The sequence below is a fragment of the Humulus lupulus genome, chromosome 3, assembly GCF_963169125.1.
Source record: "Humulus lupulus chromosome 3, drHumLupu1.1, whole genome shotgun sequence".
Taxonomy (NCBI): Eukaryota; Viridiplantae; Streptophyta; class Magnoliopsida; order Rosales; family Cannabaceae; genus Humulus; species Humulus lupulus.
Window position 1 is genome coordinate 109,472,929 of NC_084795.1, and position 72,089 is coordinate 109,545,017.

General features: G+C 42.6%; 1 protein-coding gene, 1 long non-coding RNA gene and 1 other non-coding gene across 5 annotated transcripts; 2 read left to right on the forward strand and 1 right to left on the reverse strand.

Moving 5' to 3' along the window:
• Positions 1–5,881: 5,881 nt before the first annotated feature.
• LOC133824922 (uncharacterized) lies at positions 5,882–6,250 on the reverse strand. Its single transcript, XM_062257938.1, has one exon. The coding sequence runs from the start codon at positions 6,248–6,250 to the stop codon at positions 5,882–5,884; it is 369 nt and encodes a 122-aa protein (XP_062113922.1).
• Positions 6,251–10,658: 4,408 nt separating this feature from the next.
• LOC133828331 (small nucleolar RNA R71) lies at positions 10,659–10,761 on the forward strand. Its single transcript, XR_009890957.1, has one exon. It is a non-coding gene; the product is annotated as a small nucleolar RNA R71 (small nucleolar RNA).
• A 22,422-nt stretch (positions 10,762–33,183) lies between these two features.
• On the forward strand, positions 33,184–36,867 carry LOC133821307 (uncharacterized). 3 transcript variants are annotated; one of them, XR_009887461.1, is made up of 4 exons: positions 33,184–33,387; positions 33,494–33,645; positions 35,423–35,545; positions 36,667–36,867. It is a non-coding gene; the product is annotated as an uncharacterized LOC133821307 (long non-coding RNA). The 3 variants fall into 3 exon arrangements; XR_009887460.1 differs by having other exon boundaries at positions 33,517–33,645; XR_009887462.1 differs by having other exon boundaries at positions 33,520–33,645.
• The last annotated feature ends 35,222 nt before the right edge of the window (positions 36,868–72,089 follow it).

Genomic DNA, 72,089 nt, shown 5'->3' on the forward strand with positions numbered 1-72,089 from the left:
CAGTAACCTTTTGCTAACATAGTATACTAGTTTTTGCACCTTCTGTTCTTCTCGGACGAGCACGGCGCTAATGGCGTGCTCGGTCGTAGCAAGATATATGTACAAAACTTCTCCCGTGATAGGTTTCGACAAGATAGGAACCTCCATGAGGTGCTTCTTGAGCTCCTGAAAAGCTAGCTCACATTCTTCTGTCCACTCGAATTTTTTTCCTCCCCTCAAAAGGTTCAAAAATGGAAGACAACGGTCTGTAGATTTCGAGATAAACCTACTCAGTGTCGCCATCCTCCCTGACAAACTTTGGACATCCTTATGCTTTCGAGGTGAGGGCATATATATTAAAGCTTGGATCTTGTCTGGATTAGCTTCTATTCCCCGGGCGTTCACAATGAAGCCTAGGAACTTTCCTGATGACACTCCAAAATAGCACTTTCAGGGGTTCAGCTTCATGTCGTACCTCTGTAACACGGCAAAGCACTCTTCAAGGTCGTCCACATGGTTACTGTTATGTTTAGATTTAACTAAAATATCATCAACATAAACTTCCATGTTATTACCTATTTGTTCAGAGAACATCGTGTTTACAAGTAGTTAGTATGTGGATCCAACATTTTTTAGTCCAAATGGCATGACATTGTAGCAATATAGTCCTTTGTTTGTCACAAAACTCGTATGCTCTTGGTGTGGGGCGTGCATGGAAATCTGGTTATATCCAGAATAGGCATCCATAAATGACATAAGTCCATGCCCAACTGTGGCATCTATGAGCTAGTCGATCCGAGGTAGGGGGAAGCAGTCCTTAGGACAAGCTTTATTGAGGTTTGAATAATCAATACAGGTTCGCCATGACCCGTTAGGTTTCAGAACTAGCACCGGGTTAGTGACCCAATCGGGGTAGAAGGCATCTCGTATGAATCGGTTTGCCTTTAACCGGTCGACCTCTACCTTTAGGGCCTTCTTCCTGTCGTTGTCTAGGAGTCTTCGCTTTTGCTGCTTCAGGGGGAAGCTCTTGTCAATATTTAGAGCATGGCTTACCACATTAGGATTTATTCCTACCAGTCCGAATGTGACCATGCGAAAACATCCTGGTTCTTTTTCAAAAAGCAAATTAATTGCTATTTCGTTTCTTCTGGAAGGTTTTTCCCTACCTTCACTATCTTCAGGGGGTCTACTTCTTTGAGCTTGACCTCTTCGAGCTCTTCTAATGACTCGAGGTCAGCTCTTTCCTCTATTCTCAGATCAATTTCTTCGTCTATCTCGAGGACTGTCCCATCCTTATTGTTATGAAAATCCAACACGCAAGTATACGTATCGTTTTTACAAGTAATAACTCATGTAAGTGAGATCGTTCTCACAAGGACTGTAGCTAAGTACCAATTAATTGAATTTTTGTTTCTATTTGGCTATCGAAAAATGGATTGTTTAAACCAAATAAACTAAGCAATTATTAAATAACAAAACAATAAACAAGATTCAATCAAGAAATGAAATGTAGGGAAATTAATTTCAATTGCTTCCACTTACTATTTCAATAATGCAAAATAATTTTCCTTCTTCTTCTAATGTGATGGTAGATTATAAAATTACCAATAAGTTACACAAGCAATCAGCATTAAGTAATAATCGAGAGCCACACAAGCTACACAAATACTTTCGTTTTGCATCAAAACTTATGTTTATTCAATTAGAGCATTTCTAATATTCACTTTTTCAGAGTTCATATTAGAATCATAGATCATGTAAAAGGTGGCCAATCTAAAACATGTATTGATCACGAATATGAATAAATCACATATCAATAGAAGAAAGGAAAATATCAAATTGCATTAATCCATAGAAAACTTCAGACAATCTCCATTAAAAACCCTAAATTGGAGTTTAGTTCATAATCTCCATTAACAAATTCTTAACTGATTCAAAAACAAACATACTCAAAAACTATAAAAAGAAAGAGAGAAGAGAATAAACTAGTTGGGATTGTCACGATCCGTCAACACTTGCTCCCATCTTCTTTCTCTCCTCTATCTAGGTTTTCCGAGCCGTCCCCCTTTTAAAAATCGCGACCCCTTTTATTAAAATGAAGACCTCATTCCATATTTCCACAAAATGACGAAATTGCCCTTAAAATTCTGACGTGTTCGGACGTCAGCGCCGCGGCTCTACTCTGAAATTGCGACATCTCGGTTCTCTGGAAAATGGCTCACCGCAGCTATAACACACATTAGCACCACGGCTCTAATTCTTGCGCCACGGCCCTAATACAAATTCAGCAAAACTTGAATAATCCTTCAGTTTAGCAAATTTTCTCCACAATCCACTCCAAATGCCCAAAACATATGCTTAAACCTGAAATCAAGCAAAACAAGCATAAACCCGCTTCAAAAACACATAAACCATTAAAAATACAATAAAGAAGACACATAAAAAAGAGGCTAAAATTAGCCTAACAAACTCCCCCAAACTTGCTCCTTACTCGTCCTCGAGTAAGAAAACGACACATTAAACTAAAACAAACAGACATGACAAGTTAAGCCTCCATTTTTATTTAAATCACGCCGTCATCACTCACAAAACTTCAACTGTTGAACAACCAGAATTTCAATTCAATAACTCTAACAATTGATCTGAATGCCTAAATTGGAAATTAGATTATACCTTGCAAATAACAAATGAATAATTAGATAACACCATACATGCCCCACTCATTCCAACAATCCACTAACCAATATTCAATAAGCTTGCACACTTACCTTTCTCCACTAAAGTCAACAACACATGTTATGAAATCAAAAGGACTTCAAAGGTTCATAACATTTTGGCTTAGGTAACGGTAGATAAAAAGACATTTAGGCTTCATTATACCATAAGCACATCAAAAACCAATCAAACAACCCACCTTGCATTCAATTACCATCCCCTAATTCACCCACTTTTTATCGATTGAGAACTCATAATCAATGCTCCAACATCACTTTATTTAATTATTCATCACTTCTCCTTTTTTTTTTAAAGTATCAAAATTTAGTGATGTTACAAGTACTTTTACATTTTACACTTGTCTTAATCGAAAAATTACATTGTTCATCCACTCACACCAATACCTTTTTTTTTCAATTATAATTCGTTCCCCCAAACTTATTTCTAAGCTTATGGCATAATTCACAGGATAGGGAAAAGTAATAATTGGTACATATTTGGCTTAATGAAGTGGTTATACAATCAATCAAACAAACAAGTTAAGGAAAAAAATAGGCAAACTAGGGATAATAATGATAAGGGTAAGCTTGAAAGGCCCAAACATTCCAAAAGATTGCCTAAATCATATTCCAAAACACATGTCATCAATGATTTCGTCTCAAAAGGCAAGCACTGCAAGTTCTATCCTATTCATCAATTCATACCTCAAACCCAAGTAACACTTGTATAGCACAGTCCACTTATTCACATTTGCAACATATACTAAAATTTCCAAAAGGCATCCAAATTAATCCAAAGAGTAATCAAATCAAGCACATGGTTAAACACAATTTCCATTTGACAAGTGACAACAACGACATTTATTCATATCATCGGCTTAACTTTTGACACACACAACAACGAAAATAACAAAAGTAAACAACAAAAATTTTACTAAACTAAAACAGAAAAATAAGCCCCTCCCCCAAACTTTATTTCACATTGCCCCCAATGTGAATATGACAACCAAAGAGAGAGAAACTTACCTGAGAACCCCTTCAAAATGGGTTGGGTGGCGGTGGTTGATCATATGGAGTGAAATGCGGTGGTAGGGCAAAATAATTCTCATCTTCTTCATCCAAAGACCACCGAGATACCAAGTTATTCAGGTGCTGAATATGGTTCGCATCATAAGCACTCCGCTGCCCCATATAAGTTTGCATATGCATGTTTTGCTAAATAAGCTAATTCAACTGAGCATGAGTGTATTGCATAGCAGGATCCATTTGACCACCTAAAACTTGGGCTCGTCCTCACCATCATCGGTCCTTTGTCGGCGACGACCTCTTCCTCTCGGAACTTGCGGGGTATCATAGGGATGTGGAGGAATGAGGCGATTCACCATAGCCAACCTGACTGGCTTTTGCGGAGGCACTTTCATGTCAGTTAAGTATTGAGGTGCCCCATATGTAACGCATAGTTCAGTAATGAAATTTCCATGTCCCAACCCGCCAGTAGTGGTACCCTGAATTATATGATTGATACTTTCCCGAATATACCTCCCAATGTTTAGGTTGTACCCTTTTAAAATAGCATATGTCACCTTGAGCCGGTCAATCGGGATGTCAGACAAATGATTGTTGGGAATCAATCGGGCACTCACAAAATAGCACCAAGCACGAGCCACTTGGTTAAGTTCACAGCGATACATATAATTGGGCTCACCATCCTTTAAATGAATTCTTGCTCCAAGAAAACCCAATGTTTCCGCAATGTCAACATAATCTAGATTATCGGCCCCCAGTACCCGAAGCTCTTCGTCTTCCATGGGAAAGTCAGGTACATCATACAACTGATTAAATGCTGCAAGAGTAACTGGTATCTTCTTGCCCCTCACCATGACAACATTGTTTTCTCTTTCGGGCCAATTAGCAAGGAATTCATAAGTCATCGTGTGATTAGCCTTGCCATTACAGTCAACAAACTGGTCCCACTGTCGTCGAGCAATCTCAGCTCGAATAGGCTCATATAGTCGCTGGTTTTCTAGGGGTTCTGGACTAAATTCCATACCCCTTTCTTCAAGTATAGGTTTCCTGGACAACACCACAAACCGTTCTTGAGCCTCTTTGCTCACAAATCTTGAGGTGTCATAATCCGCCCTTGTGGAGAAACGAGGAGGGCGAGACGATGAAGCACCTGAAGCATTTACAGGACCTTTCTTTGGACCCATTGAGTAAAATCACTCCCAAAATACACACTTGTAGGATCACTAGAATTTTTGGCAGCACCTCCCCTTGTTTTTAGCACTTCCCAAAATCAGAAAAAAAATTTCCACAAACCACAATTCACCAATCCAATTTTTCACAATATCAATAATATCCAAAATGCACCACTTAATCCATAATAAAACCCAATTAACACTAGCTTTTTCAATAACCAAAGGAGTCTCATTAAATTGAAAAGATGAGAGGCAAGATTACTTACATTAATGAGAAACCCATTGATAATCCACCATTGTTGTCCAAAGCTTGGAGAAATGGAAAAAAAAAAAAATTGAGGAAGAGAATGGGATTTTCGGATTAGGGTTAAAATGAGTGGGCAAAATGGTATTCTTGAGGAAATTAAGTAAAACAAAATAAAGAAAATGATGGGAGAAGTGATTTTTATTAAATGGGGTGAAGAAATTATGAAAAATGAGTGAAATATTGGTGGTTATGGTGGTTGTAGGGTGATTTGGGCGGAGTAGAGGCGGATGGGGTATTTTGGGGATCTAAAAAAAATAGGGCTATTTTTTTTATTTATAAGTGGTGGCCCGTGTTAGCGCCGCGGCGCTAATGTATATTTCTCACTCCAGGAGTCGCGACGCAAGAATAGGGGCCGTGGCGCTAGTCCAACCTTCATTTTTTGTTGCTCTCTGTCAGAAACCTCACCACGACACTAATGCCCTAGGAGTCGCGGCGCTAAAAGCTGCGTCGTGGCCCTAATTGATAATCAAAAAGTTTTTTTTTTTTTCTTTTCACATTTTTCACGGTTTTCTTCTTCTTTTTTTTTTTCAGATTTACACAGAATAAAATAACAATACAAAATAAAAACAATTAAAATACTAATTGTTCCAAACCAAAGATTAAAAAGCAAAATAAAATACAATTTGGGATGCCTCCCAATGGCGCTGTCGTTAACGTCATTTAGCCGGACGCTGAACTCCTCTTCAATGCGACGACAAGAGGATGACAGATTTGGCCTGCTCAAAATGACCACCCAAGTAGGGCTTCAATCTTTGTCCATTCACCTTAAAATTACCAGTCTTCTCACTAGCTACCTCAACTGAGCCATAAGGGAATACTTTAACAACAGTGTAAGGTCCGGACCACCTCGATTTTAGCTTGCCTGGAAACAATTTCAACCTTGAATTAAATAGTAATACTTGCTGACCCGGTTGAAATTCCTTCCGAACCAGGTTCTTCTCATGCCACATCTTAGTCCGTTCCTCGTAAATTTTGGCATTCTCATATGCCTCATTCCTGAGCTCCTTTAGCTCATTCAACTGCAACAATCTTTTCTCTCCCGCTGATGCCATGTCCATATTCAAAGTTTTCATGGCCCAAAATGCTCTATGCTAAAGTTCCACTAGAAGATGACACGCTTTCCCAAAGACCAACCTATATGGTGACATGCCAATAGGTGTTTTGAAAGCTGTTCTGTATGCCCACAAAGCGTCATCGAGCTTCTTAGACCAGCTTCTTAGACCAGTCTTTCCTCGAACGTTGTACCGTCTTCTCCAAGATTAACTTAATTTCCCGGTTGGAAATCTCAGCTTGTCCATTACTTTCCGGGTGATAAGGTAATGTTGTTCTATGTCTAACTCCATACCTTGCAAGTAACACTTCAAATATCTTGTTACAAAAATGACTCCCTTCACCACTAATAATAGCTCTAGGAGTACCAAACCGGGTAAAAATGTACTTTTGGAGAAAAGTAAGAACTGTTTTACCGTCATTAGCATGAGTTGCAGCTACTTCCACCTACTTAGAAACATAGTCCACAGCTAGCAAAATAAACAGATTGCTGTACGATGACGGAAAAGGACCCATGAAGTCAATACCCCACACATCAAACAGTTCCACTTCTAAAATATCAGTCAAAGGCATCTCGTTCCTCCTTGAAATATTACCAATCCTCTGACAATGATCACATGCCTTGAAAAACTCATGAGCATCCTTAAAGAGAGTTGGCCAAAAGAAACCACTTTGTAAAACCTTTGCAGCAGTCCTTGTCCCACCAAAGTGACCTCCACACTGCAAACTATGACAATGATTCAGGATAGAGTACATCTCCTCTTCAGGCACACATCTTCTGATTATCTGATCGGCGCAGTGCTTGTAGAGGATTGGCTCTTCCCAATAATAGTGCTTTACCTCGGAAAATAATTTCTTCAATTGTTGTCTTGTCATGTCAGGAGGTGTGATGTTTGCAGCTAGAAAGTTGACATAATCAGCAAACCATGGGACCATCAAACATTCCTTTAAAGCAAACAACTGCTCATCAGGGAACTCATCATTTATCTGGACTTCCTTCATATTCTGACTCTCTTCTAACTCCAGTCTTGAAAAATGATCTGTTACTAGGTTCTCGGCACCCTTCTTGTCTCTGATTTCTAGATCAAACTCCTGGAGGAGAAGGACCCATCGGATTAGTCTTGGCTTGGCATCCTTCTTGGTCATAAGGTATTTGATCGTCGAATGGTCTGTGTACACAATAACTTATTCCTGATTAAATATGGCCTGAACTTGTCACAAGCGAAGATTATGGCCAACATCACCTTTTCAATAGTAGCATAGTTCAACTGAGCATCATTCAAGGTCCTACTAGCATAGCAGATGGTGCGAAAAACCTTGTCAACTCGTTGACCCAACACGGCCCCGACAGCATAGTCACTTGCATCACACATCAACTCGAACGGAAGCTCCCAATTCAGTGCAATGATTATAGGTGCCGAAATCAATTTTTTTTTAAGAGTTTGAAAAGCTTCCATACACTCCTTTCCAAACTCGAAGGGCACTCCATTAGCAAGAAAATTAGACAATGGCTTGGAGATCTTTGATAAATCCTTTATAAACCTTCTGTAGAAACCGGCATGACCCAAAAAGCTACGAATCCCCTTTATCGAAACTGGTGGGGGCAAATTCTCAATAGTAGACACCTTGGCTTTGTCTACCTCAATGCCTTCCTTTGAGATCTTGTGTCCCAAAACAATCCCCTCTCTAACCATGAAATGGCACTTCTCCCAATTAAGCACCAAATTGGATTCTTCACATCGAATCAATACCAGCTCCAAGTTCCTCAAACAATGGTCAAACGACGAGCCAAACACTGAGAAATCATCCATGAAAATTTCTATACAATTCTCAACCAAGTCAGAAAAAATAGCCATCATACACCGTTGGAAAGTTGCTGGTGCATTACATAGCCCAAATGGCATTCTTCGGAAGGCAAATGTGCCATAAGGACATGTAAATATCGTTTTCTCTTGGTCCTCTGGTGCAATGGCTATTTGATGATACCCGGAGTAACCATCCAAAAAACAATAATACTCCTGACCCGCCAATCTGTCTAACATCTGATCAATGAATGGAAGGGGAAAATGGTCTTTCCTTGTTGCCTTGTTGAGCTTGCGGTAGTCAATGCATATTCTCCAACCAGTAACAGTTCTTGTTGGAATTAACTCGTTCCTTTCATTCTTCACTACCGTCATTCCCCCCTTTTAAGGTACTACTTGAACTGGACTCGCCCACTTACTGTCAGAAATTGGGTAAGCCACCCCTGCATCTAACCACTTCACCACTTCCTTTCTCACAATTTCCTTCATTGGCGGATTGAGTCTTCTTTGGGCATCTATGGTTGGTTTGACTCCATCCTCCATTAAAATCTGGTGCATCACAGTAGAGGGGTCGATCCCCTTGATGTCTGCCAAAGTCCACCCAATGGCCTTCATGTGCACTCTCAAAATTCTCAACAATTGTTCAGTCTCCACATCAGAAAGTGAAGCTGAAACTATAACCGGAAGTGTCTTGTTTTCATCCAAAAACTCATACCTCTGATGGTTAGGAAGCACCTTCAATTCTAACTCCGGGGGCTTCTCAACTGAAGGCAATGACCTTTTTGGCACTGCCCCAAGCTCTTCAAAGTATTTCCTCTTCAATGGCCCATAAGAATTAAGCCATTTTGTGTACTCCATAGCTTCCTTTCCATCTTGATCACTAATCTCATCTTCAACCAAACTCAACTCAAGAGGATCACTTATCAGTTTTCTCTCTTCCACTAAGTTACCCATTACATCAACTGAAAAGCAATTGTCACTAGCTTCAGGATAAGTCATGGCCTTGAGCACATTGAATACAACTTCTTCCCCTTGCACTCTCAACTTCAACTCACCCTTCTGAACATCTATAAGTGCTTGGCCTGTTGCCAAGAAGGGCCTCCCAAGGATAATGGGAACATTGCTATCCTCTTCCATGTCAAGAACTATGAAATCGGCAGGAAAAATAAACTTGTCCACTTTGACAAGGACATCTTCAATTACCCCTCTTGGATGTGCCAACGAACGATTAGCTAGTTGCAAAGTTACAGTTGTGGGCTTGGCTTCTCCAAGTTTCAATCTCTTGAAAATTGACAATGGCATCAGGTTGATACTAGCCCCCAAATCACAAAGAGCATTTATTCCCTTAATTCTCCCAATAGTGCACGGTATTATGAAACTCCCAGGATCTCTCAATTTAGGAGGGAGCTTCTTTTACAGTATAGCACTACACTCTTCCGTCAATGCCACAGTTTCAAAGTCCTCCATCTTCCTCTTCTTGGACAAGATGTCCTTCATGAACTTGGCATAGCTCGGCATTTGCTCTAAGGCCTCTGCAAATGGAATGCTGATGTGCAGTTTCTTGAATACTTTCAGGAATTTAGTAAACTGCTTATCCATGTTGTTCTTACAGAGCCTTTGGGGGTAGGGAATCTTTATGCGATGCTCAATACTAATTGGTGGCGAAGATTCTTTTGTTGGTATACCTTCAATAGCCTTCTTCTCACTGTGCTTCTTTTCCTCTTGTGCCGGTGCCTGTGCCTGTGCCTGTTGATCCTGACCCTTGTCTTCAACTGACCGTTCTTTGCTTGGCCCTTCGTACCTCTTTCCATTTCTCAATGTAATAGCCTGACATTGCTCTTTTGGGTTAACCTCTGTTGTGCTAGGCAGGTCACCTTGAGCACGATTGGCCATAAGAGTAGCCAATTGCCCTATCTGAGTCTCCAAATTTCTAATAGAAGACCGCGTCTCAGTCATGAATTGATTAAGAACATCAGACTGAGTATCAGGTTGTCTAACAGGATTCTATTGTTGCTGCATAGGTGACTGAGATTGTTGTTGTGGAGGTCTGAATCTCTGTTGATAAAACCCTTGAGGTGGTTGCTGAAATGACTGTTGTGGTTGCTGAATTGAGGATTGACCTTGTTGATCATTTTTCCAGGAAAAATTGGGATGATTCCTCCACCCTTAGTTAAAAAAATTTGAATAAGGGTTATTGTTGTTATTTTGACGAGGAAAATTCCCAATGGCTTGAGCTTGTTCCATTGGCATATTATTTACATCTGCATATTGGCACTTTTCATAAGTATGAGGACCCCCACATAATTCACACATAGTCTAAGCTTGCATCACGGGGGTTGCCATTGTACTGCCTTGCAGCTGTTTAGTCAAAGCCTCAACTTGAGCAGTTAACTTAGATATTGCATCAATCTCATGCAAACCAGCCACTTTCTTCGAGTTACCTCTTTCACTTGGCCACTATTGATTATTAATGGCCATTTCTTCTAACAAATCATACGCCTCATTGGCGCTCTTCCTCATAAATGCCCCACCAGCTGCTGCATCAATGAGTGTGCAAGTGGTACCACACAACCCATTATAAAAGTTATGGACTAACATCCATCTCTCTATCCCATGATGCGGGCACCTCCTTATCATTTAAATCTCTCCCATGCTTCATATAGAGATTCATTATCCAGCTGGTAGAAGTTGTTGATCTCCCCCCTCAACTTAGCTGCCTTGGCTGGAGGGAAGAACTTGGAGAGAAAATTTAGTGCAAGATCATTCCATGTATTGATTGAGTTAGGTCGCAAAGATACCAACCAACTCTTGTCTTGCTCCCTCAGAGAAAATGGGAATAATCTGAGTCTAATTGCATCATCACTAACTCCATTCATCTTGAATGTCTGGCAGAGCTCAACGAAGTTAGCAAGATGCATATTTGGGTCTTCAGTTGGTAGTCCCCCAAACTGGACAGTGGATTGAACCATTTGAAGAATGGCAGGTTTTATCTCAAAATTATTGGCATCTACAGCGGGTGGTCTGATGCAGGACTGAACCCCTGTAATGGTGGGTAATACATAATCCCTCAAGCTTCTGGCTGGTTGATTCTGGCCATTAGCTTGGTCTTCAACAGCACCCCCATTATTACCATTTATCGGATCTGCCATTTCTATTTCAACCCCTCTTTCAGTTTCAGCTCTTCTTTCCAATCTCTTGCTCTTTCTGTTCTGTCTACGGGTCTTTTCTATTTCAGGATCAACAGGCACTCTTGCAGCAGGTCCTAGACGTCGCATAAACTACCTGTACCTGAGATGAGAAAAATTTAGACAATGACAGAATTAGTGAAATTGAAAAGAAATACCAAATTAGAATAAAATTCAATTATTTCAATATTAGCTAACACAGTCCTCGGCAACGACGCCAAACACTTGTTGTGAAAATCCAACACGCAAGTATACGTATCATTTTTACAAGTAATAACTCATGTAAGTGAGATCGTTCCCACAAGGACTGTAGCTAAGTACCAATTAATTGAATTTTTGTTTCTATTTGGCTATCGAAAAATGGATTGTTTAAACCAAATAAACTAAGCAATAATTAAATAACAAAACAATAACAAGATTCAATCAAGAAATGAAATGTAGGGAAATTAATTTCAATTGCTTCCACTTACTATTTCAATAATGCAAAATAATTTTCCTTCTTCTTCTAATGTGATGGAAGATGATAAAATTACCAATATTCCTATTAAGACATAAAGGTACTAAATCGCAAAGTAAAATACTGCATTTCTGAGATAAGTTACACAAGCAATCAGCATTAAGTAATAATCGAGAGCCACACAAGCTACACAAATACTTTCGTTTTGCATCAATACTTATGTTTATTCAATTAGAGCATTTCTAATATTCACTTTTCAGATTTCATATTAGAATCATAGATCATGTAAAAGGTGGCCAATCTAAAACATGTATTGATCAAGAATATGAATAAATCACATATCAATAGAAGAAAGGAAAATATCAAATTGCATTAATCCATAGAAAAATTCAGACAATCTCCATTAAAAACCCTAAATTGGAGTTTAGTACATAATCTCCATTAACAAATTCTTAACTGATTCAAAAACAAACATACTCAAAAACTATAAAAAGAAAGAGAGAAGAGAATAAACTAGTTGGGATTGTCACGATCCGTCAACGCTTGCTCCCGTCTTCTTTTTCTCCTCTATCTAGGTTTTTCGAGCCATCCCCCTTTTAAAAATCGCGACCCCTTTTATTAAAATGAAGACCTCATTCCATATTTCCACAAAATGACGAAATTTCCCTTAAAATTCTGACGCATACGGACGCCAGCGCCGCGGCGCCAATTCCTGCGCCGCGGCTCTATTCTGAAATTGCGACATCTCAGTTCTCTGGAAAATGGCTCACCGCGGCTGTAACACACATTAGCACCGCGGCTCTAATTCTTGCGCCGCGGCCCTAATACAAATTCAGCAAAACTTGAATAATCCTTCAGTTTAGCAAATGTTCTCCACAATCCACTCCAAATGCCCAAAACATATGCTTAAACCTGAAATCAAGCAAAACAAGTATAAACCCGCTCCAAAAACACATAAACCATTAAAAATACAATAAAGAAGACACATAAAAAAGAGGCTAAAATTAGCCTAACACTTATTCTGAATTATGACAAGTGTTTGTGCACTTGTCTGTTTCTTTCCTCTAATGGAAATGCTATAGCATTCCCTTCCTGCGAGCTGGTCTCCTTTCAGTGTCCCGATGCCACTAGAAGTCGGGAACTTGATGTCCAAGTGCCTTATAGGCGAAACTGCCCCCAGCCCTACTAGGGCGGGTCTCCCGAGCAGTACGTTGTAGGCCGATGGTAGATCCACTACTACGAATTTCATCTTCTTGGTTGTCGAGACCGAGTAGTCTCCCAAGGTTACAAGGAGTTCGATGGATCCCATACAGGCAATCCCTTCTCCAGAAAGACCATACAATGTCGTTGAACAACCCTTTAGGTCACGAAGCTTGAGTCCCATCTTTTCTAAGGTGGCCTTATAGAGGATATTCACTGAGCTCCCGTTATCAACCAGGACTCAATGAACCCTCTTGTTCGCGAGCTGAAGGGTGATGACCAGCAGGTCGTTGTGAGGAAACTGCACATGAGATGCGTCATCCTCAGTAAAAGTTATAGGTTGAAATTCAACCCTCTGGTGTTTCGGAGCCTTGGGTTCAGGTTTGTAAGGGGACTCGTTACCAGTTTTCAGCTCATTCATGTATCGTTTTTGGGCATTCCTGCCCGATCCTGCAATATGAGGTCCCCCCGAGATGGTTATGACATCTTCTCCGTCAATCGGAGGAGGTCGCTCGTCCTCCCTTGCTCAGGAGTTACTGTTTTGGGCAGGTGGTGCTGCAGCTACCCTCTGGCTGGTAGAAGCCTGATTGGGGTTTTGGTTCCTTACATATTGCCTGAAATACGCTCTTGAAATCAGGCCTTCAATCTCGTCCTTCAGTTGCCTGCATTCATCGGTTGTATGTCAGATATCTCTATGGAATCTGCAGTATTTGCTGGAGTCTCTCTTTGCTTTCTGGTTCCTCATGGGGTCCGGACGCCTGAAAGGGACCTGGTTTTCATTAGCCAGATAGATATTCTCCCGAGACTCATTGAGCTCGGTATATACTTTGTACACGGAGAAATATCTTTCCCCTTTCTTCTTTTTTCCCCCTTCCGCCTTGGGATTATTCCCTTCATTCTTCTTTCTTTTAGAAGGGTTATCCACAGGGGGTTTTGAGGTCGTAGGATCCGCCGAGGTCGAGGCAGAGTTTACGTTTGTCGTTGTAGTTACAGGCTGAGAGGCCATATTCAATGCTGACCTCACCTCTTCTACATTAACAAACCTCTGAGCTTGTCGATTGAACTCGGTTAAGGACCTCACGGGTTTCCTCTGGATATCTTCCCAGAGAGGGTTTCCAGGCATTACTCCGGCTCGGACAGCCATTAAATGGCCGGTATCATCTACGTCACGAGCTCAGGTGACTTCCAAATTGAACCTTGTAAGGTGACTTTTTAATGTTTCATTCGGCTGCTGTCGGACATTGGTCAAGGCAGACGCCTCAGGCCTTATTCCAATCATGGCCCTGAATTGCTTCTTGAAATCTCTAGACAATTGATCTCAAGAAGCAATCGAATGCCTCTTATATTTTTCAAACTAGTTTTTTGCTAGTCCTGTGAGCAAGGTTGGAAACAGCATGCATCTGAGCTTGTAGCCCACATTACTTGCTCTCATAATTGTATTGAACGTACTCAAATGACTGTATGGATCGGAATTCCCATCAAATGGTGGGACATGAGGAATTTGTAATCCATGAGGAAACAGGGTATTGGAAATATTGGGGGCGAAGGGCTCGAGTTCCTCGTTGAGCTCTTCATCTCGATCCCGACCTCGTTCATTTTGTAAGAGCCTGAACGCTCTTTCCAGTTGTTCGATCCTTTCATAGACTGGATCCACAGGGGGTCTGACTTGAAACTGGTTATCGTTGATCACAATTCCAGCTTTGCACCTCCGTATAGGGTTCCTGTGTCCATTGAGGTGATCTCTCAGGTCTAGGTTCAAGGGGTTATCATTACCCCGATTTTTGTTCAGGCGTTCTCGTAAATCTGGGTGATCCCTTCGATTCCCAATATTTCTGCGTCCTTGGTCATACATACTGACCGAACTTGTGTCTCCCGAGCCTTCACTGACATGGCTCGGTGCGCGGTTGTTTCGAGATGGATTCCTTTCTGGTTGCCTCGTCTCAATAGTATGAGATTGAGACATTTGGCTTCTCGTGGGTTGGGTACCTCTATGCTCCCTAGCAGTCTCCCCATTCCCATGTTTGTGCCCAGCTCGCCTTTCCCTATCACCCTGAGTCAGTTGCGTGTGTTCTCTGAGTTAGTGAGGGATACCTTATCGGCGATGGTGGGTCCCTTATGGGTGATGGTGGCTGCCATCCATTATGGGGCCTAGAAGGTCCCGAGTTTGCCTAAGCTGGTTCAGGAACGTTCTGCGTGTTACCAGGATTTTGGGTCCGAGCCTCCGTGGGGGCTCGGTTATTCCCTATCTCGGCTAGTACCTCTGTAGTTGAGTTGGTAGAAGCTCCAGCCCGGGTACTTCTCCGGGGCCTTGAGGGAGTAGGTTGTTCTGCAGGTAGCGGAGGTTGCTCTGTTCTTCGGGTGGCAGCATTTTTGCGAGGTCGCCCACGAGGCCTACGTGGTGGAACATGAACATCTCGTGGAGGCGAAGCTTGGGCCTCTGGCGGAGGTGGGGGCTGAGCCGCCTGAGCGTCGGCAGCCAATCTGGCCAGCTCCTCGTTATGTTTCTTAGCCTCCGCCAACTTCTTTCGCAGTTGACGATTTTCAAGCTCCACAATAGGGACATACCGTTCTGGATTATAATACATGTCCTCGTCGTCCCTGGGGGCCGGTGGTGCCGGTGGTCCTCGAGAGTCAAAGAACCCACTCCTCTCATCAGGGTCCGAATTCATCATGGGTTGCTTTCCAACATGTCGGGGGTAGTCAGCTTCCTCTTAGATTTCCTCCTCAGGAATATTGGGATCATTCGCGGCCATAGTTGATTCAGGGAGGCTTCTTCGACTGAATAGACTTACGCACGTACTGTTTAATGCTCTCAATGAAAGCACCAAACTGTTGACGCCGTTTTTCGTCAACTTAAATCATAGAGCAATTAAACAATGCAAACTATGAAGTGAATGAATAATGAAGAAAAACAAGAAGGTTTTTACGTGGTTCAGCAGTTAATTCTGCCTAGTCCACGAGTCTATGTTATTAAGACTTAGAGTTTTCTGGAAATTCTTCAGAGATGAATTACCCAGAGCTCTCTCTCAAGCCATCAGAAATCAATCCCTTACAAGTGGTCATTCCTCCTCTATTTATAGGTAAGGTTCCAGAGTTCATTCCCACATATTTCGGGAAGATATTATGTACATCAATTCAAATAATCACATTAAATGCAATATCTCCTATATACATGGAAACGTCCACTAAGGATCAGGAACTGATAACAGATTAAATGGTATCTCTTAAATATTTGGATTATACAACAATAAATATGTTCACACATAATGGGCTATCCCTGGTGACTCATCAAGTCTTCGAGATCAGCAATCGACATTGTGACTGTCAAGACTTATGGAACAGTTACGAACTTGCCACCCAACTTCAGAACATGCTCGGAGTAGATAGATACTATCGAAGCTATCACACTCGAGCTTGCACTTCCCAAGCTTGGACTATTTTATCTGAAGACAAACGGTAACAGATGTATCTCAATGTCGTGCCATTCGAACTCAGAAAATATCCCGAGGTTACACATCTTGGAGTTCGTAGTTTTACTTCCGAGATTTTACAGCTGGACCAAAAGATGTTTTCATACGTTTCGAGCTCACTTCTGACGAGCCCAGTTTTCGAGGCCATAACCTCTTGTCTCGAAATCTGTGTGTAACACCATTATTTTTTTTTTTTCATTTTTTGTGCAAGCAAACAAAGAAAATTAATTTTTGAAACATATCAAATCGACAGCTTGAAACTTCAGTTCTTTCTGTATGGTGAGCCTTTTTTTTACTGTTAGTTTAAGCTCTATAATATTGCCTTACTTATATCAATGATAGTAATACTACTATGTTGCAGCCTACAAACCATCTCTACATTCGATTCCATATGGAGTAGGTGCTGCAGCAAGGTATATTTATATATGTATATATATATATGTGGTCTCATACATATTTGTATAAACAATGCTTATATGCAATCAACTATGATGAAACATATCTTATTTATACAGTAGAAGAGTTTCAAATGAATTAGGAGCTGGGAGTCCACAAGGAACTCGTATTGCAACCTTTGCTGCAATGTTTCTGGCCATAGCAGAGACAAGTATAGTAACCATAACCCTTTTCCTATGCCGAGGTGTTTTTGGTTACACTTTCAGCAATGAGAAGTAGTTAACTATGTCACAGAAATGGCTCCTCTGGTTTGTTTATCTGTTGTACTAGACATCATGCGAGGAGTCCGATCAGGTTAACAATAATAGACTTCTCAACTTATTTGCTAAAGTAACAACATGAAAATTTGAAATTTGCAAAATAACCTCATAATATAAGGGCCAATTTCGCATTTGGTTAAAACTTAATAGTGAAGGAACAAAAGCTAGCAGCACACCTTACTACTCAGAACTAACTAGAAAGCAACAAGAGAAGAAAGCGAAGTTGGTTGGTGTAGTCTGGTAATATATTCTCAATCATGGAAATGAAATAAATATGCAATTATTCCAATTAATACATACGTGAGCAAAATACAAAATGTCATGTGCTAGCCTTCTTTTAATTAGAAAAACAAAGTGTTGCATAAATCTTTTTATTGGTAGAATAATCAAGAGTGAGAATTCTTATGGTAATATAAGTAATAAATGTTTAGTATGGAGTTTATATGATACAGACTCCATAATTAAGTTTAGTGTAATAATATGAATATGATGGTTGTGTGCAGTCAAAGTGTTAGTTAAGCTCAATGAAGGTAAATATAGAATCACGATCACTGGCATGTCAAATTGACAATAACATCGCCACAAAACTTCATTTCAATCTATATTATTGTGTAATAAAAATCTCAAAACAGTGGTCTAAATAAGAACATAACAGTTCTAGTATATGCGTCTAAAAAGTTCTGAGACTAGAAGTAAAATAAATTGTTTTTTTTTTAACAAACTGGAAATTTTCAACATTTTGGATAATCAAGTCTAGAAATTTCTGTTCTAAAATTTCTTTAAGCACGAGAAAATAAGAATTATATTCACTTATGGAAATGAAATAAATATGCACCAGTAATATTTCAATTAATACCAAATGTACTGAGGTAGGCTTCTTTTATAAGACAATACAGAGTTGTACATATACCCTTTTAATGGTAGAACTATATGAAGAGTGGGAATTCTTATGCTAATACGTAACAAGAGTTTACCAAGGAATTTGTATAATATAGGCTCCTCAATTAAGTACCCTGCATATGCTTCTTGCTAACAGCCTGTAATCATCACATTTTTTTAATTTAACTTCAAAGTATAATATTAGTAATAATATGTGATGCTTGTAAGTAAGTTGTGAATGCAAGTGTAGAATAATCAAAATCATTATTTGTCAATTAATATCAAATCAATGAATAATTACAACTCATCTTTAAAAAGTACACACTTTTAATTAACACAATTAATATTAAGATTACTAAAAGTGGGCTCTATCAATGCTATTAAAGAAAAACTGAGGAAAAAAAAGAACAGAAAAATCAGACCTTCAAACACTGCAGAGGGAAAAATGTTGGCTAATTATCTATAATCTACGGTTATACGTTATGGTTGAAGATATATGGCACAGGAAATTTTGTTTACATAAAAGGTTCATTCTTTATTTGTGGCATTACAAGAATGGAGAGTAGTTCAAATGAGAATACTATACTAGATCTTTATTTTATATTTAAATTTGCACCAAAAATTGACAAGTTGAAGCCAAATAAAATTATGAATGTTCCACCATTAATGACAGGAAGAAAATTGTGTACTCATAGTGAGAGTGTGAGAGAGCTTTAATATCAACTATCAAGTGACTTGAATCAAACAGCTCGACCCTTCAACAGATATATAAGCTCATATTGGAACCAAGCATCAGCTTTACATATCACTAATATACACATACCCAATGTTGAGCATGGAAACTTTGATCACATGAGCAGAGCAAAAAGCACCAGCTACAATAAAAAAAAATTGGGAAAAAAAAAAGAAAAAGAAAACTTTTGTTTGAAACTCTTCTTTTTCTTTCTCATACTGTAGAACCAACTTTGTCAACTCTTTGATCTCTTCGCATCTTCTAACAATTTCAAGAGACTCAAGCAATACCTTCTTCTTCTTATAAGAAGTATATAAACTAGTAGTACTTGAAAAAATGTTATTCAAAACATGTGTGAGCAACAAAACCATTTTGTAGTATTGAAGTAGGGAGTAACTGGACGTATGTGTTATTGCTGCAACTTATTAATCTTATAGCCCACACTAATGACACACCCATCACCCACCCGAAGGGAAAGAAAAGAAAGAGAGAGAGAGAGCTCTATGGCTACACTCATTTTAACATTGAAGAGGAAACCGAAGGGTTCATTTGTAAGAAATTCATGAAAATAATAATAATCATCATATAAGGTCCTAGCATTAGCTTCAAAGCCCAACTTAAACAACAACATCACTGAAGCCTATTTCATACATGTTCACCAACGTTATACTGAGTCAAATTGAACGACACTAAGTAATAAATGAGTTGAATTCAAGTAAAATGACACAAAGAATTTATAATGGTTCGGCCCCAAGAATTGGTAATAACCTACATCCACTTGCAATTTTTTTAATAAAAAATGTCTCAAACTCAATAACAGAATAACAAGATTCAACTAAGTGTCCTAAGCTTGAGAGAAAATACAATTCCATAGGGATTTTGTATGTAAAGTGCGCATGAGAGATAATGACTATGAGAGATCTCTATTTATAGTCTCTTAGTGGGCCATGGGCCTTACAAGCATGAAATAGGTCCTACACGCATAATGCAGGCTTGTTACAAGTGAATATACAATGAATGAATACAAATATACATTGAAATATTTGTTACATAAATATCCCATAAGATTTGGATCAATATGATTGAGGACAACATCCTTCGAGCAGGAACTACCCTCGAGCAAACTATATCACTAATAAGTCATCTACCCGATCCTTGCTGTCGATCAGACACCTTTCAAGTAGTGACTTGCAAATGATACTCTTCGTCTTGTTACTTGACAACAACTCCTTCTACTGCTCTTGAACGGGAACGACCAACGTATGAAAACCGACCAGCATGGATGAGTTTAATACCTAATGTTGCCACGTGTCATTTTCATATGTCACATCATTATGTCCATCTTTGGGTTAAACAACAGGTATACTATGCAAGTAATATAAACTAGAACTCGAAAAGTATCGAATAAACATCAGTTATGTGTCCCTCTCTTGCCAACAATCAACATTATACAAAAAACAGATTTCTAGTTTCTAAAATCAAGCATTTTCCTATGCTGGACTTGGACAATGGCTCTAACTTTCCAATTTTCAATGAAGTCGCAGGTACCTCTTGTGATAATGAAGTCATCTGGAATTCAAGGTTCCAATTTGAACAGGCTTGGCTAGGATAGTGGATTCACTCACAATACTCTTTATAATCTCAAAAAAAGAATTCACAAGTATGGTGTTCATCTAGATAAATAAAACATATTAAAAAGAAGATAATTGAAAAATAGAATGAAGGATTATCAAATGAGATTTCTTTGCTTTCCCCATCACATAGAAAAGAGGATGGGAAAGAGCTTCCAATCTATGAAGAAAAACCTTAATGCAATCTATGATAAACCAAAAAAATTATGGGGGCAAAGAAGTTGTGCTCTTTGGCTAAAATGTGGAGATGATAACAATAAATTCCTCCATAATAAAGTTTCTTCAAGGAAGACTAAAAATAGCATCAAATGCATTTTTGATAAAAAAAAATTATCTTGAGTTTATTACTTGTAGGTTCTTCTCAAAGCTTTTTCAAGTATGATCGACCTAATTTATCTGATTTAAGAGACTTTGAATATCTCAATCCCAATAAATTGATAAATGAAGACATTCGTAAGCTCCTTCAAGTCTTTACAATTGAAGAGGTCAAAATTGCTATGTTTTAAATTCACCCTACCAAAGCTTTAGGAATTGATAAACTTTATGCCTTATTTTTCTATCATTATTGGGATCAAGTAGGATCATTGGTTACTAAGGCTTGCTTGGAGGTTCTCAACAGTGACAAAGATCTTGATTCATTCAACAATACTATCATATGCCCCATTCCCAAAAATAAAAAAACTTATGGCAGTGGCTGAATATAGACCAATTAGTCTCCGTACAACCACGTATAAAACTATTTCCAAGCGCCTTACTAATATAATGAAATATAGTATGAAGTGGGAAATGTGTGAAGAAGATAGTGCATTCAACTCAATATCATTAACAATTCACAAAGAAATCACAAAAAACACTCCCCAAAAACTAAAAACTTAATGCTTCAATGTCAACTAATTCAAGAATTACACCAAAGAAAAAAAAAAGTAATAAAATGTGTAGTTGAACATATAAAATTTAGTTGAAGAGTTTCATCAAACACATGGATTGCATGAAATCATTATAGTGTACAAATAACATAAATATTGAATCATCCAAACTAGACTAAATAATGCAGAAGAAAGAAATGAAGAAAACAATGAAAGATTTATAAAACTTGATAATGGGAAAACAGGACAAAGCTCCCTGTATATAGGGGAGCCAATAAGGAAAAACAAGAATGCACTTAGTCTAAAAACTAGCAGACTAAATATCCTAAAACTAGAACTAAAATACAAATACAAATACAAATACAAAAAGAAAGCAAAAAATACAAGGAAAAATAAAACTAATTCCTTATAGCCTCCCCTCAAGATGGACAGTGTATTTCTTGCACAATCATCTTGGAAATATGAGAGGAAAGAGTACTTGAAGGCAAAGGCTTTGTAAATGCATCTACCAATTGATGGTGGCTGTTGACTGAGATCAGCCGAAGTGAACTAGCACGAATTTTGTCACGAATAAAATGGAAATCCAACTCGATATGCTCTGTCTGTTCGTGAAAGGTTGGGTTGTTAGCAATATGGACAGCGGAGTTGTTATCACAGTAGATAATCGTTGGTGTTGTGGGTTTAATTTGGAGAGCGTTGAGCAGATATTGAAGCCAAGTAAGCTCACAAGCAGTAGCTACCGATGCACGATACTCTGTCTCGGCTGAGCTTTTAGAAATCGTTGGTTGCTTTTTTGATCTCCAGGAGACAAGGCAGTCACCGAGAAAAATGTAAAAGCCAGTTGTAGAATATCGAGATAAGGGGCAAGAAGCCCAGTCGGAATCATAAAAATCTCTGAGTTTGAGTGAAGAAGAGGCTCGATAAAGAAGCCTCTGTCCAAGTTTTCCTTTTAGATAGCAAAGAAGGTGGTGGACGGCCTAAGGGTGTGTTGTACGAGGTGCTGACATAAACTGACTAAGAGTATGTATTGAATAAGTGATATCAGACTGAGATAAATTCAGGTATAAGAGCCTGCCAATCAGTCGTCTATATTGTGAAGGGTCTGAAAGTAAAGTGTCGTTTGTATCATTGAGCTTCAAATGAGGATCCATAGGTGTGATAGGTGGTTTACTTGCTAGATATCATGTATCATGCAAGAGTTGTAACATTTATTGTCGCTGACAAATGAACAAGTCTGAAGAAGAGCGAGCAATTTCAAAGCCTAAGAAGTATTTGAGAGGACCGAGAACCTTAAACTTGAATTGAGCGTTCAGGGACTGCTGTAGGTTGTGCAAACAAGATAGTGTAGGCTCTATGATGATGATATCATCGACGTAGACGAGTATAGCAATGAAGTCAAATCCATGTCCTTTAGTAAATAGTGTGTAATCTGCCTGACATTTAAGGAAACCACCTTGGATGAGTGCCGTAGAAAGTTTCGTATACCATTTCCTTGATGATTTCTGTAATCCATAGAGAGATTTATGTAATTTGTACACAAGAGGAGGGCCTGCAATAAAAGAAGAATCAATTAGTAAACCAGGGGGTATTTTCATGTATACCTCTTCATTTAGGTCACCATTAAGAAAGGCGTTATTTATGCCAAGTTGTAGGATGTGCAAACTTTTAATAGCTGAAACAGCCAGTAAAAGTTTTAGAGTAACCATCTTAGCAAGGGGAGAAAAGGTGACAAAAAAATCAAGGCCTTCTTGTTGCGAGTAGCCTTCTGCTACTGAATGGACCTTGTATCTTTCTATTTTGCCATTACTATGGTATTTAATCGTGTAAATCCAACGAGATCCAATAGCCTTTTTGTGAGGTGGCTATGGGGTTGAAGACCAAGTATTGTTATGTTGAAGAGCTTGCAATTCTTGTTGCATACCTGAAATCCAATTTGGATCCAAAGTTGCCTCTTTATAGCTAGACGGTTCAACACTAGAAGAAACTGCAAAAGCAAAAATTCTGTGAGATTTAGACAATTTAGAATAGGAAATATAATTGTTAATTGGATAATGGGTAGGAGGGTTGAGTTGTAGAGAACAGTGGCACTCAAAATCCTTCATGTATGTTGTAGGTTTTGACTGCCTTGAAGATCTGCGAATAGGCTAAGAAGGAGCAGCAACTGGAGTAGGAATGATGACTGTCGTGTGTGGTGCTGAAGAAGGATCTTGTGGCATTCTTGTTTTCTCCAAAGATGAGTGCACTGTGTCATTATTAGTTAAAGAGATAGGTGGAATATAATATGTGACAACAGTAGAATAAACTATATAGGAAGGTAGGACTATGTTAGGAAAAATATCAACCAAAACAGGAGCATCATTTAGCTTTGTAAAAGGAAAAATTTTCTCATGAAAAATAATATTCCTCGAAATAAAAATCTACTTAGTTGTGATATCATAGAGCTTATAACCTTTATAACCGGGAGGATAACCTACAAAAATATATGCTCGAGCTCGGGGTTGAAACTTAGTCCTATGAGCAGTGAGAGTTGAGGCAAAGGCAAGACATCCAAAGGTTTAAAAAAAAATTATAATTAGGAGGTTTATTATATAAAATCTCATATGGTGTCTTATTTTGTAAGTTGGGTGTAGGAGTCCTATTGATAATAAAGACAACAGTAAGTAAACAATCAGACCAAAAAGAAATAGGTGTGTGAGCTTGAAAATGTAAAGCACGAGCAACATTCAAAAGATGTTGGTGCTTGCGCTCAGCAATGGCATTTTGTTGAGGGGTTTCAACATAAGAAAATTGATGAAGAATTCCCATTTTAGCAAAAAGTTCATCAAAAACAAGTTCTGGAGCATTATCGGATCTAAACTTTTTTACAGTAGTATGGAATTGATTTTCAATCATAGATAAAAAGGTAGGAATAATAGAGACATCATCAGATTTGTGTTTCATTAGAAAAATCCATGTGACTCTTGATTTATAATAAACCAATGTGAGAAAAAAAATGATGTTGAGAATGTGAAGGTGTGTGATGAGGTCCCCAAATATCACAATGTAATATATCAAAGAAAGAATAGGCAAAGTTGTTTTTATTTGGAAATGGCAGTCTTTTAAGCTTAGCCTTAGGACAAACAAAATAGGGAGAATGTTTATGCAAATTGTGTTGTATTACAATGTAAAGTAGAGCTAAATAAATCAAGAACTTTAGATGACAAATGACCTAGTCTAGAATGCCAAATATCAGAACTAACAGTGTGAACTTTAGGTATAGATGTAGGCTTATCCAGAAGGTAGAGGCCTTGAAACGATCTACCCTTGCCAATCATATTCCTGGTGATTATCAGGAATAACCAATTTGGTTATAGGAATACCAGATAGTGAAATAAACATGCAAAACAAAGGAACATATATGTCTGGTTGCACCTGAATCCACTATCCAATTGTCATTTTTAGTAGGTAGACATTATTGAGAAGTAGAAAGTATTATACCTGGCGTGTCAACAAATTGTGTGGTGTTAGATGTTGTTATACCAGGATTTTGATTGGCAAGAAGAGTGAGAAGCTGCTGGTATTGACTGGCATTTAATTGAGGCAAAAAGGTATTGATCTCAGTCGAAGTTGAAGCAGTTTTATCAATGGTTTGGACTTGATTTGCAGCAGCTGTGGGTGGTGCTCGATTCTTGTTGAAGCCCGGAGGGTAACCATGGATTTTGTAACACTTTTCTATGGTATGCCCATGAATGTTACAATGAGTACAAAAGGGCCTATTACATTTTGGGGGATAGGATTTGTTTGAATATGATTTAGTATTTGTAATGCCCCAAATTTCCTAATAAGGTTTAAAACCTTGATTAGGAGGTCGGGAGGGCCATAATTGATTTATTATGATATTTAATGATTATATGCATGTTTATGTGAATTATATTATTATATGATGGTGAATGCATGCATATGGGCTCATATTTTAAATGCAAGGGCATTTTGGTAATTTGGTCGCTGGGGGCGTGATTGTGTAATTTTATGCATATGGGTGAATTATAATTTTACCACATTATATGTGGATTGGTTCGAGCCATTCGACATGAGACGATCATGGGAATGTAAGTGTTCGGTCTAGTCATAACGGGTTTAAGCTCGAGTCTCGGGGTGAGATTAATGATTAGAGCATTACCGGGAATTAAAGGGTAATGGGATATGATTTATTGGTATTTGGGAATGTTGAGAATAGCGGGAATTGGAGAGCGTTAATTATAATTAACGGCATAGGTTGGAAATGACGAATTTACCCTTAGGAGTGTTTAGAAGCTTTTAAATTGGCCTAGGGGCATTATGGTCATTTGAGCTTAAGGATTTATATCAGCTTTGGGGTTTGGAAGGCTGTAGAAATAGAGCCAAAATAGAGACATCAACCTCCTCTCTCTCCTCACCCGTACACCATTTCTCTTCTTTCTCCTTTTGGAATTTTGAAGCCAATTTGAAGGAACAAGCTAGGAAAATCAAGGTTTGGGCTTGGGGACTTGATTCAGCCATTGAAGGGGTTTGAAAACCGAGCTTGAGGTAAGGAATTAAGTCTGAGTTTTGAGCTATACCCTGTTTCTTCCTATTAAGTTTCAGCTTGTGATTTTGATGTGTTAGTTAGGAATTAATGAGAGTTTAATTGATGTTTAACTTGGGTTGTGATGTGGGTGAGTTATGGGTGATGTTTGGAGGTTTAAATGAGTGTTTGGAAGAGGTTTTGAGTTGGTTTGAAGGGCTGGTTTGAGAGGGAAAACGCAGGGGAGTTTGCTGGTGCGTTGCTGGTTTTTGGGCTGATCAGGGTAATGAGCCACGGCCTGGTTTTTGTGTGCCGCGGCCTAAAGTGGTTTCTGAGGCAATTATGTCTCTGTCAGGGGGATGAGCCGTGGCATGGCTATGGTGAGCCACGGCCCATCAAGGCAGATTTGGCCAAAAATAGGTTTTTGGCTTGGGGATGTTAACTTAAGACCTCGGGGTTGATCCTAATACCCGGTTAAGTGTGGATTGATGTCTCGGAGGCTAGATATTTGTTTGGGAACCTATGTTGGTCATTTTTATTAATGGTATCCTATATGTTTGGTTATGACTAGGTGACCGCTAAGGGACTAAAAGCTGATCGTTCTCAAAGGTCGTTTCTTTTATTAATTCTCGCTCGAACCCAAGGTAAGAAAACCGCACCCTATGTATATGTGACGTGCATGGCTATTATGGATGCATGTTGGTTGATTATTGAGCATGACATGCATGGCTATTATGATGCGTGTTGGTTAGCTATTGAGTATGACATGCATGGCTATTCTTGATGCATGTTGGATGTTTAAATGTAAACATTGATAGCATAATGAATGCCTGGCAATCTTGCCCATTTTCATATGATTATCATTGAGGCATGTTGGGTGATTAAATGTGATGCATGTGATGCACGAGAAACATGTGATTAGGACATGCCATGAATGATGAATATGAGATTGGTTAGAGCTTGAGTCTCTGGGTTTGTGCATGATCATGATTATGCTAGCAACTGTTTAGTAAGCATGTTGAATGCCCTATTCTTGGATAACTGGCATATGATACATATTGATAGCATTGCTTACTTGTGCATGGTACTGACTAATTAGTCAGATTTGGCAAAGGTGCTAGTATCAACTGTGAAGCTGTGACTCATTAGTCAGGTTCGGCAGTGGTACTGGGCACTGGTCACGTTGCACTGACTCGTTAGTCAGAATTGGCAAAAGTGTTAGTATCAGCTGTGAAGCTGAGACTTATTAGTCAAGTTCGGCAGTGATACTGGACACTGGTCACATAGCGCTGACTTATTAGTCAGAACGGTCTTAGCGTGGTTCACGCAAGCCAACGGAGATTAGATCTAATCGACCATCAGGATTGAATGACTCGAGGAGCATTAATGCCAGACCGACCTTGAGGGTCGATGAATGAAATAAGTGCTTGGAGGCTAGTGGCTTACCTAGCAGCCACTCTTCCTCATGAATCATGTTATGTTCACTCATTGGTTTGAAAGTTTTACGCTCGGTGTGATTATAATGATAATCATTTTATAACGTTTATGTATAGTGTTATGTTTTCTTGCTGGGCTTCGGCTCACGGGTGCTATGTGGTGCAGGTAAAGGCAAGAGGAAGCTAGACCATCCTTGAGTTGGAGAGATTATGTGATGACGTGTACATATGCAGCTGCTCGTCCGCCACGGCCGAGGTTTAAAGTGGAACTAGGGTTGAACCCTGTTTTGCCGCTTAGAACGGCCTGTTGTAAATATTTTTTGTAATAAACTCTGAAATTATATTTTCGGGATCCCAATGTATATATTAAACGTTCTAGTGAAACGTTACATCCTAACCAAAGTTTTTAATCCCTAAACCGCTAATCATACTTAGTTCACGATTTTGGCCAAATGACTCGATTAGCAAGTTTAGCACTGTTTACAAGGCACACCGTAACGGTCCCAGGAGTTGGGGCGTTACAGTATTGTTAGGTTGAGAACCTTGGAAAGAAAAGGCAATGGAAGGCTTATTGAGAGGATCTGAGGGTTATTATGGTCCGTTAGTTTTCTTCTTGAGATACAAGGTTAAAAACTCGACTGAGAGATGGAAGAGGATCCATAAGAAGAATTGTACCTCTAACTTGGGAGTATGAGTCTTTGAGCCCCATTAGAAGGGACATAATATACTCCATGTTGTAATGGTCTTGAAGAGTCTTGACACCACCACAAGTGCACTTGTTACATGTACAAGAAGGGCGATAATTGGAGAGTTCTTCCCATAAAATTTTCAGACGAGTGTAGTAATGGCTGACCGACTGCAAATCTTGCTTAAGATTCATGAGTTCACGCCTCAAATTGAAGATGTGAGGACCATTTCTTTGCTGAAAACTAACCTGAGATCTTTCCATATTTCAGCAGCTGATTCATCATAGAGTATGCTTACTGAAATGTCTTTAGAAACAGAATTAAGTATCCAAGAAATGACTATACTATTATTCCTAAACCAAGCATTATACATTAAAGAATTAGAGGAAGAAGGTTTAGGAATGGACCCATCAAGAAATCTCAATTTGTTCTTCACGGAGATGGCTAATTGCATTGCACGACTCCAAGATGTGTAGTTGTCCTTAGGAGTTGAGACAACAAGACATTGCCTGGGTTATCAGCGTGATGAAGATAGTACGGATTTGAGGGGTCTTCAATGGCTATTCGTGATATTAGGTTTTGTGTAGAGACTTGAGATCTGGGTCCGTTCGTGTTGTTGCCAGTGGACCCACCTGAGGGAGGAGAAGAGTCATCCGAAGCAGCTATAAACATGGTGAGAAATCATAAATGTGCGACAGAGAAACGGAGAGGATTGTCGGAACCAGAGAAGGAGACACTACTTCGCTGGATATCAGGTGAGATAGGAAACGGAAGATCAGAGAAGAGGATCGAAGGGAAAACCTAATTTTCTGTTTCTGATACCATAATGCAAAAGAAAGAAATGAAGAAAGCAATGAATGATTTATAAAACTTGATAATGGGAAAATAGGACAAAGCTCCCGATATATAGGGGAGCCAAGAAGGCAAAACAAGAATGCACTTAGTCTAACAACTAACAAACTAAATATCCTAAAACTAGAACTAAAATAAAATACAAATACAAAAATAAGCATAAATGCAAGGAAAATAAAACTAATTCCTAATACTAAACAAAGAATAAGATAACAAAATAGAATTAAAAATCATAAACAAGTGGGGAAAAAAATATGAACCAAATACATATTGCAATAATGTTAGAAAGAAAGACAAACCAGAGATTAGAGGAAAATGGATCGAATGGGTGGATAGACTTGTGAAACCGAAGGGGTGGAGGCGCTCAAATTTCTGGTGGTTGTGGTGAATAAGATGATGATTGAAGGGTGGAAAAACTCAAATTTACAAAATGGGAGCTTCAAATTGGAATGGAATTCAGCACAAAAACAATAGGAGTTCAACTATGTCATGGGGGAAGAAAATGGAAGTTCGGGCTATGGCTTGAGTTTGTCTAGCAATGTAGTGAGTGCAACTGATGATGGCGAGGAAGATAAAGGATCGCTGGAGTCGTCGGAGTTGTAGAGGATCGTCGGAGTCGTCGGATTCAATGACTTTTGTTAGTTGTGAGTGTTTGAGGAGAGGAAGAGTCTTTGAGGAGAGGAAGGGTGTTGAAAAAGTGTGTTTGAATCATAGAAATAAAGGAATATAATAGGGATATTGATTGAAAAAGTGGGTATTATACTAAGACTTTAAAATTGTGGGTGAAAATGTAAGGACTTACCTAAAAGTGGCTCCTGTATCTAATTTCTACAATATATTAATGTTATTTTCAAAATAATTATTTGCCCAAAGTTATCTTTAAGAAAAGCCTATTTAGGACTTTTGCACCCCGAACTATGATCAATATTGTTGACCCTTGATTTGGTCAACGACACGGAGTCAAATAAATGACAAAGAACAAAAAGGAAATCAAGAAGAGAATCAAATGGAAAGAAAGTGGAACAAGCGATTTATAGTGGTCCGACCCCAACTAGGTGGTAATGACCTACATCCACTTTAGTGTTCTTATTGATATTGAATCCTAATACTGTGATCAAAGAACTAGGGTTCTTGAGTTTCACCAGTCTTAGGAGAATTACAATTTCGGTGGATAATCACACAATGCTTTTCACTCTGAATCCAAAGATTAAAAATTCCTCCCCAAAAAAAGTCCTCCTCCTTGAGCCCTCTCATTCTTATTTATAGGCTCAAGAGGATTATGTGGGCCGATGGGCCTTAATTACAATTAAGATCAGCGTATCAAGGTCATAAAAAGATAATAATGAATGTAATTATTACAAGATTGTGTATCTCAAAGGAAGTAAATGGAAGTATGTGACCAGACTGGTCGCACTTAACCGTGAGACTTGACAAGTCAACAATTATCTGGTCGATGATCGAACAGGATCCCTTCACTCATAACTGCCACGTGCCAACCACGTGTAAGAAATTCTTGCCACGTCATCAAGAGCCATTTTTTGGTATACATTTGCCCCCCAAGTTTATTTTACTGCGACCAGCATAAAGTAATCTTAGGTGATCGGCCCTTCGCATGCCCCATCAAATCTATCAGGGTAGCCCATGCCTTCTCGAAAAAGGCAACTAATCATGTCTTTTCGGTTTCCCAAAAGTGGTTTGACAGTTATTACACTTCCCCATGCCTTGAAAAGTTACCCCTCATGATTACCTCAGTAACTGCTCCTAGGCTAATATAAATAATCCCTCAGAATCAATTTTCTCTTTTTATGTTTTACCTTTATCCTCAAGAAAACCGAAGAACAAGGCGCAAAACCTTCAGAAACTCAGACGGTTCTTGACGATCCGTGAAGCTCCTGCCCAAATCGACTTAGCATCTCATAACTCTACTCCATCCTCTATACAAGTAAGTTCCTCAAACTTTTCAGTTGTTGATATGCCATGCAAATTCTGTTTTATCTCCATTTTTTATTCTGAGTTCTTGAATATTTTTTACTATTCTTGAAAAAAAAATTTGTTTCAAGGTGAAAGGGCACATAGATTTGAGCTTGAAATAATACTTTGCAGGGGTTAAGGATCAATTCGGTAGTTAGGATTATGAATTTAGGGCGAAAAATCGAATTTACTTCGATTTTTAAGCTTGTAGAAAAACTGGGTTTTTCTGGCCCTCTTAGAGTCGAAAAACTTTTTACTTCTGCTTTTTGATCCGTTTTCCAAACTGTTCGTATGTAATTTAGTGTTTCTGCTAGAATGTTGCTGGTTGTATAAAAGCTTAACTTTTATACACGAGCAACATTATTCCAGCTCTTTACACCTCTTGGTCTTTTGGGTTGTAAATTCTCATCTCCCCTTCTCTGTTCGCAGATTTTCATGCACGATCCGTGGGGAGGTGAGAGGCCAATTGACGACGAACTGCTCGCTCAGCTGCTCGAGGACGAAGAACAGCCGTCGCTACTCATTTCGGGGATTCCTTTTTCCCATACCCCATCCAACAGGCCTTCGGCCAATCCATCAAACATGGGTAGAGTAAAATCCACCGCCCAGAAAAAGAAACCAACCAATCCTCAATCAAATCAGCCTGCTCCTCGGGCTGAAATTCCTTCGATCGGCTGTCGAGCTGAAAATACTCCTTAGCCAGGAATCCAAACCCGAGCCCAACCCCGAGACGTCCTTCGACCAAACATCAAGAGGTACGTTGCACCCCCTAGCAACATTACTGCTAGGATACTAACCAATTACCTCAGGAAGTACGGGCTTCCTGGGGTAACTTTATTTAAACCCACCATCGACCAACGGGCAAACCTGCCTGGCGGCGCCTTCAGCACCTGGTCGAGATACCACATCGAGGCAGGCGAAATCTTGCCTCTCCATCATTTTTACCAGGGAGTGGCCAATTATTTCGGGGTCACTCCCTTTCAAATAACTCCAAACTAGTATAGAACGCTTTCCGCCCACTATATCCTCTATAGCCATAAAAAGTGGCATGTTCCCATGCCACATGAGATCAACTACTTGTTTGATCTCAAGTCCAACCCCAACAAGAACAATATGGGGTTTTTCTATTTCTACTACCAGGAATCGACTCGCGTTTTCCTAAGTGAAACCTCCTACAAATCCAATGTAGGAAAGTACTTCCAGGAGTACTTTTTAATCACAAACCTGGTCTCCAACAACTTGGCCTTCACTGAAGGAGGTAAATTCTTTATTCTCTGGTCGCTTAAATTCCTTTAGCTTTCCCACGCATTTATTAGAACTTTTATGCCATTCAGGTCCATGGCTACAACCAGCTCCTACACCAGAGATGGAGATATGAGCTGCACTTTTGGCCAGCATGACCGACGTAGAAAAAAGCGTCAAAGAGCTGGTCACAGACGCCAATCTGAGGCTGGTCGACCTTCTAGCACCTCACCAGGATGTGAAGGAATACACTATGGGGAGTGCCACCGGCAGAGAAGTCCCCAAGCAACAACACGATGTGTCACAACCCCCAAGGAGGAGGGCAACGGGAGTGACCATCAATGAACCATCCGGCACTTCGCGAACTGTTGCTACTTCGGTCCCTTTAGGGAAGGGCAAGAAGAAGGTTTCTGAGCCTATTCTTGAATCATCAGATGAGAACAGTACTGATTTTTTGCTTTTAGATAGTTTTCCTATTACCTGTCACTTATTTGAGGAGGACAATAACTTTAAATACACCCCTACTTTAAATTCAGACTTCTTCAGACCAGAGAGTGAATGTAGCACTAGTAAAGTAAATAGTGTAGCGACCAGTAATTATAGCTCTGGTATTATACTTTTGATTTCTTTGCCCTTGTTTCCTTAACTTAGCAAGCTCCTTTTATTATATTGCCTGACTGTTGGTTTGTTTTCTCCCTTGCAGACATGCTTGCTAACCGAGCCTTTGACTTGTACGCCAAATCGGCGAGCAAGAAAAAATGAGGCAAGCGCCAGCCTGGGGAGGGCTGCAGCAATCCCTCTACGAAGAAGGCTCGAACAGAGGATCCTCCTACCAGAGAAACAACTCTGCCAACTCCTGTCAATCAAATTCCCCCAGCTCCAATCGAACAGACTCCCCTTGGAGCTCCTGACGACCTTACCCCTCCTGCAGCACCCACCAACAGACGCATGCTGGTCGCACAGAAGAAGCTTCAAGAGAAGACCTTACGAGCGTGGTGCTCAATTCAACCAAAGATAGACTGTCCAAAATAACTAAGCATCGTCGCAGCCGAGAGGCCATCTAAGAAACTGGCTCCATCACTACACCAAATAATACTTTCTACAACACATTGATATAAGTTTATTTAAAAAGTATTATAATTTATAATATAAAAAACAGTAAAGTGAAAATTGGAAAAACAAATAACAGGCCTTAAAAAATTATCAGCGGCAAACTAAAAATGTGTTATATTTATTCTCCAATTCTCAATTTTCTCATTCTTTCTTGTCACTAAATAACTCTTTGTTTATAACTCTTCTCCCTCCTTCGCATCCTTCCTCTCTTCTTCTATCTCATTATTTCTTTCTTTTTTCTTCTTTTTCTTGTAGGTTTCTTAACTGATTGCTTTCTTTTTTAATTTTCAAAGTCTCACTACATTCAGATTATGGTTGGAAAAATTCCTTTAGGGCTTGATTTGACCTTGCAAAGAAAGGAAAAGATCTTTAGAGAAGGTATTTTATTTACTGTCAGATATAGTTCATGCTTTATTTCAAATATTATGCTTTATAGGAATGTATATGTTATATATGTTCATAAATTTACTTATTAATTTTCTAGTGGGTTTGAGGTGTTAATTGCAGCAGCAAGGTTTGGGCTTTTGGACTGTAGTGGATGGATTTGTACGTTAGGTCTTGGCTCAATAAACTAGCACCATTTTTATAGATCTACTCCTATTTATATTTCCTTGCTCTATCCTTATTCTATTTCAGGTACACTTCTTCTCTTTTTCATTTTGTTTTTGGCTCAAATCTTGTGTTTATAGTAGAGACTTTATTTAATATTTGCTCCCATTTCTAATTCTTGACAAACACTGGATCATTTTTATATATAATGATGTCAATTTTTAGATTACGTGTATATATACTGAAATTTCTTTTGCTGCATTTTCACATGATTATTATTTGGGTTTTGATTTTTTTTTCAATCAATGTATATATAGAATGTATTACCTTTCAGTCTATTGACTTTGTATTTGAATGCAAATTGGTTTGTTATCTGCTTTAATTTCTTTTACATGGTTTGAGTTCATACGTGTTGCTCACTAACTTCATTCTTGAGAATCTTAGCAAATCAAATTGATAAAAATTCAATCTTTATTTTGGGATTTAGGGACTTGCTGCTAGTGTTCCAATAAAATAAATCTTTTTTGGGGTAGGTTTTTTATTTAGATGCTATGTATTTCATGTTTACTTTTATAAATATAAAAGTCTCTGTTCTTATATAATATATTTATTTTTTATAAATGTAAGAGAATCTAATGGCAATCTATCTCCATGTTTTCTGTCTTATATTCAACTTGAACTCATATATATATTTATATATATATATATATATATATTTCTTACAGCATATGCTAGTATCCTTTTTTTCGCAGTACAAGGTCTTCAAACTTAAATTCATATATGTAGGTTTCTTTTGACATATGCATGAACATAATATGATCCAAATATTTTCACTTATCAATTCTCTTTTTGTTTTTTAACTTATGTTCCAACTACACTTTTGTTCATAATCTATATTTTGCTAAAGATGTCTCCATCTACATGAATTAATTATTGTACCCATATGTATTTCGTTTAGGAAATTATATATATATATATTGAGTAAACATGCCTCTTATCTATCATGTCTAGTACCAAAGTAATGAGAAAATTACTATGAGAATCTCACATAGTTGGAACTACCGAAAATGGCACTTTTTAAAAGAATTCACTATGCCAAATTTGTAGACCCTTATATATTTAATGCAATTTTTGTAACAAAAATGATCAGAGGATTTACTTTTCTTGGTCAAAGTCCAACTCCATGAAGACAACCCATATAGATATTGTGTCTTGATCATAATTGAAAGTCATTCTTATATCACTGCTGTTTGTGGCCAATGTTAATTAAGTTTTTAAGTGTTATAATTAAAAATTGTTTTGCTTGTAATGGCTGCATGCGTTGGCTTCTTGAGCTCTCTCTTCTAGGTCCTTTGGTATCTTGAATTTTTGGAGGTGATCCCTTATGCGTTGGTTTTTTGGAACTTCAATGTATTTTTTTCTTTCTTGTGAAAAATTAGGTTGGGTTTGATATTGACATGTACTATATTGAATGGATATGATTATTAGAAAGTGTGCTCAACACGTTGGAAGTGTTAACGGATATGATTATTACAAAGTGTTAATGGATCGTATTTGATTTTTTATTTTAAAGAAAAGTGAGGAAGTCCATTGTGAACATACATGCATCCATATCTATCCACTTTAAAGTATGTTAATATTTTATTTTATTTTTAAAAATTGTATTTTACCCCACAAGCAACTAATTCTCTCTCCTACCTACCCTAATATATTTACTATGTTTGAAAAATAGCATGTCCTAATATTTTAATTGGGTTGTAGTTGATCAACTTGATTACAAAAATAACATGAATATAAATTTCTTTGCTTAAAAAATGTTTGGGGTCATTGCTAATGGAAATTAAATGATATTGTGATATGATAGATGAAGGGGATGTGAATGAGTACAACTTGAAACAAACGGGAAGGAGTCCAATTGGTACAATACGAAATTTTTTAAATGGTCGTTGAAATTACTCTGATGCAAAAGTTCCACACCTTGTCTATGGTATGTGATGTGTAATATTCTCATTTCAATTATGTTTTTATCATACAATCAGGATTGGTTTGTGTTTTTCTTTATTATTTGTTTCTCTGGATGGAACAAACTAATATGCACTGGAAAGGCATGCTTTTGGTGATCAGTACATAGCTACCGATACCATTTTAATGGACTTGAAAAACTAGAATTGTTTTCACTCATTTAGTTTTCACTGCCGTTGAACTTGCAGACTTGTGACAAAAAAAGATTAAATGATGTTATTTAATATATATATATATATATATTTGTCATTAATATAAATGGTGCTATTTATATCTATATTAATTAAAGTCATTAATTTTTCTCTAAAAATTGATAATATGTGAAGTGTTTTAGTTTTCTAGTTTCACAGTTTTTGTTTAGAGGTGAACTAAGTATTGGAACCAGTCATCAATTATTAAAACTTAAAATTAGCTAGTATTATCCGGTAGTTATTTTGTGTTGTTTCTCAATGCTGAATTGCTAATAGAAATATCTATTGTAAAATTTGTATATTGAAAGTAAAGAAGTAGACAAGTTGCTTGAGAATTTATTTTTACTGTTTTTGCTATGCTTATTAGTTAATGTGTTGCTGCCATTATTATTAGTGTATATATTTTATTTATATTTTTTGTGTTGTAAAAATTGTGTAGGGCTAATATATATATATATATATATATAAGTGTAGGGTAGAGATTAAAAGTTTAGAGAAAGTGTATTGGACAAGTTCTTTTGATGTTTTTGTATCAGAAAATTCAGATGTGATATTGTAGATTATAAGCTAAAACGTTTCATTTTCTTAACTTTTCCTATATTTTTATTTTATTTTGACATTGGAAATGACGTGTTTGATAGTATAAAAATTAGATTTCTTCTCATATTTCTATGCTGAAAAAACTACCAACATTTCTTAATTCTTTGTTGTTGTTGCTATAGCTTCTTGTGAAATATTGTACTCTATACATATATCATATATATGGGTGACAAAAAGAAAGTAATTTGTCCATATTAAAAAGAATGTCGCTTTATATATGTTTTTGCTGCTAATGGACCAATTTATATTTTTCTTTGCTTGTGATTTAATGTTTTTTTTTTTTGGCAATTTGCAGGTATAATGAGATTGATTTTTTGAAGCAAAAATGAGCAAATTTGTGGATGAGGTCATTAGAATCAAATAATCTTTTTTCTTAACTTTGTAGCTTATATATAGAATTCTAATTTTGTAGAATTTATTTTGTAATATGATTTTAGAAGCCTAAACTAGACTAAATATTGTAAATCTATTCAAGCAATTCATAAACATTTCTTTATATTAACGGATAATATTTTTTTCCTTAGTTGTTTACAAGGAAAGAAAAGTCTTATATAAGTTCATATTATATGTACCACATTAGTTAAAAATTTTATAAATTCTTTTAATAATGTAAAAAAAAAAAGTTTAATCACTTAATTATCAATACAAAATTGTATTGTACAACCAATTCTATTATATATAATGCAGAAATTGTGTTATTGTAGAGTATGCTCTAACACTATTTTATAAGTTGTAAACTGTGTTATATTAAATAGTACAAAGCGTATCACAGAACACTTGTCCATTTATTAAAATAGCACACTAAAAGTGTTATTGTAGGCTATACAATAATACTTCTCTATAACCATGGAAAAGTGTTATGTAAAATGCTCCTACTCACGATAACACCGCTTTCCTTAACATATTGAAAAGTGTTATGGTATATATTTGATAATACTTTTCGGTCTTATTGAAAGTAGTTTTTCTTGTAGTGCATGGCGGTTGATCAGGTCTTCAACCGTGCTTTGAATGAAGTACTTGCTGTAAGTTGCCATTTTTACCATACTTTACTAATCTTCTTCGTCAATTTATTCTTACTAACAGCTTTATCTTTTTCTGATCGCAGGGAGCTCTCACCATGAGTTCTGGCTGGCGGAGTTCGAGGACTCTGGCTGCTCAGTTTGAGAAGAAGCTTAGCGATTAGCTTGGCATAGCTGAGGCCCAATATGCTGGGTAGCTTAAAACGGCTGAAGCCAAACATGCCGAACAACTGAAGGAGGTTGAGGCAAGGCATATCGAGGTGCTCAAGGAGGTCGAGGCAAAGCACACCGAGGCGTTGCAAACAGCTGAGGCCAAACTTGCCTCCATCGAAGAGGAGCTGAAGCAGAAGGATGCATCAATTGCCAAGATTACTGCTTCCAAGGAACAATACAAAGAGGTCTCGCACATTAACTACCGGGAAGCCCACAAGCTTCAAGCAGAGCTGAAGGTAAGCCGTAAGGAGACTGCTGCTCTGGAGGAGGTGAACGCCCGCAACCTTGAAGACTACGATGGGGCGGCGTTTGAGTGTTTCTATATGTTCTGGAAATGCAATCCCAACGCCAATTTTTCTTATCTTCTAGATCATATAAGGGAGGCGGAGCTGGCGAGGTGTGCTGCTCGCTTAGAAGAAGAAAAGACTCAAAGGTCTCCCGAGATCTCTTTAGCAACTGGCATTGAGGGTGTTCAAGAAGACGTTCGAGTTTCTGTCAACCAGCAGCCTCAAGAGCCTCAGCAAGATCCTTCGGCCGCCTCATAATTTTATCTGCTTTTCTTTAGCTTTTATTTTGAATTACACGACCTACGGTTCGTGATGTAAAGACAATTTACTTTTATTGCTGCACGGGCAACTTTTTTCCTTTTAACAAACTGTTGACTGTGTTTTTAGCCAACGACGTGAGAACGTCAAGAACGATAAACCTTCAAGAGAATTTAAACGACACAGACAGTTTGATCAAGAAAAGTAAATAACACACAAGATTTTTATAGTGGTTCAGCCCCGATCAGTCGGTAATAGCCTAATCCACTTAGAGATTTTATTACTTTATCTACACTCAAGATCAGATGAACCAGTGTCAACTGAGTTTCTTCAGTGTAAATTTTTAGGAATACAAAAAGGGTTCTCTCTCAAGGAAAACGCACTTTCTCTCTCTAGAAACTCAGACCAAATCACAAATTGTCAAAAGTCCTATTTTGATCCCATTAACCCTCTATTTATAGGCTTGGGATCAGTAACTGATATCTCCTTAGGATCGGGATATTTTATTACTCATATTATATTTAAATTACACCAAATATTCAAAATACAATAGAATCCTCAATTTGAGCGAAAAATGAGAGATTCACGCACGTGCCCAGACCGATTCTTGTTGAAGCCATTTCTGGGAATTTGACGTAGTCTGATCCATTTGTTTGATGAATATCTTCTTCTGGTCGAACACATGCATGCTGGACACACACAAGTGCTGGTCGGACATATGCATGCTGGACACATGCATATGGACCATACCCCTTAAACTCTCCTCGGACCAAGATCCAACCACACCCTCCTTGGTTCTCCTCGGATCAAGGTCCGAGCCACACTTTCCTTGGCTCTCCTTGGACTAAGGTCCGAGTCACACTTTCCTTGGCTCTCCTCGGATCAAGGTCTGAGCCACACCTCCTTTGGCTCTCCTCGGATCAAGGTCCGAGCCACACCTCCTTTGGCTCTCCTCGGATCAAGGTCCGACCGGACCTCTTGTGGCTTCTCCTCGGACTAGGGTCCGACCCCATCTCCTAGGGCTTTCCTCGGACTAAGGTCCGATCACACCACTTGGAATCCTCGGATCAAGGTCCGACCGGACCTCTTGGGGCTTCTCTTCGGACCAAGGTCCGATCACATCCTTTGGAGTATTTTCCTTGGACCAAGGTCCGACCGGACACACCCTAAGCCAAGTACTCTCCTCGGGTGCACTTGGCTTGGTTATGACATCTCTCAAGCAGTCCAAACTCTTCACTGATGTACTGGGCTACTGCTAAGCCAGATCACCCAACTATTCCATGCCACTTGTCATTTCTATTGCCACATCATCATTTTCAAATTTTGGGATAACATTTGCCCCCCAAGTTTATTATATGATACTTTCACATAATAAACTTTTTTCTCCACAGTTGACGGCATTATATAAAAAATAATTGTTCATCTTCCCGCCATGCAGCACAACTTATAGGCCACGATCACTGCAAAAAACTGTCCATGATCGTGGGGAGAAAAAATAATAGGCCCGGAATGCCAAGGGTCCAAAAATAAACAATAAGCCCCACTTTTTTTCTTTAAATATCCCCTATTCTTACACATTTTTCTTTGCACAAGAAAATCACATTTTTTAAAAAACCTCTCTCCTTCTTTCTTCTCTCTTGGCCGAAACTCCAAAGTTTCTCCTTTTCTTTGGCCGAATCTTCAAGGGAATTCAAGGGAAGCTCTCCATTTCTTCAAGCAATCTCCAAGCAAGTCAAAGGTTCTCCAACCTTGAGTAAGTATTCTTCTCCATGCCTTTACATTGTTGTTATTTTTCAAAAAATTTCATGAAAAACCCATGCCATGGCCGAAACCCCATTGATAGCTTTTTTCTTGAATTTGTTCATGAATCTCATAAGAATGCTTGTATAATGTGTTGGTTTGTTGGGTTTTGAGGATGTTTGTGCTATGGGTAACCCAACATTACCCTTAATTTCATAGGAATTTCAAGAAAAATAGGTCAATTTGATATAAATCATGATTATGGGTTTTGGGGTTTTTGATAGCATAAAGGGTTTTCAAGAACATGAATAAACTTTTCCACTTCCATGTGTTTGATCTTGTATTTGTATGTTTCGATGAAGAAATGTGTTTATGTTAGGGAACCTAGGGCCTTGCTTTTTCGGATTGGATTTTGTGGTTAGAGTTGGGGTATGAAAAATGGGTAAGTTAAGGAAGTGGCCGATCGGCCACTTAAATTTCTGGGCAAACATGTGGTTCGATCGGACCACATGTACACTCCTCGGACGCCCTAGGTTCCTTTTCTCCTCGGACATTCCATGTCCGATCGGGCCTCTTTGGGCTGCTTGGTGCTAGGCTCCTCGAAGGTGCAAGGCAGCGCAAGCCGCTCGGACGCCACTCTGCTCGGACCGTTGGGCACGCTTCTCCTCGGACGTCTCTCCGCTTGGACCCACACGTCCTAGGCACTAGGTGCACCACTCTACGTTAGGCATCCCTTGGCCTCTCCTCGGTCACATGACATCCGATTAGATGCCTAATGACCCTTTGCATACGCTGGCCAAGTGTCTCCTAGGACACGCCCTTAGTCCAAGCTCACGCTTGGAGGCATGCGGTTGGGGCACACCTCTCCTTGGGCCTTTGGTGTCCAACTGGACACACACTTTTAGCCCTGCAGTTGTCTCATAGGATGCACAAGCCTTCATTGGCATTAGGCAATTTTAACCACTTATGAAATTTCAAATATTTTTAGGCACCTTTAAGCACTAAAAATCTTTTTTCCATGCATGCTATACTTTTTCCACTTAGATAAATTTTTCTAAGTATAAAAATAAATTTTATTCTTGTTGAATTTTCTCTGTATGGTTACTCACCTCCCCATTTTTTATTTATTTTTGTAGATGAATCGCTCTGATTATAGGGGAGGTGATAACCATACGGACTCCGATACATCCATCCCGCAGTCAATCGAGACTCCTCAAAACAGCGATTCCTCATCAAAATCTTCCACCAGTTGCACTCCCAAGGATCGCCTTCGTCGCTTCAAGCAGATCCTTCCCCGCTCAGCCTTGTACCTTCTCCACGAGGAACAGTTTCTTCAACAAGCTTCACAGTCGACGATGAGGGTGAAGAAATCTAACAGACTTCCCCAGGACCAAGATCCACAAGTTGCCCGCAGAGCGGTGCAGAAGGTGGTGGAACGCAGTGATGCTCGCACTGCAACTCCTACAGGATCACCTTCTCAGAAGTTTGCCACCGTGATCCAGAACTTGGCCCTTCAAAAGCCATGGAAGGGGAGAGAAGAAGAACCTTCCTGGTTCACCGCCCAGCCTTCAAAACTCAACCCCGGGTCGTTCCACAAACACATCAAGGCTTTAGGTTTGAGTGGGGCGAACGTGATATGTCAAGGCTCTCATCAGAGAGCCAATAGGCCTGGTGGAGCATACTGTGCTTGGTCCAGGCATCATGTCCACGCAGGAGCGACACTCCCATTACATCCCTACTTCCGATCTATAGCAGATTATTTCAATGTCTCCCCATTCCAAATCGCACCGAATGGTATCCAGGCATTGTCTGCACTGTACATTCTCTACTCCCTGCAAGGTTGGGACGAGCCCACCCCTCACGAGGTGCACTATTTATTTGACTTCCGGACCAATCCCACCCACAACAACACGGGCTTCTTTCACCTCTACCACAGGCAAAGGGGGACTACATACCTTAGTGGTATCTCTCACAAGTCGAACCCCGGGAAGTATTACAGAGAATATTTCCTCACATCGGACATCAAGGCCAACAACTTGGCCTTTACACATGCGGGTCCATTCCAACGACCTTTGCCTACTGAAGGGATGTTCAAACGAGCGGAGGCGTTGGCCAGCATGAGTACTGAGGAGAAACACGTGAAAAGATTGGTCACTATAGACTACCTTCAGATGGTGGGCCTGATACCGTGTGACCAAGATATGGCGGTGGAAAGTACCACCGGGGGAACAACACAACTGATCAGTCTAATGCGGGCACGGAGATAGTGACTGACCAGTTTTCTCCTAGACCCTCTCCGCTTTCTCATAGACCTGGTGACCTTGTCATTAGGGAGCCTCAGTCTCAGCGCAGATCTGTTATTCCGGCTCAGTCCAAGAAAGGAAAAGCCATCCACATTGAGAGAGAACTTAGCTCATCTTCGGATGACGAGGATGAGTTCATCGACCAGATTCTCAACTCAGGTCTAGTAATCATAGGAATACGTTTAATAACTTGGTGATTCGAGACTAACAAAGTTGTAGTAGTAATATACTTATCTACATTTTATTATGTTTATATTTCTAACAATTTTGTGTTTTCCTCTTTTGCAGATCCAGATATGTTCAGGCAGTGCATCGCTTCTTCTGCTCCAAAGAGGAAAGCTGGCGATGGAAGTGGCTCCACGCCCCCGAGGAAGACAGTGCTGCCCAGCCGAGGGAGACAACCCGAGGGGTCGACTACACTCCCACCGTTAACTCCTTCGTCACTTCCTCCATCAGCGAGCCTAACTCCCCCAGGCCCGCCTGGCCCGAGCGAGGCACTCCGAGATGCTGATACTAAGCTCAGGGGGGCAGCTGATCAGACCCTCCATGACTCATCAACGATTCAAGGCTTTGAATCTTTTCCTCGACTCAGTGTTGATGTTGTCTTAGATAGAGGGATTGCTCAGCTGACAAATGTAAGTACTTTACCACAAGATAGACTGTTACTTACGTTAATACTTTGTAGTAACTTTTCGTTTTTCATGCAGACGCTTATGACCTTCTGTCACGCCCAGCAGCGATCAGTCGATTACAAGGAGTTGATCAAGGTACTAAATGATCAACTCGTGGAGGCCCAAGCTAAAGTAGAGACTCTAACTGCCTCGGAAAAAGACTCCAAATCCAAGTTGGAGCAGGCAAAGAAGACCGTGGCTGAACGGGATGAGTCTCTTAGGAGACTATCTGATGAGAATCAGCAGCAAGTTCAAACCAACCAGTCCTTGACCGCTCAACTGGAGAAGCTGACCCTTGAGAACAAGGAGTTAGCTCGTGAGAATGAGGGACTAATCTGCGAGAATGAAGAGTTGAAACAAGAGAAGGAGGCTGATTTAACCTGTTACGAGGAGGCTAGCTTCGACTGCTTTTATCAGGTATGGAAACTGAATAAACCTCTTAAGCTCGATTTTTTCACCGATGAGATTCAAGCAAAGGAGCTTGCTAGATGTGAAGCAAGGGCTGCTGAGGAAGCTGCCAATTATCCTGGCCCTACACCCGCCTCCTCTACATTATCATTCCGAGCGAGAGGAGCAGCTGAAGCCGAGGAGGGGGTTGATCAACCCGCCAGAGCAGCACGCCAGTGACTCCTCATCCTGCTAGAGCACACCTGCATGACTAGTTGTAGTCTTACTAGTTTTTATCATAGTTTGTTTTATTTTGTATACTTTTGCGCGTGTGATTGAGTAGTTTGACACTTGCACTTTACTTTTTCTTTTTTGACTAGCTTTAAACTTTTAAGTCTTTATTGTGAATAGTAAAGTTCCTATATGCCTTAAATTTCACATGAGTATTTAGTTTTCTAACTTAGAAATTCTAAACATTTCATAAGTCCATACTAAATATACTTCCTCATGCTCTTATTGCTCTAACTTTTTATGAGCATAACTTTTATTATTACACAAATATCTGTTTCTAACTTAAAATTTTAAAAATTCTAAGTTACTTAAGCTTTGTCAAACAAGTTAGCTTAATGGCCTTTTTAGACTTCCAAATTTACAAGTCAGCCCAAAAACAGATATCTTTGCTCGTGCTCTTATTGCCTGTGTTGAAGTACACACCAGTATACTCTATGTGCCCCCTAAGTGATTGAGGGTTGAAAAATCGTTGATCACTTGCTACTTGACCGAATTTGTCCGAGCAGTTACTACTCGTGAAACACATAAAATATACAAACATATTTCAGTAGTTGACCACTACAAAAACATGCAATTATTTAAACGTTGGTCATTCATCTCATGATACCGACCAGTTGAACACTGTCTAGTATTTATTTACACTTAGTTTTAGAAGACCGGTTTTGTTTAAATCATAATGACAGTTGAACACTGCCAAGCAAGAATAATCAACACATATGCAAACTTTGTAGCAAGATTCGACCACGCTGCACGTGATCTCTTTTATTAATCATAATAATAAATGACAAAACGTGTCTGACAACGAGTTTCAAACAAAATAACATTGTTCAAAATAACATGACTGGTTAGCAAATAGCCAGTCTACAAACAAAAACTTAAATAATTAGTTAAGCACTTGATACAAAGCCACTACTCTGTAAGCAGTATTTATTGATAATATTTCCTCAAGTGCTCGCCGTTCCAGTAATTCCTTATCATCTCTCCATTCAACCGAGCCAGCTTGTAGGTGCCGGGTGGCAAGACTTGCTCAATCTGATATGGTTCTTCCCAGTTTGGTCCTAGCACACCAGCTGCTGGGTATCTGATAAATACCTTTCTGAGTACCAAATCTCCGACCTGGAACTTTCGATCTTGGACTTTGGAATTGAAGTAGCGTGCCACTTTTTGCTGGTGAGCAGCAACTCTCAGGTTTGCCTCCTCTCTTCTCTCCTCGGGGAAGTCCAAGAATTCTGCTAGCAACTGATGATTCTCCTCTTGGTTGTACATGGTCCTTCTATGAGATGGAGGGTTTATCTCTACACATATCATGGCCTCATACCCATATGCCAAAGAAAATGGGGTATGTCCAGTTGTTGTCCAAGCAGTAGTCCTGTACGACCAAAGGACTTCTGGTAATTCTTCCGCCCAAGCATCCTTAGCTCGCTCTAGGCGCTTTTTCAGAGTGTCCTTCAATGTCTTGTTTACTGCTTCAACCTGCCCATTGGCTTGTGGATGGGCTACCGAGGAGAAACTTTTTGTGATGCCATGCCGAGTGCAAAAATCGGTAAATATGTCGCTGTCAAATTGGGTGCCGTTGTCAGACACTATCTTCTTAGGCAGACCATAGCGACATATTATGTTCTTAACCACAAAGTCCAATACTTTCTTTGATGTGATCGTGGCTAATGGTTCGGCCTCATTCCACTTAGTGAAATAATCTACTGCAACCACCGCAAACTGTACTCCTCCTTTTCCTTTGGGCAACTTCCCGGTCAGATCAATACCCCACACTGCAAAATTTGCTTCAAGACATTTGGGGGCGCTCTGGGCACTTTAGAAAATCTTTGGCATTTGTCACACCTCTTCACGTATTCCATAGAGTCCTCGTTCATGGTAGGCCAGAAAAATCCTTACCTCAAGATCTTTTTAGATAGACTCTGCCCCCCAGCATGATCTCCACAGAACCCTTCATGCACCTCAGCTAATAAATTATTTGACTGGTCGGGTGTTATGCACCTGAGTAGAGGTAAGGAATACCCTCTTCTATACAACACCCCATCCATCATGGTGTACCTAGCAGCTTGCCTCATAATCTTCCTTGCTTCATTACGTTCCACTAGAAGGGTCCCTTGCTCAAGATAAGTGATAATGGGGGTCATCCAGGTGTCAGCTATAGTGATCGGCATGGCCTCTTGTTTATCAATGCTCAGCTCCGCCAAGTATTCTACCGGTACTATATTCAGAGTTTCGGCATCTTTTGCACTAGCAAGCTTTGCTAGAGCATCTGCATTAGAATTCTGCTCCCGTGGTACTAGCTTGATGGTATACTCCTCGAACTGTGCCAGCAGATCTTTGGTCTTGTTTAAGTATGCCGCCATGCGTAGGCCTCTTGCCTGGTATTCCCCCAATACTTGGTAGACCACCAATTGGGAATCGCTATTTACTTCCATCGACCGCGCACGTACATCTCTAGCCAGTCGCAAGCCTGCTAGGAGGGCCTCATATTCCGCCTCATTGTTAGAAGCATTAAATCCAAATCTCAGTGCACAATGAATTCGGTGCTTCTCTGGTGTGACTAATATAATTCCAGCTCCTAAATGATGCTCATTCGAAGACCCATCAACAAAAAGTTGCCTAGTAGGAATTTCTTCTTTCTGCCCAGTAACACTCTCTTGTTGGTCGGGAACATCAGCGATTCCAGTACATTCAGCGATGAAATTCAGTCCTTGGCTGGTACTTGATTTCAAATTGGCCTAGCTCAACCGCCCATTTAAGTAGCCGACCAGACGACTCCGGCTTCTATAAGACTTGGTGTAGAGGCTGGTCAGTAAGGACCTTAATGGGGTGTGCTTGGAAGTATGGCCGCAATTTTCGTGATGCGAGTACCAAGCAGTAAGCCAACTTCTCGATCACAGGATACTGGGACTCTGCTCCTATCAATCGCTTACTAACATAGTACACCGGGTGCTGCACTCTATTCTCCTCTCGTACTAAGGCAGCACTAACAGCATGCTCCGTAACTGCTAGGTACAGAAATAGGTATTCTCCATCAACTGGCTTAGAAAGAGCTGGAGGTTGGGCCAAATGCTCCTTTATGGCCTGGAAAGTTTGTTCACATTCTGCAGTCCACTCAAACTTCTTGCTTCCTCTAAGCAGGTTAAAAAACGTGACGCACTTGTCCGTTGATTTCGAAACGAACCTGCTTAGAGCTGCAATCCGCCCAGTCAAGCTTTGCACATCCTTTATTCTAGCTGGAGACTTCATTTCAACGAGGGCCTTGATCTTCTCTGGGTTTGCCTCTATTCCTCAGGAGTTCACAATAAACCCAAGAAATTTTCCAGAACCCACTCCAAATGAGCACTTGAGGGGGTTTAACTTCATGTTGTACTTTCTCAGTATTGCGAAGCACTCCTCTAAGTCTCGCACGTGCCCTTCTGCTTCCTTTGACTTCACCAGCATATCGTCTACGTACACCTCCATGCTTTTGCCGATTAAGTCACGAAACATACCATTCACCAAGCATTGATAGGTAGCTCCTGCATTCTTCAATCCGAAGGGCATGACTCTATAGCAGTACAACCCTATATCTTTTCGGAAGCTGGTGTGCTCTTCATCAGGAGGATGCATGCTGATCTGGTTGTACCCTGAATATGCGTCCATGAAGGACAAGGTCTCATGACCAGAGGTTGCATCTACCAACTGGTCTATTCTTGGTAAAGGAAAGCAATCCTTTGGGCATGCTTTGTTCAGATCTGTAAAATCTACACAAGTCCTCCACTTTCCATTGGGTTTGGGCACCAACACTGGATTTGAAACCCAGGCAAGGTAGTATGCTTCTCTGATAAACCCATTCTCCTTCAATCGCTCTACCTCCTCCTTAAGAGCTTTTGCTTGATCCTTGTCAAGCAATCTCCTCTTCTGTTGCACTGCTGGATAACTTTCATCCATGTTGAGCACGTGGCTGATCACAGTTGGTGAGATACCCACCATATCCTTGTGTGACCAGGTGAAGACATCTTGATTCCTTCGCAAGAATTCTATCAGCTGTGCTCTCACTTCTGCTTTCAACTTTTTTCCAATTTTGACACCTCTCGTTGGGTCATTCTCATCTATAAGGACCTCCTCTAGTTCCTCGGACGGTCCCACATCACTTTCATAATCCCCAAAGCGAGGATCGAAGTCCCTTCCCTCGCTTTGGGCAACGCCCGATTTGGTGACTTCATCACCGGATGGGGTCTTCTGATCTTCTAAACCAAGAGTGCTCTCCTGGCCAAACTCCTCTAACATCTCTTCATCGGTTACCACTGCAAGACTCTGGTCGACATCCATCTTGTCCACCTCCTCTCTCTCAACACATACAATCATGTTGTTCTCCTTCGCCCCTTTCTTTGCCTTAGCTACCGAGGCATTGTAGCACTCCCTAGCTTCCCTTTGGTCTCCTTGGACACAGCCTATGCCAGCACTGGTCGGGAACTTCATGGAAAGGTGCCAGATTGAAACTACCGCATGCAAGTTGGTGAGTAGTGGTCGACCAATAACCACATTGTAGGCGGACGGGCAGTCAACAATCAAAACTCAGTCATTACGGTTTCATGCTTGGGGGCTTCCCCCGTCGTGACTGGCAGCTTGATTGTCCCAGCTGGTGACAATCCTTCTCCAGTAAACCCATAAATGACTTGAGAGCACGGCTTCAAGTCATTGATAGATAGCTTCATTTTCTCGAAGGAGGACTTATAAATAATGTTTACAGAGCTCCCTGTATAGACCAGACATCTCTTCACCTTCATATTAGCAATTTGGACTGTCAAAACAAGAGGGTCATTGTGAGGATACCTCACATGTTTAGCATATTCTTCAGTGAAAGTGAGGGGCTCACTTTCATATCTTGGATTCTTTGTTGGTCGTTCCTCCACCGTCATAACTTCGGAGGTGGATTCCGTGCCCAACTCATGACGAAGGGTGCGAGCATACCTCTCCCTCGCCTTGTTGCTGTCTCCAGCAAGATGTGGTCCTCCACATATAGTATCTAGTGTGAAGTCCACAGGTTTGGGTTGCAAAGGTGGGGACCATTGCCGCTTGAACCCAGGATTATTGTTGCTCCCCTCTCCTTCGGTCTTCTCTGCTCGGTACTTTTTTAGCTTCCCCGACCGGAGGAGAAACTCTATCTCATCTATGAGATGATTACACTCATTCGTGTCATGACCATAGTCTCCATGGAAGCGACAGAATTTGTTCATATCTCTCTTACTCATCTCCTTCTTGATTGGTGGGGGTTTCCGGTAAGGGACCTCTTGATGACTAGCCAAATAGATCTCCGCTCGGTTCGATGATAGAGTGGTGTAGTTGGTGAATCGAGGTTCATACTTCGTTGGCTTGTCGTTTGGTCCCGACTTAGCCTTCTTCTCATTGTGGCGGTCAGACCCGTTATTCCCACGTTTCTTACCACCATTCTGATCATTCCCACCATTCTTGGGGGGATCATTCGACCCGCTCGGATTGTTCAATCCATTTTCTCCCTTCTCAATTGCATCATCCAACTTCATATACTTATCTGCTCGGTCTAAAAACTGCTGTAAAGTTGAAATTGGATGGCGATGGATGCTGTCCCACAAAGGACTTCGATAGATAATGCCAGAAGAAATTGCCACCATCTTCCCCTCATCTCCAACCGCAGTAGCTCGGTTAGCTTCTCTCATGAACCTTTGAATGTAGTTCTTGAGAGACTCATCTTTACCCTGCCTAATATCCACCAAGAGATTGGCATAAACAGGAGGGGTTCGGGCAGTACTAAACTGCCTACAAAACTCCTTCCTAAAACTCTCCCAAGAGGTGATGGAGTCTGGTTTGAATTTCCAGTACCACTCCTGGGCAGTGTCTGACAATGTGGTGGGGAAGACTCTGCAGCGGTAGTCATCACTCACCCCGAGCAGCTCCATCTGATCTTCAAACTTCCCAATGTGTCTTACCAGGTCTGCCTTTTCTGTATAAACTGGCAGTACCGGTGCTTTGTATTTTGCTGGTGGTTGAGCTGCTCTAATTCGAGCACAAATAGGACTGCCACTTCTGTGGTCTACCGGATCAATCGCAACTGGCTGTTTTGACAAACTCTGAACTGCTGTTGTCAAAGCATCAAGCTGGGCTTGGATGCCTAGGGCCACCGCTGGGGACTCACCTTCGGGACCGCCTAGTCGGGTGTTCCTATCCGGCAAACCATCATCGAGTATTTCTACTCGACTGGTAGGACGGATTGGCTCTTGCCCTTCGACCAGGACGATCCTCCTTCTATCATCAATGACGTCCCTCAAGTCCTTCTTAGCAGTGTGCTTTCCCAACCGATCGAACACCGTACTCCGAGTCTTCTCGGATGGTTTGCTTGGTGGAACGTGCTCCTTGCCACTGCGCTGGTTGGGATGCCTTGGTGGCCTTCCTGTTTGAGCTGGTCGATCCTCCCCTCCTCGATGGTTATTATTATTCTTCTCCTTAGAATGGTCAGTGTGATGACTGCCAGCTTCATCACACCCATGCCCATCTTTGAAATTGGAAGTCTCATTGCCACGAGGAGCTTTATTGTGCTCCTGCTCAGGAGGTGTTTTCTTGCTGCCTGACTTGTGACTCCCTGACCTGGAAGTCTCTGATCGGTGGCTCCTTGAGGGGGTTTTGGAGTTCCCCCTTTGAGTTGAGGCAATGCGCGATCGGGCTCTGTCCTCCTCATGACCAGGTGGGTTACTACCACCCCTGCCTGGTCTATCAGTTTTCTTACGACCAGCTTCTGTGGTCCTTGCCTCTGTGGTGGCTGCCACCCCAGGTGCAACCTGGGCATTGGCTCGGGTCAGCTGTGTAGCTGCCTCCAAAGCGAGTGCAGCTTCGTGATGTCGCCTATCGGCCTCCTCCTGCTGTCGACGAATCTCCTCACTCCTAGCGTCCATTTCCCATTTCTGCTGCTCGAATGCGGCATTCTGCCTAGCCATTTCCTCAGCGAATGCCTCCTACCTGGCATTGAACTGAGTCATCTCCTCCTGGAATGCGCTCATGGCTTCCTGGAGCTCTTCAACTTCTGGAGCTACGTCCTCGAGCACGACTCTAGGCTCAGTTTCACGATCTTGAACGCTGGGACCCTCTGATCTAGCATGCTCCTTAAAGGAGCCCGCCTTCTTGGAGGCGGCAGTGGTGTTCTTAGGCGCTATATTGCTTCAGGGACTGTTTGTTCTTCTCTTCAGGCTCTCAATGAAAGCACCAAAATGTTGACTGTGTTTTTAGCCAACGACGTGAGAACGTCAAGAACGATAAACCTTCAAGAGAATTTAAACGACACAGACAGTTTGATCAAGAAAAGTAAATAACACACAAGATTTTTATAGTGGTTCAGCCCCGATCAGTCGGTAATAGCCTAATCCACTTAGAGATTTTATTACTTTATCTACACTCAAGATCAGATGAACCAGTGTCAACTGAGTTTCTTCAGTGTAAATTTTCAGGAATACAAAAAGGGTTCTCTCTCAAGAAAAACGCACTTTCTCTCTCTAGAAACTCAGACCAAATCTCAAATTGCCAAAAGTCCTATTTTGATCCCATTAACCCTCTATTTATAGGCTTGGGATCAGTAACTGATATCCCCTTAGGATCGGGATATTTTATTACTCATACTATATTTAAATTACACAAAATATTCAAAATACAACAGAATCCTCAATTTGAGCGAAAAATGAGAGATTCCCGCGCGTGCCCAGACCGATTCTTATTGAAGCCGTTTCTGGGAATTTGACGTAGTCTGATCCATTTGTTTGATGAATATCTTCTTCTGGTCGAACACATGCATGCTGGACACACACAAGTGCTGGTCAAACATATGCATGCTAGACACATGCATATGGACCATACCCCTTAAACTCTCCTCGGACCAAGATCTGACCACACCCTCCTTGGTTCTCCTCGGATCAAGGTCCGAGCCACACTTTCCTTGGCTCTCCTCGGACTGAGGTCCGAGCCACACTTTCCTTGGCTCTCCTTGGATCAAGGTCCGAGCCACACCTCATTTGGCTCTCCTCGGATCAAGGTCCGAGCCACACCTCCTTTGGCTCTCCTCGGATCAAGGTCCGACCGGACCTCTTGTGGCTTCTCCTCGGACTAGGGTCCGACCCCATCTCCTAGGGCTTTCCTCAGACTAAGGTCCGAGCACACCACTTGGACTCCTCGGATCAAGGTCCGATCGGACCTCTTGGGGCTTCTCTTCGGACCAAGGCCCGATCACATCCTTTGGAGTATTTTCCTTGGACCAAGGTCCGACCGGGCACACCCTAAGCCAAGTACTCTCCTCAGGTGCACTTGGCTTGGTTATGACATCTCTCAAGCAGTCCAAATTCTTCACTGATGTACTGGGCTACTGCTAAGCCAGATCACCCAACTATTCCATGCCACTTGTCATTTCTATTGCCACATCATCATTTTCAAATTTTGGGATAACACAAACAATTTCATCCTAGTTATAACTGCCCATGGTGTAAAGGATTTCATTTTTGATAATATAATATTTGCATTCTATTATAACATATGTTCGCATGACCGAACTTGGCATAGTACTTTGGTTTGATTTAACAAAATAACAAAATTTTGAAAAAATACTCTAAGTACCGTAGCATGCTTTCACTTATTTTGCTCGTGTGATTACATATCTGTCGATATGCTTTGCTTACTAGATACCTTATATGCCTCTCAAGCGATTGAGGAGCTTTAGGTCCTTGATCACTTGCCTTGACTAAGACCTATTCGAACATTTCTGCTTGTAGTAGAAAATTTAAAACGATAATATAGCAAAACAAAACACGCAATGAGCAAATACTTGTAATAAATACAATAGTTTGTCAAGATCGACTGGCTGCGCATAGTCCCTTTTATTTCTCGTAATAAATGGACAATCGTGTCTATATGAGTGATCAATAAAATGATCTTACACTTATAAGCGATCAGTCACAAAAATGACTAACCATTGTTCATAAACTTGTAAAAAGTAAAATTAATACAAGCCAATTCTTTAAGAAGAATTGTTTTATTGATAGTACTTATGCAGGTGTTCTCCATTCCAATAACGAGGAATGAGATCTCCATTTAAGCGAGCAAGTTTGTAAGTGCCTGGATGGAGGATTTCTTCAATTTGGTATGGTCCTTCCCAGTTAGGTCCGAGTACTCTAGCGGCCTGATCGCGAGTGTTGAGGAAAACTCTTCTGAGTACTAGATCTCCCACATTAAATTTCCTTTCACGTACTTTACAATTGAAATACCGAGCGACCTTTTGCTAGTAAGCTGCTACTCGGAGCCGAGCTTGCTTGCGCTTTTCACCGACCAAATCCAAAGATTCCATTAATAACTGGCTATTAGAGCCTTGATCCGTAGGTCATCCTCCGATGCGATGGCGAATCTAATTTAACAGGCAGCATAGCTTCATATCCATAGGCCAAGGAGAATGGAGTATGGCCTGTTGTTGTTCGATGGGATGTTCTGTACAACCAGAAGACTTCAGGTAATTGCTCCGACCATGCCCCCTTTGCTTCTTCAGGGTATCTTTTAGTGTTTTATTTACTGGCTCGACTTGTCTGTTTGCCTAAGGGTGAGCAATTGAAGAAAAGCTTTTGATAATTCCATGTCGCTCACAAAAATCCATGAACAGATCACTATCAAACTACGTGCCGTTGTCTGAGACAATTTTTATGGGCAACCCATAGCGACACACTATGTTCTTGACTACGAAGTCCAGCACTTTCTTGGTCGTTATGGTTGCAAGTGGCTCAGCTTCGGCCCACTTTGCGAAGTAATCGACAGCCACTACGGCGTATTTGACGCCACCTTTCCCTGTGGGCAAAGATCCAATTAGGTATATACCCCATACTGTGAATGGCCACAGACTTTGCATTTGCTTTAGCTTATTAGGGGCTACTCGTTGAATTATGGAGAATCTCTGGCACTTATCGCACTTTCGCACAAATTCCATCGAATCTTCATTCATTGTTGGCCAGAAGTACCCTTGCCTTAGGATTTTCTTTGATAAACTCTGCCCCCCAGCGTGATCTTCGCAGAAACCTTCATGGACCTCTCGCATTAATTATTTGGTCTTTTCTTTTGAAATACACCTGAGGAGCGGCATAGAGTATCCTCTTTGTTACAGAATTTTGTCGACCAGGATGAACCTAGCAGCCTGCCACTGAAGAGTCCTGGCTTTGTTTCTGTTCGTAGGCAACACACCATGCATCAAGTACTCAGTGAAGGGTGCCATCCATGTATCTGCTACCTGAATCACCAGGGAGGTTTCTTCCACTTGGATGCTTGGTGCGGACAGCTGTTCAACAGGTACAATATTCAGGGTGTCAGCATCCTTGGCACTCACTAATTTGGCCAAAGCATCAGTGTTTGAGTTCTGATCGCGAGGTACTTGCTGAAGAGTATAGCTTTCAAAATGGGAAACAAATCTTTTGCTTTATTTAGGTAGGCAACCATCTTCAGACCTCGAGCTTGATATTCCCCAGTAATTTGATTAACCACCAACTGGGAGTCACTGTATATTTCAAGCGATTTTATGTGCATGTCTCTGGCTAACCGTAAACCTGCGAGCAGAGATTCATACTCGGCTTCGTTGCTAGAAGCCGTGAAATTGAATCTAATCGCACAGTGAAATCGATGCCCTTCAGGCGTTATCAAAATCACTCTGGCTCCAGCGTGATGCATATTAGAAGAACAGTCCGTGAACAACTTCCAAGAGTGAGTTTGGCTTTGAGGTTCAGGCTCTTTTATCTGCTCGCTGTCTGGAAGCCCAGTGAGCTCTCCGATGAAGCCGGCCAAAGCTTGTCCTTTTATCGCTGCTCGTGGTAAGTAAGAGATATCAAACTGCCCAAGTTCCACCGCCCATTTCAATAATTTCCCTGCGGCTTCTGGCTTCTGCACAACTTTTCGTAGAGGCTGGTCGGTTAAAACTGTGATTGGGTGAGCTTGGAAGTACAGCCACAGCTTTCTGGAGGCTAGAATCAAGCAGTAGCCTAATTTTTCAATAGGCGGATACCGCAGCTCTGCTCCTATTAGTCTTTTGCTTGCATAATATTCGGCTTTTTGCACATTTTCCTATTCTCTTACCAAGACAGCACTAGCAGCGTATTTGGTGACCGCCAAGTATATGAACAAAGTTTCCTTGTCGATCGGCTTAGATAAGATCGGTGGCTGTGACATATGCGTCTTTAAAGCTTGAAAAGCCTGTTCGCACTCCTCCGTCCATTCGAATTTATTGTTGCCTCAAAGTAGATTGAAAAATGGGACACACTTGTCCGTCGATTTGGAGATAAATCTACTTAGAGCAGCAATCCTTCCGGTTAAACTTTGAACGTCTTTGATTCTTGATGGCGATTTCATATCGACTAGGGCCTTGATCTTCTCGGGATTAGCTTTCAATTCCTCATGAGTTTACTATAAATCCCAAGAATTTCCCTGATCCAACTCCGAAGGAACACTTGAGGGGATTTAGCTTCATCTGATATTTATTCAAGACACTAAAGCATTCTTGCAAGTCTCTTATGTGTCCTTCTACCTTCTTCGACTTAACCAGCATGTCATCAACATATACTTCCATGTTTGTGCCGATCAACTCCTTGAACATGTGATTAACTAGTCCCTGGTAAGTCGCACCAACGTTTTTCAAACCGAAGGGCATTACCTTGTAACAGTAAAGTCATGTATTGGTCTGAAAGCTAGTGCGATCCTCATCAAGTAGATGCATACTGATCTGATTGTACCCGGAGTATGCATCCATGAATGACAGGATCTCGTGTCTTGCAGTGGCATCGACCAGCTGGTCGATTCTAGGGAGTGGGAAACAATCTTTAGGGCAGGCTTTATTAAGGTTTGTAAAATCCATGCACGTTCTCCACTTGCCATTCAGCTTGGGTACTAGTACGGGATTAGAGACCTGCGATGGATAAAACGCTACCCTGATGAATCCATTATCCTTTAGCTTCTCGACTTCTTCCTTTAGAGCTTTTGATCTGTCTTTGTTGAGCAGCCTTCTTTTCAGTTGTACTGGTGGAAAACTTTTGTCTATGTTTAGGACATGGCTAATAACTATCGGGTCTATCCCAACCATGCCTTTATGCAACCAGGCAAAGACTTCCTAGTTCTTCTTTAGAAATTCCACCAATTTTTGTTTTGTTGTTGTCTCTAAGTTTTTACCGACTTTCACAACCCTGGTCGGATCTGATTCATTGAGTTGGACCTCTTCAAGGTCCTCGATGGGTCCTACTTCTTCATCACAATCCCCAAAGAGAGGATCCAAATCTCTATCCTCACTTTGGGCAACACCCTATTTGGTGACACAATCACCTGATTGGGCTTGCACTTCATTGGCCATTTGCAACTCTTTTCTAGAAGTTTCCCTCGATCTACCTTTCTTTTCTTTAGATATCGAGGCATTGTAGCACTCCCTCGCTTCTCGTTGGTTCCCCAATATGCATCCTACCCCTGCATCAGTTGGGAATTTCATTGCAAGGTGCCAAACCGAGGTTACAGCTCGCAGGTTGACCAGAATAAGCCTCCCAATTACAACATTATACGCAGAAGGACAATTAACTACTATGAAAGTAGTGAGTAATGTCCTATTTGCAGGTGCAGTTCCTGCTGTAACTGGGATCCTAATTGGCCATGTCGGCGCGAGCCCTTCGCCAGAAAAACCATATATGGTTTGGTTGCACGGCTCCAGGTCCTTGACAGACAACTTCATTCTCTCCAGTGAAGACCTATACAATATGTTGACTGAGCTCCCTGTGTCAACCCACACCCTCTCAACCATCATGTTGGCAATCTGGATGTCAATGACCAGCGAGTCCGAGTGTGGGAATCGTACATGCTGAGCATCATCTTCAGAGAATGTTATCAACTCCTCCTATGTTCAAGCTTTTTTAGGTGCTCGATCCTCCACACTCATCATCTCAATGTCATGGTGTAGGTCCGAGCCTATCGCTCCCTTGCCTTCCCACTATCTCCTGCAAGGTGTGGGCCGCCATAGATGGTGAGTAACGTACCTGCCACAGAAGCTGGCTATAAAGGTGGCGAGCGTTGGCGTGCAGGCGCCTGCTTGTTACCTCCTTGAGCCTCTCGCTGAGACCCTCCTGCGGCTCGTACATACCTCCTTAGGTGTCCCTATCTGATAAGGAACTCAATCTTGTCCTTCAACAGGTTACACTCATTGGTGTCATGTATGTAGTCGTTGTGAAAATGACTGAATTTTGTTGTATCTCTCTTGGAGATATCCTTCCTTATAGGTGCTGGTCGCTTATAAGGGACATTGGCATTGGTTGCCTGGTAGACCTCTGCTCTACTCTCGACAAGGGCTGTATAGTTGGTGAACCTCGGCTCGTATCTATTGCCTTTGGGGCATTTTTTTCGGACGTTGATGGCTCATTGTTCGCCCTTTTTCCACCATTCTTACCATTTTCGTTCCTGTTGCCTTTGCCATTTCCATTGGGTTTATCCGACCCGTTGGCGGCTTTGGCGGGATCTTCCTCTGGTCCCTTGTCTTTCGTAGGCAATTTCCCCTCATTGGCAATCGCATCCTCGAGCTTGATGTATCGATCAACTTGATCAAGAAACTCCTGGGTACTTTTACCCCATTCTTTCTTAGGCTGTTCCAGAGGGGAAATTGGCGCCTAACCCCAGCAGTTAAGGCCATCATTTTTCCCTCGTCGCCCACTGTTTTAGCTCCAGCAGCCGCTGGCATAAAAAACTGGACGTATTCCTTCAAGGGCTCTCCATCCTTCTGTCGTATCTCAACCAGCTGGTTGGCCTCAGTGGGGTGTATGCGACCAGCGTAGAATTGTCTGTAAAATTCCTTTACAAACATTTCTCATGATACTATACTAGCAGGAGGGAATTTAAAAAACCACTCCTGTACGGTGTCTGATAGGGTGGCGGCGACGGGCATCATCTGATACCTTCTGAATATCCATCTATATCTCAAACTTGTTTACACGAGATACTGGGTCCTTGCCAGCGCCCAGCCGGTCAAAGACGTTATGTTGTCTGGGCTGCCCCTCAGCTCTTTGGCTCGTAGGCCTATTTTCTCTTGGTGGGGGGTTCCTATCCCCACCTCTTTCCTCATGCCTTCGACCAGCATTCTTCTTGCCGGAATCAGCCTCATTATAGTCATGGTCGTCCTTAAACTGCGACCGACTATTGCGTGACCGGCTGCTCACGCTGTTTCCTCCTCTAGCTGGCATCTCCAGAGCGTCAAGGGGCGGCCTGCGTTGGTTGGTGGGTCCCCGTGCATTATTATGCCATGGGGGCCCCTGACTACAGAGCCTGATTCATTGTGCCTTCTGTTAGCAGAAGGTCGATGCCTCCTGCTCGGTGGATTTGGTTCATCGGTCCCTGGGCGTCTAGGGCATAGGGGAGGCTGCCTGGCCCTATTCTGCCTCTGGTGCTGGGGATTACCTCGACCATCTTGAGAAGGTGGTTTCTGCTTAGGATCCTGAATTGGGACATCCTGTTGAGCAACAGGCGGTTGCTCCGGTCTTTGTGGGCTTGCAGGCTAAATCGGAGGACTCGAACTTGGGGCCCGTCGCGGTGGTGCATTTTGTGGCTGATCCGGTTGAGAAGTCGGCGCAGCCTATCCCCTAGCCAACTGAATGGCGACTTCTAAAGCGGTTGTGGCATCTCTCTGTCGATGGTCCATATCTACCTGTCGCTCATTCAGCTCCTGACGCTGACACTCAATCTCCCTCTGTTGCTGCGCCAGGGTCTCCGCCGCATACTCTGTATTGGCCCTCAGATTTGCCAACTCGTCCTGCAACACACTTAGTGTTGCCCTCAACGTTTCCGAGTCCATTTCTTCCTCCTAAAAATCCAAGTGTGGCTCATTTTCAGCCACATTTGGAGGAGGAGGCTGAGCGGATGCAGCACCAGAAGTCTGTCCAGCTCTCTTGGATGTCTTTGCCATTTGATCTTCTTGAAGTTCTTGAAATAATTCTCTCAGTGAAAGCACCAAAATGTTGTCTCTTGATTTGGTCAATGACACAGAGTCAAATAAACGACAAAGAACAAAAAGGAAATCAAGAAGAGAATCAAATGGAAAGAAAGTGACACAAGCGATTTATAGTGGTTCGGCCCCAACTAGGTGGTAATGACCTACGTCCACTTTAGTGTTCTTATTGATATTGAATCCCAATATTGTGATCAAAGAACTAGGGTTCTTGAGTTTCACCAGTCTTAGGAGAATTAAAATTTCGGTGGATAATCACACTATGGTTTTCTCTCTGAATCCAAGGATTAAAAATTCCTCCCCAAAAAAAGTCCTCCTCCTTGAGCCCTCTCATTCTTATTTATAGGCTCAAGAGGTTACATGGGCCGATAGGCCTTAATTACAATTAAGATCAACGTATCAAGGTCATAAAAAGAAATATAATGAATGTAATTATTATAAGATTGCGTATCTCAAAGGAAGTAAATGGAAGTATGCGACCAGACTGGTCGCACTTAACCGTGAGACTTGACGAATCAACAATTATATGGTCGATGATCGAACAGGATCCCTTCACTCAGAACTGCCACGTGCCAACTACGTGTAAGAAATTCTTGCCACGTCATCAGGATCCATTTTTTGGTAAACAAATACATTATTGTGGCCCCTGATTTTTTCAAGCCATTAAAAATTACCTCCAAACTATTCATAGTGTTGTATAATTGGACTTCTGTTAAGTTTTATCATATTTGGCTAACGGATTGCTGACTTGTCATTGGCACATCAGCTTCATATGTATAATTTAAAATTTAAAATCATATATTTCTTATAAAATATTAAAATTCAAAATAATTCAAAAAAATATTTGTTTTTCTTTTTAATTCTTAAGAGATTAATTTTATTAAATAAATTCTTAAAAAATTAATTTTATTAAATAAATTCTTAAAAATTTAATTTTTTTAATAAATTCTTAAGAGATTAATTTTTTGAATAAATTCTTAAAAGATTAATTAAATAAAATTTTCAAATATTAAAAAATTAAACTGAAACTCATCTATTTTTTTTTTGGCAAAAATTATTTATTTTTAATCCTAAAGTTTAAATTAGAATAGTTTAAGTTTTGTAAAAAAAAAACGAAGATCATTTTCGGTTTGTTTTTTTAATATTTAAAAATTTTATTTAATTAATCTTTTAAGAATTCAAAAGTTTTTTTTTTAATTTTTGAAATTTTTTTAATTTTAATATTTTATAAGAAATATATTTTTTTAATTTTTAATTATTTTTTATTTTAAATTATACACATGGTGATGACATGGCAATGACAAGTGAGCAATCCGATAGCTACATAGGATCAAACTTAATAGAAGTTCCTGTTATCCAGATTTCCGGATAGCGTTTAGATTGATGTCCTCGGGGAAGCAGAATTATCGATGTCTTTCACGGTAGGTGACCAGAGCTCGCGGATAGAGAGAAAGGCTTCGCCTCTCCTGTTTAGTATCCGAATTACTCTTCCAAGCAAGCACAACACGGAAACTCGTCGACTCTCCCGGACTCCCGAAGGATACCCCTCGGGGAGGCCCCTTCCAGGAGAGGCTCTTCGAGTGGTCTCCACGGAAACAGTTCCGTGCCTCGCACAGAACAAAACCGAACGGTCGAGTCCGGGAGAAGGCATATTTGGAATGATATCCGTCTGACACAGGATCCCGCCTGACACGCCCGTCAGGTCAAAGCCGCACACATCCCAGCACGCCTAAGGGTACCTTTTCGCCTACTGTTCCGCTGACAACTTGGAAAAGACGGCTGACTTTGTGTGTTCCCCATACTTTCACGTAAATATACCCACATAGAGTCTTGTAGCCATGCTACTACAGTAATTGTATCCCCTATTTATGGCTGGTGTAATTAAGACTCATGTACGTAGAGAAAAACCCTAATCCGAAACCCTAGCTATAAAGACCCCTTCATTTTACAAGAAGAGGGACGACCAACAAATCACATAGAAAAAACTCTACTAAAATCTCTCTAGCTTCATCTTCTTCAAGAGAACCCGAGAGAAACACTGTGAGTGTGTGAAGTTCTTGTGCACCAGCCATCTTACTGTAACCTTTTCCAAGTATAATAACATCGACTCGTGGACTAGGGCTTGTTAACGCCTGAACCACGTAAAAACACTGTTTGTTTAGTTACATTTCAGCATTTCTACAGTTCGTATCTTTTTATTATTCTGTTTATATTCGTTTCCGAAAAACTCGGTAAACATTTTGGTGCTTTCATTGAGAGCTGTAGGAAGTTGTTAGTCAGCTCTTTTTCTGTGTACGTTTTTTGTATTCACTTCGTGCTAAGGAGATGGTGACTACGAGAAAATCCGCTGTTGACAAAAATGCTACGGTCAACCCCGATACCGTGATGGAAGATGTGGTGCAAAGCGAACCCTTGGACTACCAAGGTGAAGACCCGACATCCCGCCAGGATCGGGTCAGTACCGAAGATACAACATACTTAGAAGACGAAGAAGAGTATGCCCAAGACGGTTATTACAAGGACGGCTGCTACTATGAGAAGGACCCAGAACTGGTCCAAGTAGCCGAAGAACTGGTGGCCACCAAGGCCAAGCTTGCTGAGCAGGAGCGCGTCTCCGAAAGAATGCAACGCATGATGGAGTGCCTCCAAAGTAAGTTCGGAGACCTAGGCGACTCGGACGAGGATGCCTCTGTTTTAGGTGGTGCTGATGCCCCCATGCCGGATCCAGCCGCTGCTGGACCATCCAAAGCTGCCCCTAACAAGGGCAAAGAAAAAGTTGGAGAGCCTGTGCGCGCTGACGTCCCTGCACCTCCTAAAGGCGTGAATCACCAGGCCGACTGCCCCCCCCCCCCCCCGCGCGCAGAAGGTCTCTGGCGCTCCTAAGCCCAGACGTCCTTCAGCCCCAAGGGGGCATTCTGTGCCTAAAGGGCCCGGTGCTAAGGCACCCAGGCCTAGGGGAAGGAACAACCGCCCCAGTGATTCCGTCAACCAGGACGGTCGGGCTGCGAACTCGCACTCCGAAGATAGCTGGTCCACGGTGGACCTAAGAAGAAGGTTGGAGGCCAAGTATGAAAAGGCCAAAGGAGAAAAGGCCCGGCCTCGCAGAGATGACCTCCGAAATCATATTAATGACAAGCTCCGGGGACGTGACCTCCCGGAGAGTGATACGAAGAGGCTCGAGGAGCAGATTGCGGCCTTGACCAAGCTGGTCCGGAAGCAAAGCGGGGCCCTGTCAGACTCTGAGGATGAAGACCCGGAACCATGTATTCGGAGGATCGCGGAAACGTCCCTCCCGGATAACTTCAAAATGCCTCACATAGAATTATATGATGGGAGGACAGACCCGCGTACCCACCTAGCTAAATACAATAAAATGATGCAAGTGGCGCGTGTCAGTGAGGACGCCAAATGCATGTGCTTCTCACTCACCCTTACCAAGTCCGCGGAGGACTGGTGGAAAAGATTAGCTCCCGGATCGATCCACAGTTGGAAGGAGCTACAGTCCGCGTTTAGGAGGCAGTTTATTGCTGCCCGCGACCACGACATGGAGGTTGGTTCCTTAACCAACATCAAGCAGCAACCCACTGAGAACCTCAAAGCTTTCATTCAGAGAATGATGGAAGCTGCTGCAAAAACCAAGGTCAGCGATGACATGAAGCTGATCGCCCTTCAATCGGGCCTTACTGTCGGCTCCCTGCTATGGGGGGAAATGCAAAGGAGGCGGGCAGAAACGCTGTCCGAATTCATGTCAAAAGCTCAGGGAATCATCAACCTTGAGGATGCCTACCAGCAGGCCTTTGGAGTTCCCCCGGGTCCAATGCCTTCCGTGACTGCGCCGAGCTTTGCTTCGCAAGCTCCCGCACCAGCCCTCACGCTTCCAGGAGCCCGATTCACTCCAAGTGTGTATGGGCCTTCCGCGTCTGCTCAGACGCCGAGTCAAACCCATTTCTCTGGGTACGGAGCAGTACAAACCGGATGTAGTATCGCTCCTGGCATGCCGCAGCCGCAAGCGGAAGCCCCAGAACGAAATTTGAGCCAATCGCGGAGCAAACGAAGCGGAAGAAACTCCAACCGGGGAGACCATTCAAAGAAACCTCGGAAGGACTATGAGCCCAAGTTCACGGAATATACCAGTTTGATAGACTCGCGAGAGAATGTCTATCGGGCGACCTGTAATATGGTCAACTACAGGAAGCCCCCGAAAGTGTCTCACGGAGGAAGGCGTCCGCAAGACTCCAATAAGAGGTGTGAGTTCCACGGACACGTGGGGCACACCACGAATGAGTGCCTTCAGCTGAAGGATGAGATCGAGTCCCTGGCAAGATCAGGACACCTCGGTCAGTGGGTGAGGATACCCATTATCTATCCCGGACAGGGGGTAGTTCACGGAGCTGCATATTCCCCGGGACAGAGGGGGGCCGCTAGCGCTCCTGGAGCCGGTCACCCCCAAGCTCCCGGGTCTCAGTTCCCAGCACTTCCTGCTCCACCCGCTCCGGCGCCCATTGCCTTGTTGGCTCCAGGACCAGGCAACCCATATCCGCCCGGCCTTGCTCCGCCACCCGTTGACGGACACGTCGCCACCATTTCCGGAGGACCGCACCTTGCCGGAAGTACCCGCAATTCCCAGAAGAGGTACTTGAGGGAGTTAGAGCACGCCGAGGAGATGTGCGCCTTGGTTCAATCACCTGCTCAACGTCCCCGAATGATGGATCTTCCCATCACCTTCACGGAGGACGATGCTCGACATGTGCACTTCCCCCACAACGATCCCCTCGTGGTGGAAGCCCAAATTGCCAATAAGAAGGTCTCACGGATCTTGGTCGATAACGGAAGCTCCGTGAACATCCTCTTCAAAGCGGCCTTCCACGCGATCGGATTGACCGAGACGGACTTGGCCCCTTTCCCCATCCAGCTTCAAGGTTTCAATGGGGACGCACTCATGCCATTAGGCAAAATTCAACTTCCAGTCACCCTCAGAGGAGAAAGCGACGCTTGTGCCTTCAAGCATAGCACATTCGTGGTGGTCGACTGCCCCACGGCGTATAACGCCATCTTAGGTCGACCGGTCCTGATCGATTGTGGGGCCATAACCTCGATACGCCACTTATGTTTGAAGTTTCCATGCGACGATGGGCGTATTGGCACCCTCCGAGGAGACCAACGAAGTGCACGGAGCTGTTATAACGTCTCCGTCCGATCCGTCTGCACGGTCCAGGAGACGTTTGCTGCCATTCCTTTGGCGGAAGAATTACCGGAAACTGGGGGTGCTCAGGAGGCATACTTTGACGAACTCGACCCAAGAGTGGGAATCGAGAAAGCAATAGAGCCGATGGAGGAAGTCGAAGAGGTGATCCTCAACCCGGGAGAACCCACCAAAGTCATTCAGGTGGGGAAAAACCTGCCGTCGGCCATTCGAGATAAAATCGTGGCCACTATGAAGGATAATCAGGATATCCTGGCATGGTGCCACGCTGATATGATGGGGATTAATCCCAATGTTGCGTGCCACGCTCTCAACATAGACCCATCTGCAACTCCAATTCGCCAAAAGAGGAGGCCGCTGGACCCAGTGAGAGCCGAAGCCGTCAAAGCTGAAGTGGACAAATTGATGTCCATAGGCTTTCTCCAGGAGTCACACTATCCCGTGTGGTTGGCCAACCCAGTTCTGGTCCCGAAACCCGATAGGTCCTGGAGAATGTGCATTGACTTCACGGACCTAAACAAGGCGTGCCCAAAAGATTGTTTCCCTCTTCCGCGAATCGATCAGATGGTAGACGCTACTTCCGGGTACGAACTCCTATCCTTCATGGATGCGTACTCCGGATACAACCAGATCAAGATGCATGTCGCAGACCAGGAACACACCAGCTTCCTCACGGACAAGGGTGTCTACTGTTACGTGGTCATGCCTTTCGGTTTGAAGAACGCTGGGGCGACGTACCAGCGTCTGGTAAACAGAATGTTCAAGGACCAACTGGGGAGGAACATGGAGGTGTACGTGGACGACATGTTGGTAAAGTCCAAGACCTCTGGGGACCACAGTGACGACCTTGAGGAAGCTTTCGCCGTGATCCGAAAGTATGGGATGAAACTAAATCCAAAGAAATGTACTTTCGGGGTCTCGTCTGGGAAGTTCCTCGGTTTCATTGTCAGCTCCCGCGGAGTGGAAGCCAACCCTGAGAAAATAAAGGCGTTCATAGATATGCCTTCCCCCCGGAAGCATAAGGATGTCCAGAGCGTTACCGGAAGGATAGCTGCTCTCAGCCGCTTCGTATCCAAGGCCACTGACAAGTGTATCCCCTTCTTCAATGTGTTGCGAGGAAACAAGAAGTTCGAGTGGACCCCCGAATGCGAAACAGCCTTCCAACACCTCAAAGAACATTTAACCCAAGCTCCCATTCTGTCCAAACCTGTCGAAGGAGAGGCGTTGTTCTTATACTTAGCTGTGACTGAGCACGCAGTGAGTGCCGCTCTCGTCCGGGAAGATGGCCATATCCAGCTCCCTGTGTATTACGTAAGCAAGAGGTTATTGGACGCCGAGTCTAGATATTCAATGATCGAGAAACTCTCCCTCTGCTTGCTGATCACTTCACGGAAGCTGAGGCCATATTTCCAGGCGCACACCATCAAAGTACTCACCAACCACCCTCTCCGACAAGTCCTGCAGAAGCCCGAGTCTTCTGGCAGATTGCTTAAGTGGGCCATGGAACTGAGCCAGTTCGACGTCCACTACCAACCACGTGTTTCCATAAAAGGTCAAGCTCTCGCGGACTTTATTGTGGAATGCTCAGGAATGAATGACCTCCCGGAAGATCCTGTCCCGGAACTTCCCACCTGGAAAGTCTATGTAGACGGAGCCTCAAATGAAAAAGGAGCTGGAGCGGGGGTCATCCTAATTTCTCCCCAAGGACATCAGCTCCAGAACGCCATCCGCTTCGCGTTCCCAGCATCCAACAACGAGGCAGAACACGAAGCCATGCTAGCTGGGTTACGACTGGCCAGAGAAGTCGGAGCCCAAAAAATCAAGTATACATCGACTCCTTACTTGTGGTAAACCAAATATCCGGGGAATACCAGACGAAAGGCGAAAGGATGGCTGCCTACGTGTCTCTCTCCCGCGACCTACTGCAGCATTTCAAAGGCTACCAAGTCCGCCAGGTCCCCCGGGACCAGAACTCACTCGCGGACACGCTGGCCAAGCTTGCAACGGACCCGGAGATTGAACAGTATGGCTTAGTCCCCATCGGGCACTTAGAAGCCCCCAGTACTGAGACACGAAGGATAAACGCCATCATCGACCATTCCCACTCCTGGATAGGACCCATCCTCAGATTTCTCACCACCGGAGAGCTCCCCACTGATAAAGCTGACGCAAGGAAGCTCCAATATCAAGCTCCCCGATACGCGGTTATGGAAGGGAAGCTTTACCGCAGGGGGTTGTCCATACCCTTCCTTAGATGTGTTGCCGGAACCGAAGTCAGCACCATCATCCATGAGATTCACGGAGGCTTCTGTGGCGATCATACCTCCGGGCTGAGCCTCTCCAAAAAGATCCTTCGACAAGGATACTTCTGGCCCACCATGAAGAAGGATTGTGTGGATTATGTCAGGAAATGTGAGCAGTGCCAGAGGTACGCCAAGGTTCCGCGAGCGCCGCCTACAGAAATTACCCTAATGACCAGCCCCTGGCCGTTCGCCGTTTGGGGCATTGACCTAGTAGGTTCCCTCCCAACTGGAAAGGGTGGAGTGAAGTACGCCATAGTCGCGGTAGACTACTTCACCAAATGGGCTGAAGCTGAACCTATGAACACGGTCACATCTAAAAAAGCACTGGACTTTGTCATCAGGAATATAGTGTGTCGTTTTGGGCTTCCACGAAAAATTGTGTCCGACAACGGAAAGCAGTTTGACAGTGAACACTTCACGAACTTCTGTGCTTCGCATGGAATTATCAAAAGCTTTTCCGCAGTCGCCAGACCCCAGGCTAATGGGCAAGTGGAAGCTGTAAACAAAATATTAAAGACCACGTTGAAGAAAAAACTCCAAGCCTGCAAGGCTCACTGGCCGGAAGAACTTCCGCGAGTACTTTGGGCCTATCGCACAACAGAGAGAACTTCGACGGGGCACACGCCTTATTCCATGACCTACGGTTGCGAGGCCGTCATCCCAGTAGAAACTATGATCCCCTCTCACAGGCAAGATACCTACGATCCTACCCGGAACCATGCCCTTCTCCAGGAGTCCTTGGACATGATCGAAGAGCTCCGGGAGCAGTCGCAGGTCCAACTAAAAATGTACCAAGGCAAGATAGCCCGACACTTTAACACGAGAGTCCAGAGCCGTACATTCGAAGTTGGGGATCTTGTCCTACGGAGAGTATTTCCTGCTACGCAGGATCCGGGAGTAGGAGTCCTCGGACCCAACTGGGAAGGCCCCTACGAAGTCCAAGAAAAAGTGGGCCATGGGACGTATCACTTAAAGAGACTCGACGGATCTAAAGTCCCGCGCGCTTGGAACGCGGAGCACCTCCGCCGCTACTACCAGTAGGCCCCGAAGCATCCAGTCGGAAGTCCTTGGTGAAATTAGCAAAAGTGAAAAATGTGGAAATAATCCTCCCTGTTGTAAAACTCACGCCTAGCAGGCTAATTTAATGAAACACGGAGAGATTCACTCCGCTTTTACTGCACTTTTTATCCCTGTGTTCAAAGCTGCGTTTTAACAAGTGACCACGCGGTCCGGAGACGTCCGGACCCCACGCTCACTTGGGGGGTATACATGGCTAAGGCATAGCCGTACGCCCCTTGAACAAAACGTACACAGAACACCACTTATGTGCTAGCATTGTGTTTGAAATTTTTAAAATTGTTTGAAATGTTTAAATTGTTAAGCTTAGGTTTATTTGTTGCCATGAACATGCTTGCATTACGAGTCATATGTGCATTATGTGCTTATGTGAAAATTTCCATGGAAATGCCTGCCATTATGTATCATGAAAATTATCTCCTGTGTAGCCCAGCGATGGACGGGACTGGGGGTTGAGGCACGTTCATAGAGCTACGCCAAAACACCCTCAACTCCCTGACAAGTCCTTTGCAGAATTCTCCGCGAGCGCTGTAGAGCTTTGCTTCGCAAGCTCCAGCTCCGGGTCCCGCAAGGCGAAAGATGGCAAGATCCGCGAGCGCTGTAGAGCTTTGCTTCGCAAGCTCCAGCTCCGGGTCCCGCAAGGCGAAAGATGGCAAGACCCGTGATCGCTGTAAAGCTCTGCATCGCAAGCTCCAGCTCCGGGTCCCGCGAGGCGAAAGATGGCAAGATCCGCGACCGTTGTAAGCCTTGCTTCGCAGGCTCCAACTCCGGATCTCACAAAATAATGCATGGCAAGCTCCACGGCCATTGCAAGTTTCAGCTCCAGAAGAAGACATGCTCGATCCCCCACTCACAGCCGGCCTTGCTTCGCAAAGCCCCTGCTCCAGGATCGCACCTGGTAGGCGTGGCGATTTCCCCGACAGTAATGAGCCTTGCCTCGCAGGGCTCCATGCCAGGTCCCTGAAGTCAGCCACCATGAGGTTCGCAACAACAGTTAGTTTTGCTTCGCAAAGATCTAACCTTGAGTCTAGCGACGCTCACCAAAAGAACTCCCGTTCCAAACAATGGAACGACTCACCTTAGCAATCCCAGCGAACAGTATAACTACAAGTCCCGGGATTGGCTATTTGCCTCAGGAAAGCTAAAATACGGTGAAAGGAGCCTGGCCATTGGAACCAGGAAACCTTCGTAACCTAGAAACTACGTGGGAAAAGACATCATCCGTTAAAGCTTCAAGTGGGAAGTGCATAGGTTTTGGCCGTTGGAACCAAAACCCCATACGCCCCTACAACAGTTTCTACCGTATAAATGTCTACCCTAAGCGCAAAGATAAATAAAGAACTCGGCAGAAAAGAAAGGAGAATGCTATGATTATGGCAAAAATGTCCGCAATGAAAAACTCAAAATAAAAAATAATTAAAGATAAAACCCCTTCAAGCATTGGGGGTAACTACAGCTTCCACGACCGCAGCTTTGGGGGCATCGGTTTCAACTGAGGCTGGCGGAGTCGGCTCATTGGAAGGCGGAACTTTGTCATGAGAAGGTTCAGAGGTCCCCGCTTCTCCGGGATCTCCCACCTCAGGAGCTCCAGCACGTTCGTCAATGTTGTAAGTTTGGACGTACGCCTCTGGGCCCTGATCCCACACGAGTAGCTTCTCCCTCATGGCTTCGGCATCATCTCCCAGATAGCCTAATACCTCCGGGTTCACTTTCCAGAGTTGATGCATGAGGACCACATGCGATATATTAATCGTCCTGTTCAGTATCACCTCAGCATCCTCCTTCTCCTTCAAGCGCTCCGCCTCGGAGGTTGCCAGCTGTGCCTCCGCGACAGTTAGTTGAGCCCTCAATTTCTCCATTTCGGCCTTGGAGGCATCACGCTCCCCCTTAAGAGAATCAATCTCCTTGCGTTGTTCCCTATTTTGGCTCAGCACGGATTTCTTCCCGGTCACATGCCCCCTGGCAGTGAATTGTAAGGCCCCGATCTCTTTATCCTTCTCGGCGAGCCCCAACTGCAGCATAGACACGAGATCCCTGCTCCTCTGATGGAGTTGCTCCTCCCCATGCAGCTTACTCTGAAGAGTGGAATATTCCTCTTGCTGCTTAAGGAGGAGATCATTTTTTGATTGTAAGTGAGCTTCCAGGGTATCCTTCTCCACCTTAGCTTGGGACAGCTCTTCCCGGAGCTTAGAGTTTTCGGCCTTCATCCCATTCGACCGCTGTCTAAACTCATTCTCTGCCTTGGCCCGGTACTCTTGATACTTGGCAAGATATTTCTTGTCCGCCTCTTCCTCAGTCGTGCGCCGGGCCTGATCAATCTTCTCCGAAGCCTCCAAGGCCTGTTGGGTCAGTTTCTGCTTCTCCGCCTCCAAGGCCTGGCGAGCCAGCTGGCTCTCCTCCAGTTGAACCAGAACTGCACCAACCTCCCGGAACGAGCGTTCCGCGATCATAGAGGCCTGCAAGGAAAGACAACAGAATGAGCTAAAGCCGGACAAAAAGACAGATGATCCCAAAAAATAACAACTGACGGCTTACCCCGGATAGTTGCTGCTTCACAGCGTGTGTCAGTAACAGCGGATCCTTACTGCTACTGATGGCCCATTTCTCAGAATTGAGCTCGCATAAGCTCAGGGCCATGTCCTCCATCATCTCAGCTCCGAACGGCGCCAATGCACGTCCGAGCCTAGGCACCAGCCTCTTCTCCAAGGCTGGACCATCCAAAACCGCTCCGGCCGGGTGAAGGGATCTCACCCCCTCGGCCAGCTCAGCTCTCTTCACGGCAGACAAGTTATCTGGCCTTCCCTGAGTAACAGCCTTCTCCGCCTCTAACCGCCTCTTCAAAAAACTATCGGCCCGTCTTACACCCTCCAGGAGAGCAGCGGGGAAACAGGTTGGCTTCCGCGGAAAGTGGAACTTCAGGCCAGGCAGGGGAAGATTGGTTGCCTGAGAAGAAGGAGACCCCGGAAGGGTGGACCCCCTTTGGGCTGGAGGAGGAGGCAGACGGGGTATTAAGGCCCCGGTCTGTTGCTTTTGCTGCTGCGGCAGCAGAAGTAATTGCCCTTGTTGCTGCTGCTGGTTTGGATGTTGTTGTTGCTGCTGCTGCGGCGTTGGTGATTGTCTCTCTTGTTCTTGTTGCTGCTGTTGTTGTAGTTGTGGTTGCTGTCGTTGCTGTTGTTGTTGCCTTCGACCGGGAGAAGAGTGTCTAAGGCGTTTGTGCTTAGCGCCCTCAGCATCTTCTCCGGGACGCTTGCCCACCCCAGTTGTCCTCACGGGGAATACAAGCCCTTCCCCATCGCTGCTGCTACTCGAGACCATCATAGTCTCGGAAGGCCCGTCAGCAGGAGACTTCTCTACCCTCGGAGACGCTTGCGCCTCGCCACTTGCCTTCTTGGGGGAGGCAGCTTTACCTCCCCTACCAGCCTTGGTCTTCCGTCCTTTCCCCGTGGACGGGTCTTGGCTGGTGGCAGCCTTCTTAATGAGCAAAGTAACCCTCCCCAGCATCTTGGCTTCTGGATACTCTGCAAGAAACGTTCAAAGCAAGGTTAACGAACCAACGAGCAATGAGAAAGAAGATAAGCGGAAGACAAGACAATCAACAACATAAAACCGCAAGCAAGCCCGCCAGCAGGGAACAAGAAACAAGAAAAAGAAAAGTTTGAAAGGGACGACCATGCACGAGAAACGTGGATGGCCTTCCCCGAGCAAAACAAAACATCGCTTCCTGCTCCAGGAAGCTCCCGTACTCCTTGAAGTCCGGGAATGACATGCTGAGAGAAGAAGGGTCAACCATGATGACACCTTCTGGCAGACTACCGTCACTCAGACACCAGAGGAGCTCATCTACCCTATCGCAATACCTGTCGAAGGGTATCCTACGTGGATCTAGCCTAAGGAAGCGGGGATCAAACCCCATCTGAGAGGTCCGGGAAACCTCAGACAGGCTGGGGGTGTGGATCAATCGAAAACTAGTCTTACCTCTCCCGGAGGTACTAGCCCCCGGAGCCCCTTCGTTAGGGTAAGCCGCGGCGTGGCGAGCCTCGATCTCCTCTTCCTCCGGCTGGGGGTCGGGGAACCTCTCCGCCCAACTAGGAGATAAAGTATTTTCGTCTCGAGCTGCTTGGGTGATCACCTTAGACAGCTCCAGGGCAATCTGCTCCCGGATGTCAGCTGACACCTGAGTTTGCCCCCTGCCACTCACTGGCTCGATGTTTTGGAAGGAGGCAAGTAACCCATACTCCCTCAACGATTCGGAGGTCACAAGTCCCTCCACTTTCAACTCTTCCTCAGAAAGCCCTTCGTAGAACTTGGACCTCCTTATCATCTCCGCGCAGCGAGGTGTTCGCGGAACGACTTCTGCAAAAATCAAATACAAGCGTTAGAGATCCTCCCAAAAGGCAAATCAAACGCAAAGAAACAAAGTTGAAAAGAAGAGGAAGGAGCACTTACCAGGGATTTTGAAGTCCAAAGATAGGGCTGGCACCCTCTTCAGCGGGAAGCCAGTTGTCAGGAACCAGTATTCCCGGAGGTCCGGAACCCTCGCGGTATGACAAGTGGGGCACATCACGTCCGGGTGCCTTTCTAGCCTGTAAAACCCCACCTTGTCTGAATGACCCCTCATAGGCTGAGACTTCAACCCGTAAAAGTACAGCACCTCCTCCGGGGTAGGAGCTTCCAGTCTCCGGGACTTGCAAAAGATGAACCACCCCGCTAGGAGCTTGTATCTGGGAGGAATCAACTAGAAGGGGGCAATCCCCGCCTTCACACAAAAATTAGCGAAGTAACTCCTTAGGGGCAAGTGCGCCCCACACACTATGTGTGCCCAGCTCCAAGCACCAAAGCCCTCGTGACTCTGGCTAGCTGACTCGCCCAGCACCGACAGACGGTGCCACATCAGACCTGGGATGTTCTTCAGGCCTGCCTCTGAGGAATACAGCTCCAGCATGCCATAATTCCTGAAAAGGTTCGGCTTTTGGTCCATCTCCC

What these genes read in the sequence shown, in the direction of transcription:
- LOC133824922 (XM_062257938.1), bottom strand. Translation starts at nt 6,250, where the DNA reads ATGGCATCAGCGGGAGAGAAAAGATTGTTGCAGTTGAATGAGCTAAAG.